The sequence below is a fragment of the Lonchura striata genome, chromosome Z (genome assembly GCF_046129695.1).
Source record: "Lonchura striata isolate bLonStr1 chromosome Z, bLonStr1.mat, whole genome shotgun sequence".
Classification (NCBI taxonomy): Eukaryota; Metazoa; Chordata; class Aves; order Passeriformes; family Estrildidae; genus Lonchura; species Lonchura striata.
Window position 1 is genome coordinate 82,945,425 of NC_134642.1, and position 72,089 is coordinate 83,017,513.

Sequence of the window (72,089 nt, forward strand, 5' to 3'; positions counted from 1 at the left end):
ATTCCTGGTGGCCTGTTCCTGCTCTCCTTGTTTCTTGAGGTGTTTTTACAGGGGAGCATGGTGACCCAGAGGGAGGATTGAAAGAAGCTGTCTGTACCCCTTGTAAATCTGTTCTCTCCCTTTCCTCACAGTCAATGACTCTTGACTGACAGAGATAAGCCGTAGTCTCTGACTGCTTTCTTCTGTTTAACTTGAGGTGAAAGTGTTGACATCTCACCGGGCAGCCTACAAAGACTTGCAGCAAATGGGTGGCAATGAAGAGCCCCAGGCTTGGTATGAGGTACAGGAACTGTCCCCACCAAAGCTGCTACAGGTTGAGCATGACCTGAAGATGGTGCAGGAAAAGAGGACACAGTGGGAGGAGGCAGAACAATTTGAACAAGGAGCTGCAAGTGTGTCTGAAGCCTTTGGAGGGGAAAAGGAATCCTTGAGAGGAAGTAGAATGGTCATTGTGGCAGTGATCCTTCAGAAAATCCATGAAAATGGAACATGAATCTGGCCATGAACTTGAGTAGAGCTAGCCTTTGGTTTTGACCCATCCAGTTTGAGAAGTGGACATCAGAAAAAACCCATTTAAGAGCCCTGCATGTGGCTGAGAGCACCTTCCTAAGGGCTTGCATTTGAAGTGGGATCTCAGGCTTATCTCTGCCAGGGACCTTTCTTACATGAACTCATTTCTTGTCCCAGATCTACAAGGGCTTTGTCAAACCTGCTGCAGGAGCAGCATTGTCTAAAGGAGCCTTTGCTCCCCAACCTGAGAAGTGGAACCGGGGCCATTTGCTCATCTCCAGCGCTGCTCAGCCACAGGAGAACAAGGATGACTCCCTGGAGCAACTGAGTACGTCGGCTGTATTTCTTCTCTGAGGGACAGTGTATTGTGTGCATGTTTCAGCATAGCTGTACCAAATGGTTTTCCTGAGTTTGGTGTCCCAGGGACATTTAGAGACATTTCCCCATGGGAACTGCTGTAGAAAATCAGTCTCTGTGCTGGCCACTTGTGCTGCAGAGCTGTCTGCCTGGTTGATGTTGTTACCCAGGAAACCACAAGAAGTTCAAAGCTCCAAGCTCTGGGGCTGCCTTTTGCATTTCCTGGAAGCTGGGGTCCTTGCTTTAAAGTGAGCATCTTGCATTTTTTTTTCCCTCAGGGAAAATAGTGAACATGGAAAATCCTGTGGGGAAATATTCTGAACTGGAATATATTGGCAGCGGGTGAGTCCAACCACAGTTACTTCTCCATAACCATGGGCCAGGTGTTTTTCTGGTGGAATATCTATGCAGTGTGAAGTCAGGCCAGCTGCAAACAGACATCTATGGCCATGTTCACACACTGGGGATACATTGTCCCATCTCTCAGTGCTGCTCAGAATTTGTGAGTGTGCCCTGAAGGTGTTGTCAGAGACACATCCGTGCTGCCAAGATCTCTTGCCTTCAGCAAGGAACAGGACCTGGAAGATCTCCTTGTCTCTCAAGTGTGGGACAGTTCTCTGTTAATTTCCTTAGCATTTCTGTATCTCTCCAAATCATACAGCCACACTAATAAAAGGGCAAGAAACTTGCTTGCCTGAAAGAGCAACCTACTGCCCGATAGCTGTCAGATAACAGTTCTCAGGAACATTTCTTTCCAAGAGTTTGCTGAAGGAAATTCTCCATGATCAGGATGAAAACTATGAAAACTGCACAGTTTAGAACCTGAAACCTGAGATGAAAGAAGGAGCTCTCTTTAGGAGCTGAGGCAGTAAACCCCAACACTTCAGGGACAGGCCCAGTGCCCATGCACTTGAGAGGAAAATGCATCATCTGCCTTCTGGCAGAGCCCTCCTGCATCCTGCAGGTCTTGGGCATTTACAGCAGAGATCTCCTGTGTGGACTGGCTTTCACTGCACGATCTAAATGGCTTCTCCTTTCTTTGCTGCTTTTTTGTTTCTAGGACTTTTGGATTTGTGGTTAGAGCACTCAACAAAGCCACAGGAGTAGAGGTAAATGTCAACATCCCCCACAGACTCTGCTGCACTCAAGGGCTTTCCCCTCTGGTGTGGGCAGCTGTGGCCAGAGCTTTGGGTAGAGCTGTGCTGAGGAGGCACAAGAAACACAGACTGGTACCAGGCTGCAAAATACATTGGGGACAGTCTTTGTCCTTCTCAGCTGCCAGAAGGAAGTCATGCAGGGCAGCAGTTCATTTCAGAGAAGGATGTGCTCACTCGCTCTCAATTGCTAAAACAAAGGTGGTGCCTTAGAGCATCTCACTGCTCTTTGGGGCTACAGCTTCAGAGTCCTGAATTCTCACTTCTGGTTGCCAGCAAATACATCTGAAAGTTACTGGTAGCTCTTTAGCCACCTGCAGTGCTGCACTTGGGAACTGCACAAAGGGAGAGATCTGCAAGGCATCCCTAGAAGCCGAAAGCCCTGCCCATAGCCCAGGATGTAGCCACAGAGTATTCAGGCATGGATTACTTCTTCTGAATCCCATACAAAGCAGCAGGGAGTGGGCTCAGAGGTTTGTGGGTGATAGTTGAGACACCACTGTCACCAAGTGTTCACGGCAAAACCTCAGCGGCCACGTGTCCTGTTACTGGCCCCCAAGGGAGCGGAGCAATGGGCTATTGCAATGTCAGTTCCTAATTACTGCAATGCCTGATCACAAGGCAGTTTGGCACAGATCACTGTGTCATTGCAAAATTACTCGCTCCAGGTGGTCTTGTGCCACCAACTTCTCAAGTTACTGGTTTTCAATGTCATTTTAGGTGGTCATAAAGAAAATAAATCTCCAAGGACCGAGGAAGAAGGAACTAAAAGTCAATGAACTCATGGTCATGAAGATAAATAAGAATCCCAACATCGTCAACTATTTAGACAGGTGAGTTGTTGTAAATGTTTGTTTACATACTGCAAACATGCAAGGATATTCAGTGGCAGAAAATAGAGCTGTAATTATTGGTGAATTATTACTGCTCTGCTCATGTCCAATGGCTGGGAAGAGAGTGCATCTTGTCTGCAGGAGTATTCCCTGGCACACATAGTTTGAAAATTATTCAAAAACTTGCATCAGTCATATCTAACTAAATCAATAGGCTGTAAGTTCACAGCCACCACATTATTTTGGGGCTTGATTTTTTTCAACAGTCCTCTTACATCTGGGTAAACTAACATGGATTTTCCTTGGATTGTGTCCCCTCTTTTCCATTGCTTTGCATGCCAGGAAGACTAGGTGGTTATTTCCAGAAACATGCAGTGGGACAGGCTTTTTTATCTGTTCCTAAACTGCAGTTTTTACTTGCTGGCTATTTAAGGCCTCTCCTTTTTCAAAGCTGTGCCTTTCTTCTTGAGACAGGTTGCAAAAAATGCAATTCCCTAGAGGGAAAAAAAAATGCATTCCCTAGAGGGAATGTCTATTCCCTTTATTCTGTCCTTGTCACAAAGGGACTTGGAAATAAGAATCAAGAAAACAAACTAACCATGCATGTTTACCTCCATGCTCTTGTTTCCTTCTTTCAGCTACCTTGTGGATAATCAATTCTGGCTGGTTATGGAGTTCATGGATGGAGGCACTCTGAGCGATGTCATCAGCAAGACCTACCTGTCTGAAGAGGAGATAGCAGCCATCAGTCGGGAGGTCAGGGATCCCACCTGTGCTTCAGAGGGCTTGGGCAGGATTGTCTGGGAAACAGGGGCTCAGAACAGAGAGGTTTCATGTATAAAGCTTTGTTTCCCTAGTGCCAGTATGCTATGGGCAAGTAAAAGCATCTCAAGGGAACTGCCTGCCAGTGCCCCTGCACTCACTGTACTCAGTTCTTGTACTCTTATCTCCTGCTGTTGTATTCTCACTCTGCCTCCTGTATTTGTATTTGCTCTTCCCCACCTTGCCTCCTTCTTCAACCTGTCTGCACTGCATTCCTTGCCTGTAAAAGCAAAGGTGCTGGTGGCAGGATTTGAAATGATCAGCTGAGAAAAAATAGAGACTCATTTCTCACAGTCCTCAACTGAAAAGGACAGTAGTGCAGCCAAAATGCTCTTTGCTTCAGGAAGGTGACTGATGTTATACTCTAAGTCTGTGCTGAGGCCAGCAACAAAACCTTCGTCATGCAGCCTCCCACCCAAAAGTGATCCACTTCACACCAAAGAGAGGGACTTTTGCTTTCTTGGCCAAACCCCTCCTTTGCCCTCTGCATGGAGAAAGCACATCCACTGCAGCAGCAGTCATCCTGGCAGGTTTGCAGGGACAGTCTACAACAGCAGGTGCTGTTGCTCTTTCAAAAGCTGACATGCCTTTCCCTAGAAAGGTCCTCCTCTGCAAGTGTTGCAACACAACTCTTCCTCTCAATGGCATTGTGTTCTGCCATTACTCGCCATTCCTATGCAGAGGGAATCTTTTAGAGCTGTTTCCTTTCTGGTGTGATGAAATCACATCACTAATTTTTGTCCTCCTGTTTCTGTTTTCCCTCTCAGTGCCTGCTAGGATTGGATTTTCTTCACTGGAACCACGTGATCTACCGAGATGTGAAGAGTGACAACATTCTTCTCAGAACCAATGGCTCTGTCAAGCTGGGTCAGTATATTCCTGGTCAGGTGCAGCGTTCAGGGATGTGGGGTGAGGGGCTGCTTTGAGTGGCTGCCAGCTCCCCAGAAATGGTGCTGGTGGCAGTGCAGGGCCCCACCGCTGTGAGCTGAGGGCACAGTTGTAATGTGCACAGAGGTATAAGGAACCACGAGAAGTCAAGAGTGGTGTTGGTTGGTGTGTGTCCCTTCCAGAGGGAGGGAGCCACAAACTAAAGCTTCAGGGGAATAAAGGCCACTGCTGTGAGCAGCGTTAAAAAAACTGGGATTTTTTGGAAGTGGCCAATTTCATACTTACTTGGCTAAAACCCCAAGGAAACTGAGCATGGACAGTTCTCCAGGAGATTCAACAACACATAGACTGAGAGTGGGGAATTCTTTTGCTTGGTTTCCTAACTTGAGCTGGCTTTCATGGTATGTTTGTTACTCCACAGCTGACTTTGGCCTCTTTGCTCAGCTCACCCCTGAGCAGCGTAGACGGAGCTCAGTGGCCGGCACTTCTGGCTGGATGGCGCCTGAAGTGATGACAGGTCAACCGTATGGCCCCAAAGTGGACATATGGTCTTTTGGAATCGTGGGCATCGAAATGGTGGAACGAGAAGTTCCTCAGAGGAATGAAACTCCTGTTTCGGTAAGGTGCAAATACTCCCTGATCCCACCTGTCTTTCTCACCTGTCCCATGTCCTGTGTGCCATTGGACAAATCCCATTGCCATCTGCTGGCACCACTTCCACCAAGGTCCCCTTCTAAACATGTCCCTGCAGCACATCAGCATCTGCTGTACATTTGGTTGCATCAGAAGTGAAGTGGCAGTTCAGAGACCTGCCATTTTGGCCTCCAGCCTGCCTGACATTTCTCATTTGCTTTTTGAACTCCGTTGGTGCTCTGTCTCTGAAGGGCAAGAATTTTTCAGTGGAGAGGTTAGACATGTGATAAATATCCTGAGAAACTGAGGTCAGACCTTCCCAGATTCAATTTTATCGGAGAAGAAAAAAAAATGAAAAAGAAAAAAGAAACAAAAGCAATGCCCAAGTAGTTTTGTGTAGGAGTTACAGTGGGTAGGATGGTCGGGATGGAGGGAGACGAGACATCTTTGAAGCCAGGTCTTGGAACTTTCAGTTTATTGCAAAGGGTGTGGGTGCAGGGCCCTGCTTGGAGCTGCCAGCCACAGCTCAGAGCAAGCCCGAAAGAGGAGCCCAAAAGACAGACCTGAAAGAGTGAGGAAGTTCCTGTTACAGTACAATAAATCTTCTTCTGGGCTGAATATTCAAATTTTCACTAACCAATCTAGTACAAGATATAAACACTAGAGCATTTAGCTACAGCCTATAAGAATCATTACATTACCATATTCTGTTACATTTTAAACCCTAAAAACTAGTCTTTGGACCCCTTCTGCCAAGTTAGTAGGGTCTGCTCTGACCCTTGGACCTGTCTGCCAGCAGAGGGTATAGTTTAATCAAAAGGGGATTACCTTCAGCTGGCCATACCATTGTTTTCCAGTTGTTCATTAACTAAGGCTAGTAACTATCTCAAAGCTTACTTTCATTTCAATCTCGCTTACAGTTTCCATATTCTCAAAATCTTTTGCCAGGCACACATATTTGTAAGGTTTTCCCATTTCATCTTCACCAATAGTTTTGCTTTCTTTTTCTTTTTTTCAACCACAGCACATCAAGTTTCCTCCATACTGTAGCATCTTTTCCAAGACCTGTGGGTCTTCAAAACTTCCAGGCTTTCAAATCATCTGTACATTGTTCAGTCATGTGTGTGGGTGGATAAGTTGAGGATGTGTTTTTCTCTGACTGCAGTAACACTAAACCCTTGGCTGTTTCTGGGTACTTTAACAAGTTGATGAGCTTGCAGCCCAGTGCCTGGGGCTGGGACCCAAGGTGGGCGGTTGATGCCGGTGCTGTGTTCCTTTACCACAGGAGCAGGGCCATCCCTGGCTTGCACAGTTCTGAGGACAGTGAGGACTCCAGCACCCCACCATGTCCAGTGGCTGAGCTCAGTTGCAGATTAAAGGGATAAAACCCCCTTTGTGACCTCTGGGTGTGCAGGAAAAAGAAAGATAGCTGCCATAATTATTTATACTCCAGGGGAGTGTGCTTACTGTTTTAGGCTTGGAAATTTTCCTCTGAGTTGAAGAGGATAATAACAAAGTCTTTTTGGTCACCGTGTATTTCAGTGCCACCAGCACAGAGTTGTTACTATTGTGATGGGGGCATTTTTATGGAGACCAGGCTGCAGTCTGGTGTCATGGAGAGCCTGTCAAAACCTCCCACTTCTTACCTACACTATTTGCGATGGGGACGCCATTAATGCATTGACTTCTTCAGATTTGACCTTGAAAAGGTTTCCTTTTGCCACATAAAGAGGCTGAAACTTGCAGCTGAGAGACAGAGCTGCAGGTGGCTCCTGTGTGCTCAAGCAAGCATTTTCAACCCAACACATTTGTGCAGGCATCTTAAAGGGTCTGTGTTGAATATGAGATTCCAAATGTTTGTTTCCTTACTTTGAGGAATACCTGGTGGATTTCCTCTCTTGCCTCCCATGTACCACTGTTTTCTAGAAGAGGACAAGAAGTTCAATGAGTTTTAGTTTATGACCACTGTGCTTAAGGGACCAACAAGCACTGCAGAGATGCCTTTCCTGTACTAATCCTTGGAAATAGTAGAGTTAGTTAGCGTAGCAGAGTCCATCTTCCAAAAAGCCTGTCAGGGTGGTGTGAATCCTGCAAGAAGGAAACATGCTATGCTGATGTAGCTCCCACTAACTAGGTCAGTCAATGAAATTGACTGCCAAGGCACAATCAGCGGGATGTTGGAAAAGCCGTGGCTTTTTGTTGGTAAAGGAGAGTCATCTTTCCTTTACCATCTGCATCTTACCAGAACCTGCTCTGCAGAGTGGAGCTTAAACACTGGGCTCAGGGAGAGCAGTTACAGATGGGAAAGAAGCAGGTGGAGCCTCGTGTTTCCTTTTCCTGCAGGCTGAACTCCTGATAGCCAGAGGAGAGAGACCACAGCTGCAGCAGCCCAACCGATCCTCACCTCACCTGTGTGACTTCCTGAGCTGCTGCCTGCAGACAGACCAAGAGCAGCGCTGGTCTGCCAAGAGGCTCCTGCAGGTAAAATGCCAAGGGGCTGAGGTGAAACAGTGTCCGAGAAATGGGCTCCTCCTCCACTCCTCCTCACCTCCAATCTTGGTGATGTTCAAATGAAAACAGTGAGGAGTGCTAGACTGGGCTGGGCTGGCAGGGCTCTGCAAAGTCCTTTGGTCCAACTATCCTGAAATGAGCAGGGACATCTCTAAAGAGATCAGGTTGCTCAGAGCACTCTACCACCTGACCTGGAATGATTCCAGGGATGGAGGCACCTACAAGCTCTTGGGACAACCTGTGCCAGGGAGACACCATGCTCCGAGGAAACAAGTTCTTCCTTAGACCTACTCTGATTAGATCCCCATGTGTTTAAAACTATTCGCCCATACTCTCTTGTAACTGTCCCTGTTAAAAAAGGTGTTCCCCACTTTCTTCAAAGCTACTCTGAAATCTTGGAATGCAGCAATAAAGTCTCCCTGGGGCCTGTTCTTCACAAAACTGAATAACTCCACCTCTCTGAGCATTTCCTGAGAGGACAAGTGCTCTGTTTTCTGGCTGTTTCTCTTGCCCTGATTTGGTGGGGTGTTCAGTTTTATCTAATGGCAAAAGAACTGAAGTACAGTAATGCAGGCTAGAGAGACGTGAAATGGTGTTGGAGGAAGCCAAGGCTGCCAGTCCTGGCAGAGCACTCTGGAGAGATTTGGCTGTGGGCAGGAGGGGCTGTGAGGGACTCACTGTGAGCCTCTGAGGGGCCCCCACCCCACCCTTAGAGGTTTCTGGCACACAAACAGGGACAGCTGAGAGGGACTTGTCCCAGCCCCATCTGCTGCCTGGCACGCTCAGGCAGAGGGGAACTGGCCCAGGCTGACTGCCAGGTTGTGTGGCAGAGAGGGAACTGCAGGACCCAGCGCCGCTCGGCTGGCCCTGCTGGGAAGGAAGGTGCCATGCAGCACAGGAGGGGCAGGGCATGGAAAGGCAGACACTGCTCTGTGTGCCTGTGGAAATTAGCACCTATGGGAGTCATTGGAGCTTCTTGAAAGGAAGAAACCCCAGGGACAGAAAGCACCATTTCTAGGGCACTGGCAGGGCAAAAATCCCGTCAAGATGGAGAAACCAGAGTAAATGGATGAGTGGGATTCTGGGCCAGGTTTGCCTGTGATGGCAAGGTCGTGCACATGACGACTAGGGAGCACATGGTCCCATTGTTTTACTTTCTGGGTCTTTCTAGGAGTTAGAGGAATCCTGATTGAGTCTGTGACGCACTGAGCTTGGAAACTCATGGTTCACTGTTCTTTGTTGTTTTTTTTCCTGTGGATTAGCATCCATTTGTAACAGCAGCCAAGCCAGCATCCACCCTGGCACCACTCATCAGCTCAGTGAAGAAGAAGAAGACAAAGAAGACAAGAATCTAACAATCAAGATATTACCACCAAGTTAGAGTAGGATTGTAGAGTAGGACTCTGGAGTAGGATTGTTAAGTAGTTTTGTAGTATAGGTTTATAGATAGGATTATAATTAAATAAAGTTTCCAAAACATCAAGTCATTTGGAAGATTCCCCTCCTTCTGGCCTCTTCACAAAACATTTCCTTCTGAATTGCCAGTTGTCTTTTATTGGTGCTAAGACATCCTTATGGCTCCTTTGGTATGGTTTGTAAGTGGAGAAGGCTCTTCTTCATTCATCCTCTCCAGACCACACTGCCTTTGGCATACGGCCCACGGGCCCTGTTTGGCACATCTATGGCACCTCCAGTTGAGGCAGAAAGGGCAATGGCATTTGCAGGAAATAGCAAAGGGCAAGTGGGGCAGCCAAAACATCCTGTGCAGATGCAGGCCTTCAGCTGTGACTCGAGAGCATTTGGGTGCCTGCCACTTGGATTTGTATCACGAAGGGCAAAGTCTTTGGCTGGAGGAGTGAAGAGAGCCTGACAGAGGAATGGTTGAACAACAAGGGACATGATACTGTAAAATTAATCCAAATAGGGAGGGCTACGTGACTGCTGCAAAGTTCGCATGGCCCTGAAGAGTAGATGATGTGCCGAAAGCAGGATATTGAAACTGCTTGGTATGTAGAAGTAGATAGAGAAGAACAAAGGGGTACTAAGCTGTTTTAACTGCAAGGCCAGCTGGACAGGCATGTATCGATCATAAAGATACTTTTAAGATAATAGTACAAGTCACATAGCAACCAATCATGAGCTTGGCTTTTGCAATATGTATGAGCTAATTAACGAACATATATAAACTGTGTAATCTGTTACAATAAACTGAGACTTGATGATCATGATATCATGAGTCTTGTCTCCCGCGGCATTCCCTCTAACAACTGGCGCCCGAAAGCAGGGACCTGATCCGAGCCTAAGGCGAGAGAGGTGCTGCGTTGGGGTTCGGGTCCTGCAGCTGGAAGGACGGCGAAAATAAAGAGAAGAGGCGAAACGCTCTGCTCCGCGCCCTGAGTGACCGTAGAAGCGGGCTCAGCCGATACGTGCTGCCGAAGCCTGAAGGAGCCAGCAACGGTACCGACGTAATCATGGAAAGGCAAGCAGCATATGATTTATTTAGTGCTTCTCTTAGAAAAAGGCAGATTAGGGGGATTGACTTAGATAAGGATCTCCCTTCGCTATTGCATCATGCTGAGTCTTACGGCTTTTTCGTTAACCCCCATAGTGTTCATAAATTTTCAGAATGGAGAAGATATAGGGATAAGTTCTGGGAATTAGTGTTAGATGAGGATAAACCGGGCAAGAAAATGAGTAAACTTTGGAGAGTGGTTGATAACGAATTGTTAATGTGTCAGGCAGAAAAGAGGGCGGTGGAAGTGATACGGACAGCTCTGGAGAAAAATAAGGAATGTAAACCCTCGCTTCTCTCCAGTGAGCCAAACCCTCCGGTTCTCACAAATTTTCCCATTCCCATCTCTGCTTCTGAAATGCCTGTACCTCCCATAGACACTAGTAGCATTGAGGTGCTGGAAATTGAGATCCAAATTGCTTTATGGCAACGGGACTGGGATCCCAAATTCACTTTTTGTGAACGGGGATCAGGTAGAACGGAGCAGGCGCGGGGCCAGACAGAGCGGGGCCGGCCAGCACCGAGCCGGAGGCGAGCCCGGGGCGGAGCGGACATCAGCCGAGAGACGGAAGGCTCCTTGCTGCCGAGCAGCAGCGCAAGGGGGGAGAGGGGCGTTCCTGGGGCTCAGCCGCGCTGGAGCCGGAGCAGGCGGGGCGCGGCCATGGCGGGGGTGTCTCTTCTCCCATCCACAAGGTGACACAACAAGGACGGGAGCGAGGCGGCGCCGCCCCTCATCTCCCCGCAGCGCCCAGCAATGGCGGCGGAGATGGCGGCACAGTCCTGGTTGCCATGGCAGCGACAACGCCGAGAGCAGCAGCGCCACCGGTGGCGGGATCGCAACACTACAGCAAAAATTTCAACAGCATCTTTCCAATTTCTTACAAGAGTCAGAAGACGTAATGAAAAAGTACAGCAGGACCGAGTGTTTTCCAAGATACCAAGAAGGATGAACATTATGTGAATCAATGTTATTTCAAATATGATATGGATAAAAATCACTGTATAAAGATAGAAATGTTAGTAATGATTTAATTACCAAAAATGTCTCTGCAAACAGAGTTGAGAAAATGTCATCTGATGGAATTTTAGTATTGAGTTTGTAATCTCTGTCTTTGGGTTTTTATAGATAATAATATAAGTAATAGTGATTTTTAAGTTTTATAGATAATACGATAAATAGTGATTGTTAAGTTTTTGTAAGTAATGATAAGTAGTGATTGTTACTAATGTTATATGAGTGCTTTAAAAGGATTGTCTTAAACTATTTTAAACATTTCTTGTTAATAGGTTGATCATAAAATGTGAGTTGTCTGATTTTTGTGATAAGAATTATTATTAAGGTAGTAAGGTATTAAGGTGTTGTTATAGTATTTACAGTCAGTTTTCATATGTTTTATTGTCTCTTTAGGTGATTGATTACAAGATATTTTTTTCAGGATCCTGTGTTTTTGATTTTTTAACTACTCATGTGTTTTCTTTATCCAATCTTTTATGCAGCTGCAATTCATCTTCCTTTAAAAATTCATTGTCCAAATTTTAGTTCAAGATTTCAGACTTCAAATTTTCAGATTTCTGAAGAAAGGGTTTGTTGTATTTAGAGAATTTTTGTCTTGAAAGAGATTTTAGACAGGTTCAATTATTTGATAGTTTGATAAAGTTTTAATAATAAGGTTTTTTACTTATAACTGTTATTTCTAGGACTTTTGTTTTATAATGTGTTAAAACATATCCTCCAATTAGAGTTTGAGCTCTGGCCAAGCTCTGGCTCTACGTGGATGGTGTGATTGACCCAGGTGTTTTCTGCATCAAAAAGTATTCAAGTCCTTTTGGCTTGACAATTTGACCATGTAGGGCAGCTGAGCCTCAAAGGGAGTTTTGGAGAGACATGATCCGGACATGTTTTATCCAAATCTCTGTTGTTTTAAGGTTTATCAGCTGCTGCAGACTCTGGGATGACAATTTGATAGTGTAGCACTTGGTAACTGTGATTTTATATGTAATATTAATTGTGTATTATCTGATTGATTTTTATTTGTTGTTAGTTTCTTTACTATATGCATTGTTTTGTTCTTGATGTTTTTTCATGTTTATTATAAAGATGTTGATATTTCCATTTCTTCGTGCAAATTTTAAGAAACAGAATTGAGAGAGGACCCTCCAGTCCCTGTGGGGAGTGTTGAGTTTGTTTGTGTTTTAGCAGGTGCAGAATCTGGATAGATTTCAGTGAAGAATGTTAAACTTATCAATTTCAAGAGAACACTAATCTCTCCACAAGTAAATCAGAGGATGCACAGCAAAAGTGGATTGTGCAAAGATTTGTGTTTCACCCACAGAAGATTGTAGACTTTGGGTTTTTTCATAAGTGTGTTTTGAATTATGTTATAGACTTTTTTTACTAATTTTTAATGAGTTTTAGGAATGCCTGTGATTTTTCTGTTCATTTTACCATTGCTTTTCAATGGCAAAAGAAAAAGAGGGACAATCAATTAGATAATCAAAAGCATAACATTAAGTTTATCATAAATATAGTTTGTATTTAGAATTAAGTTTGTTCCTTTCATGTTAAACAGAACAATCAAAACCATGAGAAATATGAAGTGGGGTGCACTTCTGTAATACTAACCTCATTTTTCACCCCACGAGTTGCTTCAGTGCAAGCTCTCACACAATTAAAAATCCTAGCCTACTGGACAGAAAAATAAATTAATATTTCATCTAAAATGTTAAGTGAGCTTGCCACAAATATAGGTAGTATCTGTCATGCAGTTCTGCAAAACAGAGCAACTGCCACTAATTTACTTCTTCTAGCCCAAGGTCATAGTTGTGAAGAATTTGAAGAATGTGCTGTATGAACTTATCTGATCACTCTACATCTATCCACAAACAAATATGAAAATTGACCGAGCTAACTCAATAGTTAAAGGTAGAGGATAGATTAGGTTTAGAAAGATAGCTAAAAGGATTAGAGATCAGACCATAGTTAAGAGACATTATCAAATATGGCATAATAGTTCTAAGCATAATTGTGATACTTTTGCTTGTTTTGCCCTGTGTGTTTACTTGCTTGCAAGGCTTGATGCAGCAGCTTTTGCAGAAAATGCTGAATGCACACCTTCTTGTACAAAAGGAAAACGGGGGAGATGAAGAGAGCTTGACAGAGGAATGGTTGAACAACAAGGGACATGATACTGTAAAATTAATCCAAATAGGGAGGGCTACGTGACTGCTGCAAAGTTCGCATGGCCCTGAAGAGTAGATGGTGTGCAGAAAGCAGGATATTGAAACTGCTTGGTATGTAGAAGTAGATAGAGAAGAACAAAGGGGTACTAAGCTGTTCTAACTGCAAGGCCAGCTGGACAGGCATGTATCGATCATAAAGATACTTTTAAGATAATAGTACAAGTCACATAGCAACCAATCATGAGCTTGGCTTTTGCAATATGTATGAGCTAATTAACGAACATATATAAACTGTGTAATCTGGTACAATAAACTGAGACTTGATGATCATGATATCATGAGTCTTGTCTCCCGCGGCATTCCCTCTAACAGAGGAGAGCCTCGCTCAGCGGAGAAAGCAGAAAGATCAGAGAGGTGCTCTGAAAGGTCTCCTGCGGTGCAGAGCTGTCAGCGAGTGTGAGCTGAGAGCGGGCCCGGCCCTGCCCGGCGTGGAGCCGCAGCAGAGCCCGGAGCAGCCTGAGCCTCGGCAGGGCCAGGCTGCAAGGAGGCCCTGGTAGCTGCAGGAGGCACAGCCCGGCCCTGCGTGCCTCTTGCTGGCAGCGGGCGCATCCTCCGCTCTCAGAGCCCAAGCGCAGCCGGCTGCTCCCGAGGGCAAGCGGAGCCCTGCTGGGCACAGCCCAGCCCGGAGGCATTGGCCCTCTGGAGTCTGCCCCAGGAGAGAAAGGCCAAGGGCAGCCGAGGCCCGCTGGCCTGGCTCAGCATTCCCACTCTTGTGCCGCTGCCCTGCGACTCCTGGCAAAGGTCAGCAGTGTGTGCAGCACCCTGGGCACCGGGGCAGGGAGCCGGGCTGCTCGGCAGGCTGGAGCACAGGGCAGCGTCCTTCGGGCACGGCACTTGTGCCAGGGGAGCCGAGGCCAGCGGGAGGCAGGGACAGCTTGTCAGCTCACGGCTGCAGGAGCCAGTGCCTCACACAGCTCTGGGAGGCAGCGCCCGCAATCCCGCAGCTCTGCACTGAGCCACAGCAAAGCTGGGAGCTGCAGAGTGCTCTGCAGAAATATTCAGGGCCGGCAGGCCAGCCTGCTTTGTGCTCCCTGGCACACAGCAAGCGCTGTGCCACGCCGCAGCTCGGAGCTGCTGGGGGAGAGGTGCTAGAGATAAACTCTTATGTGCAATTAAAAGGAGACAAAGTCATTAAAGCAAAAGAGAACCTTCTTTTTTAGCAGAAGGCTCCTCTTGAAGCCAATAGCAGGTTTCTGAATATAGCAGGAATTGGATTAAACCTAAAAGTCTGCCACTGCTATGACTGAAATACTAATTTGCACGTTTTCTTATTTCGGAATCAAAATATGACCATGGCTTTTAATGTTGGGTTTTTTGCAGCTAAAAGTGCAGATGCAATAATCACAGAACTGAGGTCATTTGAGATTACAGAAAGTTTAAAAACTATGCATGGGAAGGTAATAACAGGAATTTCTAACTAATAACAAATGGTTTGTCCTGCAGCCTTAAGGTCATGTCCTTCTACCCTTCCAAATGAAAACCTATTCACTGAAGACCCATCATCATCCCAAAACCATGTTTAAATTAATTGGACCTGTTGATTAGCCCATGTAAATTAGATCTTTTACTTTTATTTTCACTGACAAACTCTGATTCAATGTTAAATCATCAATCTTTCAAGGAAAAAATATACCATGCAGAGTAAAACCCAGGGCAGAGGCTTCTATACATAGTGTTGCCAATCCCTGTGTGACAGCTCCTGCTAGCTTCCTACATCAGCCACAAGGCAACTTCACTGCAACACAGACTTTCTTAATATTGGTGACATTTTCAAATCTAAAGACACTGCTTGTTTTCAAAGTCCTGAAAAGTGCATTCTAAGTTCATGAAAGCAAACACAGAAGCACTGATTTGGTTTAGGAGAGAAGGTGTTTGTGCAGTTGGATAACAGCTTGCATTTTGAGGTGTCGGGGGGGATTTCTATGTTTGCGCTCACCTTGTTTGAGACAATGAGCACAGTGTCACCTGTGCATCCCTGGATATGCCTTGAAGGTGCAATGATTAATTTGTAATCAAAGGGGAAATGTATCTAAATTTATTAGGATAACCAGTTACTTTGCAAATAGACTGATAGAGAAACTTAGCAATTTTTGTTGGAGAATGGTTGCAGGAGAGGGGTCATGGATCAATGGAACAGTTATTCATTGATACCACTGTTTAAGACCCCAGAATCAGAATCAGCCTGTGTCTGGCCTGGGAACAAAGCTTGGGAAACAGGCTCTGTATCTAGGCCCGGGAAACTGTACAAGGTCTGTCTAGGCCTGGGAAATAGAACAAGGTCGGAATGAGATAATAAGGACAGGCATAGCCTTGAAGATATGCTCTGTCCTTGGAAGGCATGACTTAGCAATGAGAACTTGGCTTGGAGAACTCAGCTACAGCTGTAACCACCCGTAGGAGAAGTAAAACAAAGACTGTTGCAGATGATAGATAGATATGATTGTTCTCTCAGCTAGCCGGATGTCACGCCTGCCCTTGGATGAGTCCTGGAGTGAAATGGACTATTCCATTCCACCCCCCAGAAGATGTATGGCTCATCCCACACCTCTGTACCTGCCCCTAAAACATTAGTGTCTGTAACCCCATTGGCCCATGCCTTATCCCAGCCCACCTAGGAGCCCCGATAAGGGGGTCCGAGAAGCCATGCGGTCTCTTGGACCTTTCCCTCTCTCTTGGAACTCCTTCCCCCTCTTGGAACCTCTCCCCCCTCTTGGACCTCTCCCCCTCCCTTAGAACCTCCTCTCCTCCTGGGGCTTCCCCTCTCCTAAACCCTCCGTTTGTCTCTCCCCTCCCCCGTCCTCTTAAGCCCGGCCACGTGCTACGCCTGAGAGCACGAGGCTCGGGCCTTCCTACACCCCCAATAAACCCCTTTCCCCAAGAGCAAGCTTCAGAGATCCCTGCCTCCTTCCACCCACACCATGCTGGAGCGTGTTCGTCCCGCAAAAGACCTTTGTAAACTTGACCAATGAGAGCTGTTGCTGACTTTGCTTGTAGCAAACCCTATATAAACTGACAGGATTTTGGAATAAAAGAAGCTTGCTTATCAATCATACTGACTGTGCTTGTCTTCCCTCTGCCCGTGTAATCACCACTTGTCCATTCTTTGTACAGAACAAGCTTTTAAACCTTTTTAACTTAATGTGAACATGATACATTCCTTACCTTCATATTGCAACATATTTTCTAATTACATGATTTCGTAAGCCCTTGTAGACCATGTGCAATTTCTACAGGAGGTCATCGTCAGCCTCTGTTGGTCATTTTGGATGAAGGCTCAGAAGACTTCCTCAGGCTTCAGCTGTTTTACCTCTGTTTCTGCACATGCTCTACAAGACTGTCTGCTCAAATAGCCACTGGTTAGCCTTTTGCAGTTAGCTTTTTCTCCTAAATTTGCTGATTTCTAGAAAGTGCTTCACTCCCATCCCCTGGTACAAAGTAACTACTTCTTTCTGCACAGCTTTTAGCGTAGCTCAAGCATTATCTCATTGTCTCAGCACCTAAAAGAAGGTAGGGAGGAGGGGGCAAACCAGTGAGGGTGATGGGTCATTATCTTGTTATCCAGGTATCAATTCTTAGATTAACTAAGGTGTATTCTTGTCCATAAAGTATGTGTGGGGATACCACAGGGACAGATGCAATGTGTGGATTTGGAGCGCTGGGCTTGGCACCAAAATCCTGCTCTTGAGAGGGGTGCAGGGACACAGGGAATGTCAGAGGACAATGAGAGACGGGGACATGAGGCCATAATGGGCCAGGCATGATCCTGCACAGGATGGCAGCAAAGACACTTCCTCACCATGGCCCTGGCACTCCAGGACATCTCAGAAAGGGCCGAGGAGTCCTATGTGTAACCAGGAGGGAAGACTGACATCACTGTGGGTCCCAGCATTCGCCAGTCCCTTGCTAGCCATTCAGTGCACACTGGGGACGCTGGGCATGTGTGGGACATGGGGATGGGGTGCACAAAGTTAAAGGGGGACCCCAAAGTGGAAGGAGTGGAAGCCAAAATCGCTGGGTAGAGATACCCAAAAAGGAGGTGTGCTATCCCAAAATGGACGGAGGACACCAGAAAATTGGGGCGACCCCCCAAAAGGACACAGAAAGCTGTTCCCTCCCTCCATTACTTACCAACAAGAACTATCTACCAACTGTGATAATGACATCAGGACCATTTACTCCATAACCAGCTAAGAAAAGGACTGAAGAGTAGTTTTGTAGAGTAGGATTGTAGAGTTAGATTATAGTTTAGGATTGAAAATAAAGCTTCTGAAACTTTAACTTGCCTGGAAGATTCCCTTTTTTTTCACCCTGTGAATACACTCAGCATTTCCTTCTGAGTTGTCAGCTGTCTCTTAAAGCTACAAAGTGACATTTCTTGGTGTCTTTGGTATGGTTTAAAAGTGGGGATGGCTCTTCTTTATTCATGCCCTCCAGACTACACGGCCCTTGGCATATGGGCCACTGGCCCCACTTGGCACATCTGTGGCACTTCTAAATGCAGGCAGGAACCAAAGCAGAAGTGGTGCAGCCATGGACATCTCTGTGATGTCACTTTGATCCTATGAGCTCACACAGCTTTTTGTGATGTCACAATGACATCACTGTGATGTCACAGAGCTGCCTGCAATGTCGCATGGACATCCCTATGATGTCATACTGACTTCTCTGTGATTTCACACAGTTGTCTGTGATGTCACACTGACCTCTTGGTGACGTCACACAGCTCTCTGTGATGTGACATGGACATCACTGGGATGTTACACAACCTCCTGTTCTGTCACACAGACATCTCTGTGATGTCACACAGCTCTCAGTGATGTCACATACACATTTCTGTGATGTCAGGATGAGATATCTGTGATGTCACACAGCTCTCTGTGAGGTCACACTGACATTTCTGGGATGTCACACTGACATAACTGTGATGTCACACAGACATATCTGTGATGTCACAATGACATCATGTTGATGTCACACAACTCTCTGTGATGTCACAATGACATCAATATAATGTCACACAGACGTATCTGTGATGACACAATGACATCACTGTGATATCACACAGCTCTCTGTGATGTCACACAGACATTTCTGGGATGTCACACTGACATAACTGTGAAGTCACACAGCCATATCTGTGATGTCACAATTACATCATGTTGATGTCACACAACTCTCTGTGATGTCACACTGACATATATGTGACTTCACACAGCTCTCTGTGATGTCACAATGACATCTCTGGAATGTCACAGGGACATATCTGTGATGTCACACAGCTGTCTGTGATGTCACATAGACAACTCTGTGATGTCACACAACCTCCTATGGTGTCACACTGACATCTCTGTGATGTCACACAGCTCTCTGTGATGTCACAAAGACATCTCTGTGATATCACATGGACATTTCTGTGACATCACACAACCTCCTGTGATGACAGAGGGAGACCTCTGTGATAGCCTACATCTCTCTGTGATGTCACACAGATATATCTCTGATTTCACACAGCTCTCTGTGATGTCACATGAACATTTCTGAAATGTTACACAGGTGTCTGTGACGTCACACTGACATCTCTGTCATGTCACAAAGATCTCTGTGATGTCACGCTGACCTCTCTGCAATGACACACAGCTCTCTGTGATGTCAGAGCGACATCTCTGTGATTTCATACTGGCCCTATGTAGTCACACAGCATTTTTTTAGTCACACAGACATCTCTGTGACATCACACAGCTCTCTCTGATGTCACAATGACATCTCTGGGATGTCACACAGCTCGCTGTGATGTCACAATGACATTACTTTGATGTCACACAGCTCTCTGTGATGCCACCCAGACATCACTGTGATGTCACACAGCTGTCTTTGATTTCACAGGGACACGTCTGTGATGTCGCACAGCTCTCTTTGGTGTTACGCAGACATCTCTGGGATTTTACAATGACATCACTTTGATGTCACACAGCTGTCTGTGATGTCAGAGCAACATCTCTTTGATGTTACACTGACATCTCTGTGATGTCACACAGCTCTTTGTGATGTCACACTGACATCTCTGCAATGACACACAGCGCTCTGAGATGTCACAATGACATCACTGTGATGTCACATAGCTCTCTGTGATGTCACACTGACATCACTGTGATGTCACACAGCTCTCTGTGATGTCACACTGATATCTCTCCCTGATGTCACACAGACATCTCTGCGATGTCACGTTTACATCTCTGTTATGTAACTTTGACCCTATGAGGTCACACAGCTTTTTGTGGTGTCAGACGGACATTTCTGTGATGTCACACAGACATCACTGTGATGTCACACAGCTCTCTGTGATGTCACACAGACATCACTGTGATGTCACACAGCTTTTTGTGATGTCACACTGACATTTCTGGGATGTCACACAGCTCTCTGTGATGTCACATGGATATCCCTGTGACATCACACAGACATCTCTGTGATGTCACTTCGACCCTATGAGGTCACACAGCTTTTTGTGATGTCACACAGACATCGCTGTGATGTTACACAGCTCTCTGTGATGTCACAAGGACATCTCTGGGCTGTCACAATGGCATCACTGTGATGTCACATTGCTGTCTGTGATGTCACACAGACAGCTCTCTGATGTCATGCTGACATCTCTGTGATTGCACACAGCTGTCTGTGATTTCACACTGACATCTCTGCAATTGCACAGAACTGTCCATTATGTCACATGGATATCTATGTGACATCACACAACCTCCTGTGATGTTGCACAGATGTGTGTGGGATGTCACAGAGCTCTCTCTGATGTCACACTGATATCTCTGTGATGTCACAGACATCTCTGTGATCTCTCAGAGACATCTCTTTGATGTCACTTTGTCCCCATGAGGTCACACTGCTTTTTGTGGTGTCACACAGACATCTCTGTGATATCACACAGACATCTCTGTGATGTCACACAGACATTTCTTTGATGTCACAATGACATCACTGTGATGTCACACAGCTCTCTGGGATGTCACAGACATCTCTGAGATGTCTCAATGATATCACTGAGATGTTACACAGACATCTCTTTGAGGTCACACTGATATCTCTGTGATGTCACACAGACATCTCTGTGATGTCACTTCGACCCTATGAGGTCACACAGCTTTTGTTGTGGGAACTCCAAATGTCTCTCGGACATTTTTAGAGGTTCCAGGCCTTGGTCAGAAGCATTCTAGACCCGGGCAGACAGCTGGAAACAGTGTGGTTTTGAGTTTGAGCCATGGAATGAATTACCAACTTTTGAGGTGGAACAAGCAGTCACAAAGGGTTAGATAGTATAGTAAAAGTAGTTACAAAGTAGAGGGGAAACTTTTTTAGTATTGTACAGGGGGGTTTTAGCACCTGTACAGGGGGGTTTTTACTTTGTACATGGTGGTCAGAAGTTCTAAGATGGAGGAAAGTGGGCTGATCCTGTTCTTCCTCCTTCTTCTTCCTTACCTCCATGTTCTTGGTGATGTTGGCACTCACAGATTGGTTTAGAGTAGAAAAGCACTTGGTAATATAGGTAGTAGGTATTGGGGGAAAACTGTAAACATGTTACATGTAATATATCTTATAAAAGATAGCAGCAGCCCTGGGCGGGGAGAGAGAAGAAGACACTGGACAGTCAGGGTGTCAGGAGTGTGTGTGTCTCTGCTGGGCCGCTGATCAAACAGCCGCAGCCCGTGAACACAATCTGTTAGATAACTCGCAATAAACTGCCTTGAGACCGAACAACAAGAGGCTGAGGAGATTTTCTTTGGAAGCACGGGTTGGAGGAGAGACTTTACCACGACATGAGACCCCAAACCAAACCCGGGGTTCTCACAGCTTACATGACTTTTAAAATCCAGGCCAGACAGAATTTGTTTTCTGACTTCATCCCACCACTCAGTTAATATGAATTTAACACTACTTTAGGCACACTGTAGCATCTGTTCATACTTCAAAACAAGTACAGACAAAAAAAAAATTAAACAATTCATTAATTCTGCTAATTCTAATCACTTTTCCAATATAAAATCATTGTGTTATCATTTTTTCTCTTCTGTAATAAGATGACAGTTACCACTGACATTTTCAGTTAAATCGAGATGGAACACCTGAGCAAAGGCATCAATATCTTTATGCAATCAGATGTCAGAGAGACAATAATCCATTTCTTTTATTAACTATAGTTCAAGGCAACTCACATTCTTTTCAGTCTGAAGAGAAAGAACAGTATTGAAAAATAGATGTCTTCCAAGATTTACCTTTATTCTCATATATTACACACAAAAAACTGGAACAGTTGCTTTTCCAAGTAACAATCAGAAATCCAGCATTCAGGTACTAGTTAAAGCATTTATTGCATCAGGCAAGTACTTTAAGCAATGGCATTTCAGCCATTTAAGCTGAAGAAAGGTTGTGTGCAAACCATTGTAAAGGAAAAGCACATTTTGGCTAGAGTAGTTTTTGATAATTAAAAAAAATAATCTATAAAATATGTTAATATACTAGGAGTAGCATCTTCAGAAAGCACTTTTTAAAGCAGATTTAAATCCATCTCCCAACAAAAGGAAAAACTTACTAGTTGATTAAATACTCTGTCACCATCATCACCCAACAGACTACACTCTTCAGTTGTCCTTGGATCAAATCTTGGTCTCTCAGGTTCCAGCTTACTATAATTTCCTCGAGCAGAACACCACTCAGTAAGATAAAGGGTATCCATTTTACAGTCATTCTAATTAGCCATTAATTTCAGTTTAAAAAAAATAGTTATATCTAATCACAAAGTTAAAACTATTTGGTCTCTTATTTAACCTAGAACATTATTACCAGTCCAATATAAATTCCATGATTAAGGGCACCTAAAGTGCACCACTGCAAAAATCTGCTATAAGAACAAGGTAAGGAGGTTGCTTAACCCCACTAAGCCTGCAACTTGCTGCATTCAAACGAGATTAATAAATAACTTCTACACAATTCTCAATCCAGATCTTTCTCCAGAAGCGAAATGCCAAAGAGCAGTGATATAACTCTTGCATGTAACAACTAATTTTTGTGTACCAGTGAAAGAAACAGTAGAAGCCATCAGTGTCCCAAATGAGCTTTTCTACCACAGGGATCAGAGCTGAGCACCATGATAAATGTGTAGTTAGGACTGCAAGCTACAGCTTTGGGGTTGGCCTTTTAAAAATAATTTTTAATATTCACGAGAATAATTACTTTCTGCTGTCAGGAAAACTACTCAAATATTGAGATCAATATACTCAAATATTTAATCAATTGAAAAGAACCTCCTATTTTTGGTTCAAGTTGTTAGTACTCCTTGACCTAAATATGTTAAATGCATCCATGTCTGAAGAATGCACTTAAAAATGTTAATAGCATATTGTATGCATATTGTATCTTATGTTTCTGTAGTGTTCATGTAGGCAAAGCCCATGCATGTATGTAATTCTACTTCATAACAATTAGGAAAAATAAAACATTTATCAACAGAAAGAACCAAGAATATAATTACTGAAAGTAGAAACACTTTTTTCAATCACAATTTACATCAATAATGTAAATGCAGAGTTTTAAAGATACATGCAGTCATCTAATTTAACAATTTAACTTTAGAATTTTAACAGAGAATCATTTTACTTGTTGTCCAATCAAAGAGACTCGTTGTCAAGCCATAACAATTAACAAGTCCACCAACCTTGCTGCTTCTTTTTTGTATTTTACCATCTCTTTGTTTGTATACCCAGTACTTCATAAAGTGTCCTCCAAAAACATCTCTTTAACTTCAAAAGGTCTTCCTTGGACTAGAAGTAGAAATAATTAAGGAAAAAGTAGATATTCCCAAACTTTGCTTTAAGAACATCAGTTCTTAAAAATAGTTTTTGTAGATATGGAAGTGAATTAAACATGATTAGGGCCTGATTTAATGAATGACTATATTCCTTGGAAAGTCTTGTAAGAGTATCTTCACTTGAGTTTATCTTCTTTAAGCAAATGGGCCACAAAAAAAATCAAAATGAAATGCCAGGTGCATACCTTCTTTTTCATTAACCTCTTCAATTCTATTGAGTGTTAATAGCAAGAGCTATAAGATTGACATTCATTTGCTGCAATTTTATCAAATGAGCAGAAGAAAATAGTCACTTTTGTTTAGGTGCACAAAAAAGAATTTACTGTGTGAGCCACCTGAATTACTCAATACAAGAGCAATTAACAGAGTTTTAGCACAAGATCCCATGAACAGACTGCCATGTCTCTATTCAACTACCTCCTTTCATGAGAAATGTATGAGGAGATGGACTTCTCTCAATGTCCTCAATTAGTGCAGCCAATTTTGGCTTTCTTTACTGACTACTTCCCATGCTCTTTGTCTCCTAAGCACTTACGCTCTTTTAACGTTTCTCTTTTAACATCACTATTTTCTAGACCTTATTTATGGATATTAAATTATGTTTCTACACAGGAAGAATTCGTATCTATTTTTGGTTCCTTAGCACAACTTAGCACTTACCACAACTAAGTTCAGGTCACCTAGGACTTACCTTTCCTTCAGAAAGAGCAAGCTACAGTTCACATATTTTTAGAAGCTTCTAACACAAATCACAAACTCTGTGCTCAACAGAAACCCACAACTAAAAAATGTTGGTTTCTGTGGTCAGGATTGTGTTGTCTATACTGCTGGAGAATCAAACCTTTTTCATGATATTAATAGACAAAGTATGTAAACCCTCTATTTTTAGTTCTTAAATTAGCAAAACTGAAAAAAGCATCTTTTCACTTGTGAAGTCCAGTATGCGGTAACAGCATAAGCCCTGTGGTAAACTGAAGAAAGAGACAATAGCCAGAACTTCTAAAATAAATCTATTGATCTAAAAGGATGAAAAGCTGCAAAAAAAAAAACAAAACTGGAAAGCCACACAAAAATTACAATGAGGCTTTTTCTCCTCCAAATAAGCATTGCCAAATATTAAACAAGCCACAAGCCTTATTTTCCTAGGCAACAATTTAAAACTGAAAACCAGAAATGAACACTTTTATGTGTAAATAAGAAAAAATAACTCTTTCTCATTAACATCCACTAAAATCAACCAATGACTTGTGTAGAAAATTCTAAAAGAAGTGAAGAATCATATGATTGAAACATAAACCCCAATTTGCCTAGGACTGCATTTCTGAAATGAACAGAGTTATCTGAGTTTTATCCTCTAACTATTAGCAATCTCTGAAGCCAGAACTAGAATATACTGGAATATACTAATAGGTATCCACTCCTGTAAATCCTAGGGTCTGTATCGCTATGCAGACCAGCATTTCAAGGACCTTTTCCTCCTTGAATTGAACATGGAGGGGGCCTGGGCATCCCTGCATTTACAGAATATCCACTGATAAAAACAATTCCCTCTGAGGTAGATGCAAATAGTTAAGAAATAAAAAACATAACTGAACAAGGAACAACTACTGCTGGTAAGTGTAAGTGTATTTATCACGTGCCTTTACTCAGAATGGTTTGGTACAGTTCACTTAAGATCTATGAGTCTCTGGACAGCTATACTGAGATTAAAGAGTTTACTTAACTATTTACTGTGTATTACTGGGCAACATCTAAAATACCTAATAGAGAGAGCCGCATCTAGAGCAGCACTACAAATAATTTGTTTTCAATTAGCTTGGCTTTGCAACACATCTCTCACTTTTATTAGCTAAAAGTCACTGAACCTATCCCTCTCATGTGCTTCATCCTGCATGAATGGAAAGAAAAACAGCAACAAAAAAGAACATGTAAACATCAGAGATCCAAGATCATAACTTCTCACAAATACGATTTTTTTAAAGCTAAAACAAATAATTTGGTAGTGCATTGCAGAGGTATTAAAATGTTTAAGCCTATGTTAAGAACAATTATTTAAAAAACTATCAAAAAGTAAAAAAAAAAAATACTTCAAAAAGTCTTTTAATGGTATCTGAGTAGACTGCACTGTAATGCACAACCCACCACAGACCTTAATTTCAGAGATCAAAATGTGCATCTAAAACTTCACTAATTCTTGACCTTGAACCTCATATTCAAGATAAAGCCACAAACTGCAAATCCAACAAATTTTGTTTCACTAAAATTACCTTTTACAACTGGTAAGAATTAAAAAAACTCTTACGATACCACATAATGAGAAAAAAAAGAGATATATTTATTAGATCCATTAAATCATGAACAAAGCTTAACATTAAGGCACATTTCTGATTAATCATCTTTGCCTATCTTCTGTTTAGTTTTATATTCTGAATGTATGAATCAAGAACAGGATTTCCAGGCTGAAGTCAAGAATGCACAAACCATTCTTCTGCTTTTTTCCTCCTTGGTAAACAGACAGGCAGCTAAAATGACCTTGATTTTTCTTTTCCAGCAGTGGAGAACTTGCAGTAAACATTCTGGTTCCGCTGACTTATCAAATTCCACAATATGAAGTTCACATGATCATACATGAACACAAATAATTTGCTAGAAATTAGACTACATTTTATGTTGAAAACATTGGGCAAACAAAGGGACTGCAAACTTGGTACTGCAAAATCAAGTACATGGTAACAGAAATTCTGACAAACTTGCATTGAACCATATGTACATAAGCCTTCCTAAGGCTTTTCTGCTGACAGAGGAAATTCAGAAAAATTTTGACTCCTGCCCTCCACAAGCACATCACAGTTCCAAAATTAACTGTTGACAAAAACCTAATATAAGATGCTTTTACAAGAAAAAAAATAAAACAACGAACTCCAGAAAAATATGCATATTACAATAAAGAAATCAGCAACTGTTTAAAGTTAATTCAGATTCTAACTCAACAAAAATACCTTAAATGTCCGCCAAATTAATACAGAAAACCAGGGTCTCAACTTCCACTTAAGGAGCAATACATATGCTGCATCTCACACAAGATACAAGATCCTTACCACAATAACATGTGTCACGGTTGATAGGATGCTGTCTCCTGCCATCAGTGTGCAAAGCAGTATGCCATTAGTGCAAAAGGTTACCGGTGTCTTTGGAGAAACCCTAGTCAATAGTGAACAAAGATGCTTCAGCTTTTTTCACCATTTAAATGCTGCTCTTCCCACTATTTACTGAAAATTAAAGACTGAATGGCTCCTCACCAGAAGTGGAATCACAGTTCTGTCACCAAAGAACTCACACATACTACTTGTTATAAGCGATGCCTGTTCCCTAAGAGTTCCTAAGGATTCTTAGTGCTAATGCTCAAAAACTTCAGACAAGTAAATCCGATAAATTTTATTTCAATAAATTTTATTTCAGATTAATTAACAAGGAGAGATTCATTTCTTTCTAAATTAACAAGCAAGATCTTAAGAACCTTGCCATGCTATGTTAATTTACCAGAAAATTCAGTGTGGACTGCCTTGAAAAAACAGGTTACAATTCTCCCAGATATAGTCCTTGTCTACATGTGGTAGGTTGACTTTGGCTGAATGCCAGGCACCCACCCAGGCTGCTCTATCCCTCTCCCCCTCAGCTGGACAGGGGAGAAGGAATTCAACAAAAGGCCCAAGGGTCAAGGCAAGAACAGGGTGAGATCTCTCACCAGTTACCATCACGGGTGACTTGCACAACCTGGTGGAATGTATTACCAATTAAATCCAAGTAGGATAATGAGAAATAGAATCAAATGTTAAAACACCTCCCCCCACCCTGCCCTTCTTCCCAGGTTTAACTTCCATTTTTCTCTAACTCTACCCCTCAGTGCACAGGGGACATGGAATGGAGGCTGTGGTCAAGTCACCACATCTTGTCTCTGCTGCTCCTTCCTCCTCACAGGGGATTTCTCACACTCTTCACAAATTGCTCCACTGTAGGTCCCTCCCATGTGGTGCAGTCCTTCAGGAACAGACTGCTCCAGCGTGGGACCCTCATGGGTTCACAAGTCCCACCAGCAAAACTGCCCCAGCAAAAACTGCACTCCCTTTGGGGCCACATGTCCTGTCAGGAGCCTTCTCCAGCACAGGCTTCCCACAGGGTCCCAACCTCCTTTGGGCAAGGACCTGCTCTGGTATTGGGGTCCTCCACAGGCTGCAGGTGGACTGCTCCACTGTGGACTTGCATGAGCTGCAGGGGAACATCCTCCCTCACCACAGTCTTCACCACGGGCTGCAGGGGGATCTCTGCTCTGGCACCTGGAGCACTTCCTGACACTCCTTTGGCACTGACCTCGCTGTCTGCACAACTATTCCTCTCAAATACTCGCAACCCTCTCTTTGTACTGCCGCACAGATTTTCTTCTCAAAAATGCTGCTCCAGAGTCACACTCACTGCTGCTGATGGGCTCGGCTAGAGGCCGGCCTCTCTTACAGCCAGCTGCCAGAGGCTTTATCAGGCATGTGGGAAGCTTCCTTCTCACAAAAACATCCCACTCACTACCAAAACTTTGCCATACAAACCCAATACACTATACTTGACTGAACTGCAAAGAAATAAGCTGAACTTTTTCAAATGCTTTGATTTTACAAGAATCTAAAATTCTATAAAAGTACCTACTACCTGTGGCAGTGCTAGTTGTGCAAGTAAAAACAGCAATTACTTCCTCCAACATTGACACTTTAAGTAAAACTTACACAAAAAACTGTAGAGTACTAAATGAAGGAACGCACATGCATATGTCTCTTTCAAGTTTGGAATTCTTTTTTCACTTCAAAAATACTCTTACATGTTGAATTCACGGAACACATACCAGACAGAAGTACTTTACTTTTTAAATCTCTTCTCTCTTTGTCATCAGCCTTCTAGAAATCACCTCCACTGTCTAATAGACACTAAAACTTTAAAAACCAGATTTCTGCATTACTGTGAACATTCCATCCAACATTTTTTGCCAAGACAGAAACAGTGCCATCTCTCCCTTTTGCTCTTTTTCAGGCGAACTCTTTGGCTCTTCTGCACTGCGTCCATTAATTCTCCCATCTGACCTATACATTGTTTTTCTTCATTCAACATAATTCTTCCACACAATAATCATCCACTTTACTTGCAATTCATCTTTACTTGTTCTTCTAATCTTCTGAGGCTCATCTTCTAGCCTTATGACAGAATTCTTTAACTTGGCTTTGCTGTTCAAGTGCATTCATTTTCATTAGAAATGTATTATCTTCATTCATTACCCCTTGCTCTGGGCCAAAGTCTGTGATGAGGACTGTCAGGTTGTTTGTTGTAAAAGTTGAGAGCTTGTTAGCCAACACTTCTGCAATTACATAGAAGAGCTGGAAGGGCTGGTTGCTGGATTTTAGGTGACTGTATCGTTAAAGGATAAAAGTTCCTGACATATGGACTGGTGTCTTTGTTCAAGGGAATAAAGAATTTAGAGCGAATATCACATCCCCAATCAAACGAGCTATGATATGGTCAGATAGGGAAGTTTTCTTAACAGTTTGGCAATCCAAATGGGACCCCAGGCCACCACCTTTACAGACTCCCTTCTTCAAACATCCAACTGCAGTGGAGGTCATGGGGAACTGTGTGAGTTCACCTGAGATCCTTGAAGCAGGGAGGATACAAAGGATGAATGCTAAAATTCCCCAAGTATATTCAACGTAAACTACAAGGGTCTCAAACGATTTTTAATAAATTTCTGTAATTATTGCAGACTTTTCCTTCCTGCAGCATTATACACATAGTTGATGAAATTAGGTTAGTGCGTTATGTGTGCACAGCCTGATCAGCAAAAGGCACACTTCAAGGGGTTTTTAGGGTCTCTCCCAAGTTGCACAGGGGACTGAGGTCACTTGTTAGGTGTGCAGGGGAGATTGAGGTCTCTCCTAAGGCATGTGGGGTCTGTGGGTTGTTGGAGGGTGCCGCGGGAGACAAGACTCATGCTATCATGATCATCAAGTCTCAGTTTATTGTGACAGATTACACAGTTTATATATGTTCCTTAATTAGCTCATACATATTGCAAAAGCCGAGCTCATGATTGGTTGCTATGTGACTTGTACTATTATCTTAAAACTATTTTTGTGAATGATACTTGCCTGTCCAGCTGGCCTTGCAGTTAGAACAGCTTAGTACCCCCTTTGTTCTTCTCTATCTACTTCTACATACCAAGCAGTTTCAATATCCTGCTTTCTGCACACTATCTGCTCTTCAGGGTCATGCGAACTTTGCAGCAGTCACGTAGCCGTCCCTACTTGGATTAATTTTACAGTATCATGTCCCCTGTTGTACAACCATTCTTCTGCCAAACTCTCTTCAGAACTTCTTCCCTGCCTGTTTCTAGAAAAACAAGTTAGTTCCAATTGAACTCCTGAAATATTATGCAGAGATCAGGAGTGGCCACCCAAATTGGTATTCAATTCTGGGAAACACAGTTTTTGTTAGAAATCATTTTTGCTTCAATAATGCCGGCCTGTTACATCCCCAAACTGGCAAGATATGTCCTTGACCATCTGCTTTTGTGTTAGATTAATCATGAGGTTTTGTGTTAGCCATGGGCTTGAGTTTCCTGTCTTTTTATCGCTTCTTCAAATACCGGGTTTATGCACCTGCTGGCTTGTTCTTTATAGTTAAAGATAGTGTATCTTAGGCACGTACCTTGATGTTATTGTGAACTGTGAAAACAACATTTCTGGTCTGTCTTCGTTTGCTGAAATGGTTCCTGTGAAAGGACTGGGGGATTTTGTGGTTGAAGATGTGAAAGAAGAAGTTCAGCAGCCTTGGCAAGTGAGTGTGCCAGTGCACAGGATGAACACTCAGAATCACCCATGCTTCAGCTGGAACGTGCACTACTGGAGCTGGCTGCTGCTGCTGCTGCTGCTGCTGCTGCTGCTGCTGCTGCTGCTGCTGGGCTGTTTGGTTTTGTTGGTCTGTGGATCCATGTTCTGCACAGTGTCATTTGTCAGAGCTCCACTGCACTTCTACAGTCCCTCTGTTTCCCACTTGTGAATTATGGTGTTCTCCGTGCCGTTTCTGTGGGGAATTCTTGGGGGTAAAAAATAATATGTGGTCATAATATACAATATTTTATGTTTCTGATTGGATTTTTTCCTCGTCTCTAAATAATTACCATTTGTTCCTATCCTGGGGCAAAGTGCATTTACAGTTTCAGTGGGTTTTTCCAATTGCTAATCCCACTCAGGCACTAAATATGAAAAAAAAAAAATCCCCTGGTTTCATGGAAAACATTCTGTGTTCTTATGTATTTTTAAATTAATGAAAATATGGTTATATTGCTGTTTAATTTCTTAACTTAATTTGGTAGGGTTTAGAAATCTCTAGACATGAAATAAGTGGGGAAGAGTGCCTGCCTTCCTGTGTTTAACTCCTGGGTGAGCATCCCAGGCTTAGTTCAGAGATTTGCTTTTAAACATCCCATGTTCCTTCTATAATCTCTCATTTTGCTTGTTTGTAGTTGTGTTAGAATATAAAAAGGAGGGAGATCATCCTGAAAAATTTTTCACCAGAACTGAATTTCACCCCACCAGTGACTGCTCGTTCATTTTCTCAAGGCATGAAGGGCACTGGGAATTTCTCACAGACTCATTTTTTGGGACAGCAGTCATTTCTGTTTGGCTCCATGAGAGGCTGTGCACAGTGGTGCTGGAGCTCTGAAGGGCAGGGTAGCAGGATAGCAATTACCTTCTAAATTCCTTTATATGAGCTACAGGAGGTACTTTTGCTCAGGACTGGAATCCTGGATAATCTGTATCATCAACACAGTTCTGGATTTAGCAGCTGGACCGGTCTTCCCGAACTCGTCCTTCTTCAAGACTACCTCTGGGGGTGTGGTTATCTCGGACGAGCCTCCCCCCAGTTTGTTACAAACAGGCAAAATTGGAGTCGGAGCAGTTGGAAAGTTGCACGCCTGTTTATTAAAATACAGAGAAGCGAAGACGAGGCCCCAGGATAAGCCCAGGACCTCAACAGCGAGCCAGAGTAACTGTGCAACAACACAGCGTGTTTTTCCCAGGGATAGAGAATCCACAGGAAAAAGACCTGGGTGTTCGACACCCACGGATCTTTATAGTCTCTTGAAGGGGACAGGACTGGTGTGTCCTTGATCCGGCCGAGGAGCGGTCCTTCTTCTGGTCACTGATTGTTCATAGGGTGGTGCATTCCTGGCCAATCATTCCAGAGGCTTGAGGCACCCTTGGCTGGTCGGCTCTCCTTGAGCTGGTGCCTTCACTCTTGGACACAGCCCCTCCCCTTTCTCCGGATTGACAGCTACACACACGTAACTAACAATTCATATAACTTTGTAATTTATTTTGTTAATTATAACAATTCAATACAATACAACAATTATGTACAATAGCAATTGATTTAAAACAATTAACCATCCTTAATGCTGCCTACTAAAACAAATTTATTTTTAACAACAGGGGTGAAATAAGTAGAAGATAATTTGTTCACTGTAATATGCTTGCTTGTCTTAGTTTGCATAAGAATGTACTGTGGTATGTTAACCTAATTTGTTTTGCATAAGATAGTGGCTAAGAATGTACTGGTGTGTCTTTGAAATGCTTATTTGCTTACAAAGTGATAAGGAGGTTGAGATTAAAGTCCTGGGCGTGTGTGTATCTAGTCTGCTTGCTGTATCTCAAAAGAAGAGACTTAGAAGCTATCACAACGACCAGACTCAGACTACATTTGGAGAGTCACGTCTGCAAGGAGAAAAGGGGGGATAAAAGGAAGGTTGGGACAGAACATTTTTGCGCGCCATTGGTAGAGCAGGAGACTCCCCGGCTGCCCAGCGCTGAATTTTTGCCTGCCTTACTTACTTGCTAATTTTAAATAAAATTGCTTTATTGAATTAAGACACTTCAAATTGCTGTGTCACAATTTATAACAGGGGGACTAGAAGACTATGCGGAAAAAACTTTATGCCTAAACTACTTGAACAACATGTGTACTAGAAAACTACGGGGGAAGAACCTTAACCTAAACTACATGAACAACAGGGGGACGAGAAAACTATGGGGTAAGAACCTTAACCTAAACTACTTAAACAACAGGGGGATGAGAAAACTATGGGGGAAGAACCTTAACCTAAACTACTTAAACAACAGGGGGACTAGAAAACTACGGGGGAAGAACCTTAACCTAAACTACTTGAACTTCTAGAAATGGAACAGTAGGGAAAGTCCAACTCCTTATGGGCGAGGCTTTGGGGCACGCCGGGCTGAGGCCGGGGCGCCTCCAGCTCCACGGATGGGGATGGCGCCGGTCACACGTGCCCCGGGGCTCGGCGCTGAGCGAGGCCGGAGCCTCCTCCTCCTCTCTCCGATGGCCCCGGCGCTGCTCCCTCGGGCCGGGGCCCTGCGGGGAGGGAGCCGCAGGCACAGCTCCAGCAGGGCGCGGTTCTGCCTCAGCAGCTGCATCAGCGTCCTGGGGCAGCCGCGGTCCCGGCAGCAGCGGCAGCGGGGCCCGGCCCGGCCCGAGCGGCCCTGGCACTGATCCTGCAAGGCAAAGCACAAGGAGGGATGCTGCGGGAGCGGCGCGGCGGGGCCGAGGCCGCGGCGAGGGAGGCTCGGCCCGCCGGGGCTGCCCGGCCGAGGCCGCAGCGAGCGGAGCTCCGGCCCCGCTGCGGCTGCCGGCCCGGCCCGGCTCGGCCCCGATGCCTGCCCGGGGGCTCCGCTCCCCTCTGCCCCGGGGCTCGGCCGAGGGCTGCCCCGGACCCCCGCAGCCTCGGCTCTGCCCGGCCTGCCTGCCCGAGCCCTCCCTCACCTCTCCGCGGCGTCTCCGCAGCCTTGTGCCGAGGCGGCAGCCCAGGACGAGGCCCGTGAGCAGCAGCTGCCCCAGGACGCACGTCCAGGAGAGCAGCGCCCGGTCCCCCCACGGGCCGGCCTCGTAGGCCGTGTCCGGCAGCTCCAGCCCCGAGGTGCCCCGCTCCGCACGGCTGGAGGGGTCGAGGGGATGGAGCAGGAGCGCGAGCAGGTACGCCTGCAGCACCCAGGAGCAGCCCTGGCCGGCCATGGTGCTCCGCACGAGCAGCTGCCACCGCCACGCCGGCTCTGGAGGTGGCTGCGCACCGAGCTCTGCCGGGCTCTGGGCACAGAACGTTGGGGGCACTTGCCAGCCACCCTGCTGTCCCCAGAGGCTGCGATGTCACAAACCACAGGATGCTCGGAAGGGCCCTGCGAGGTCCAGCCCGAGCTGCGCCCCGTGGCCACCACGGCGAGCAGGCCGGAGCCCGGAGTGCCATGGCCGGCTTTCCCCTGGACACCTCCCGCGGTGGTGACTCCACCGGCTCGCCCAGGGCAGAGCGTTCCCGTGTCCAATGCCCCTTGCTGGGCCAAAGTTCTTCCTAATGTCCCATGTAAACCTCCCTCGGCACAGCTCCAGACCCTTGCTGGCATCTGCTCTCTCGTGTCAGGCCCGTCTCTGAGGAGGCTGCGCTGCCCGCTGGGCACTCGCTGGGCGTGGGAGAAGAGGCTGTGCCAGCGAATGCTGCTCAGCTTTTAGCCACTCCCAGGAGCGCTGGGCTGTGCCTGCTGTGAAAGGAACGCTTGTGCACGTTGCCATTGCTTAGAGGTTTTGCCCCAGATTTTTTCATGGATGCCTGTCCTAGTGAATGCAAGTCTGATTTCATGAGTATTTGAGGGGTATCATGGGGAGGCATTCCAGCTGCAATGTCGCTGGAAAGCAAGGCCAGAAGTGATTGATAAGTCGTGTGCAGCAGCATGCCAGCCTTATTTCTATGTATGGTTTTCTTTTTTTCCTCCCACTGCATGTCAAAGTGTCCATTAGAAAAGGTTGCCTTTTAAAAACAAACATTCCTCCCTCAAAAGAGCCATGCAAATAAAGAAACAAAGCCCAAAACCCAATGCAAGATATTCTGAGAATGTGTCGTAATTGTTTCTTTGTTGTAATGTTGCCTTTTCACTTCAAATGTAATGAAATTATATGAACCCTGCTCAAAACCAGGGAGCCTACAAACTTCACTGTATCTCCAACTGGAAATCAATAGAGAGGCTAAGTGGATGAAGAAAGGATGTTCAGAAAGGTTAAATGAAGTACAAAGGAAACAGTCAAAAAATCTGGATTATTGTAGTGATGTAATTAAAGTGTTTACTGTGTCATTAACAGTAATTAATCTCTCTAAGACTTTATTCTTCATATAAAACTGAATATTTAACTGCTTTTTCATCATAGCTCATTGCTAAAGGATAGCATAAAGGATGGGAAACTGGATGTATGAAGAGACAGCTTCTGTAAGGCTTTAATACATTTAAAGGGTCTTTTTCCCTCTTTGCTCATAACACCAGGCTCACAATACGGGGCCATTGCACGTGCCTTAAGTTACGACTTCAGCAGAGAAGCAAGCAAGAAAAGCTACTGGAGATGACATGTTGCAGTATTTCAGGCTGAGTTAACTGCAGCAAACCTGGCTCTTCTCTTCCCAGACTTGCCTCTGAGCAGTGGAGTTTTGAAGTCTCCCATCAAGCACTTGCAGTGTATGTGTTCACTTCCCTGTTTTCCAAGGGCATCCGTTCACCTGAGTGTTCCTCAGCCCTTTCTCTCCTCACCAGTCACTGCTGAAACCTTCTGGGTGTTTCAAACAGTTTGAAGGTGGTTTTTGCCACTGATAGTGGTTTTCTTTCTCTTTGGTTGAAATAATTTTAAGCAGCCTATGGTGGTTTTTTTCACAGAAGAGAAATTACACTGATGGAGAAGTACATTATTTGGTAGTGTTTGCAGTGTGTGGCTATAGCAGTGTGCAATGTTTGGGTCAGATGTTTTTTAGCAGTTCATTGTCTGCCCAACTGAATGTTCAAGCATAATCAGGCTGATTATGTTCAAGCAGTTGAAAGTTCAATGTACAATGAGAAGCAGGATAGCAATTATCTTCTAAATTCCTTTATATGAGCTACAGGAGGTACTTTTGCTCAGGACTGGAATCCTGGATAATCTGTATCATCAACACAGTTCTGGATTTAGCAGCTGGACCGGTCTTCCCGAACCCGTCCTTCTTCAGGACCCCCTCTGGGGGGTGTGTGGTTATCCTGGACGATCCCCCTGCCCCCCAAAAATTGTTACAAACAGGCAAAATGGGAGTCGGAGCAGTTGGAAAGTTCCGGGCCTGTTTATTAAAATACAGAGAACCGAAGACGAGGCCCCAGGATAAGCCCAGGACCTCAACAGCGAGCCAGAGTAACTGTGCAACTACACAGCGTGTTTTTCCCAGGGATAGAGAGTCCACAGGAAAAAGACCTGGGTGTTGGACACCCCGGGATCTTTAAAGTCTCTTGAAGGGGACAGGACTGGTGTGTCCTCGATCCGGCCGAGGATCGGTCCTTCTTCTGGTCACTGATTGTTCATATGGTGGTGCATTCCTGGGCAATCATTCCAGAGGCTTGAGGCACCCTTGGCTGGTCGGCTCTCCTTGAGCTGGTGCTTTCACTCTTGGACACAGCCCCTCCCCTTTCTCCGGATTGACAGCTACACACACGTAACTAACAATTCATATAGCTTTGTAATTTATTTTGTTAATTATAACAATTCAATACAATACAACAATTATGTACAATAACAATTCATTTAAAACAATTAACCATCCTTAATGCTGCCTACTAAAACAAATTTATTTTTAACAACAGGGGTGAAATAAGTAGAAGATAATTTGTTCACTGTAATATGCTTGCTTGTCTTAGTTTGCATAAGAATGTACTGTGGTATGTTAACCTAATTTGTTTTGCATAAGATAGTGGCTAAGAATGTACTGGTGTGTCTTTGAAATGCTTATTTGCTTACAAAGTGATAAGGAGGTTGAGATTAAAGTCCTGGGCGTGTGTGTATCTAGTCTGCTTGCTGTATCTCAAAAGAAGAGACTTAGAAGCTATCACAACGACCAGACTCAGACTACATTTGGAGAGTCACGTCTGCAAGGAGAAAAGGGGGGATAAAAGGAAGGTTGGGACAGAACATTTTTGCGCGCCATTGGTAGAGCAGGAGACTCCCCGGCCGCCCAGCGCTGAATTTTTGCCTGCCTTACTTACTTGCTAATTTTAAATAAAATTGCTTTATTGAATTAAGACACTTCAAATTGCTGTGTCACAATTTATAACAGGGGGACTAGAAGACTATGCGGAAAAAACTTTATGCCTAAACTACTTGAACAACATGTGTACTAGAAAACTACGGGGGAAGAACCTTAACCTAAACTACATGAACAACAGGGGGACGAGAAAACTATGGGGTAAGAACCTTAACCTAAACTACTTAAACAACAGGGGGATGAGAAAACTATGGGGGAAGAACCTTAACCTAAACTACTTAAACAACAGGGGGACTAGAAAACTACGGGGGAAGAACCTTAACCTAAACTACTTGAACTTCTAGAAAGGGAACAGTAGGGAAAGTCCAACTCCTTATGGGCGAGGCTTTGGGGCACGCCGGGCTGAGGCCGGGGCGCCTCCAGCTCCGCGGATGGGGATGGCGCCGGTCACACGTGCCCCGGGGCTCGGCGCTGAGCGAGGCCGGAGCCTCCTCCTCCTCTCTCCGATGGCCCCGGCGCTGCTCCCTCGGGCCGGGGCCCTGCGGGGAGGGAGCCGCAGGCACAGCTCCAGCAGGGCGCGGTTCTGCCTCAGCAGCTGCATCAGCGTCCTGGGGCAGCCGCGGTCCCGGCAGCAGCGGCAGCGGGGCCCGGCCCGGCCCGAGCGGCCCTGGCACTGATCCTGCAAGGCAAAGCGCAGGGAGGGATGCTGCGGGAGCAGCGCGGCGGGGCCGAGGCCGCGGCGAGGGAGGCTCGGCCCGCCGGGGCTGCCCGGCCGAGGCCGCAGCGAGCGGAGCTCCGGCCCCGCTGCGGCTGCCGGCCCGGCCCGGCTCGGGCCCGATGCCTGCCCGGGGGCTCCGCTCCCCTCTGCCCCGGGGCTCGGCCGAGGGCTGCCCCGGACCCCCGCAGCCTCGGCTCTGCCCGGCCTGCCTGCCCGAGCCCTCCCTCACCTCTCCGCGGCGTCTCCGCAGCCTTGTGCCGAGGCGGCAGCCCAGGACGAGGCCCGTGAGCAGCAGCTGCCCCAGGACGCACGTCCAGGAGAGCAGCGCCCGGTCCCCCCACGGGCCGGCCTCGTAGGCCGTGTCCGGCAGCTCCAGCCCCGAGGTGCCCCGCTCCGCACGGCTGGAGGGGTCGAGGGGATGGAGCAGGAGCGCGAGCAGGTACGCCTGCAGCACCCAGGAGCAGCCCTGGCCGGCCATGGTGCTCCGCACGAGCAGCTGCCACCGCCACGCCGGCTCTGGAGGTGGCTGCGCACCGAGCTCTGCCGGGCTCTGGGCACGGAACGTTGGGGGCACTTGCCAGCCACCCTGCTGTCCCCAGAGGCTGCGATGTCACAAACCACAGGATGATCGGAAGGGCCCTGCGAGGTCCAGCCCGAGCTGCGCCCCGTGGCCACCACGGCGAGCAGGCCGGAGCCCGGAGTGCCATGGCCGGCTTTCCCCTGGACACCTCCCGCGGTGGTGACTCCACCGGCTCGCCCAGGGCAGAGCGTTCCCGTGTCCAATGCCCCTTGCTGGGCCAAAGTTCTTCCTAATGTCCCATGTAAACCTTCCTCGGCACAGCTCCAGACCCTTGCTGGCATCTGCTCTCTCGTGTCAGGCCCGTCTCTGAGGAGGCTGCGCTGCCCGCTGGGCACTCGCTGGGCGTGGGAGAAGAGGCTGTGCCAGCGAATGCTGCTCAGCTTTTAGCCACTCCCAGGAGCGCTGGGCTGTGCCTGCTGTGAAAGGAACGCTTGTGCACGTTGCCATTGCTTAGAGGTTTTGCCCCAGATTTTTTCATGGATGCCTGTCCTAGTGAATGCAAGTCTGATTTCATGAGTATTTGAGGGGTATCATGGGGAGGCATTCCAGCTGCAATGTCGCTGGAAAGCAAGGCCAGAAGTGATTGATAAGTCGTGTGCAGCAGCATGCCAGCCTTATTTCTATGTATGGTTTTCTTTTTTTCCTCCCACTGCATGTCAAAGTGTCCATTAGAAAAGGTTGCCTTTTAAAAACAAACATTCCTCCCTCAAAAGAGCCATGCAAATAAAGAAACAAAGCCCAAAACCCAATGCAAGATATTCTGAGAATGTGTCGTAATTGTTTCTTTGTTGTAATGTTGCCTTTTCACTTCAAATGTAATGAAATTATATGAACCCTGCTCAAAACCAGGGAGCCTACAAACTTCACTGTATCTCCAACTGGAAATCAATAGAGAGGCTAAGTGGATGAAGAAAGGATGTTCAGAAAGGTTAAATGAAGTACAAAGGAAACAGTCAAAAAATCTGGATTATTGTAGTGATGTAATTAAAGTGTTTACTGTGTCATTAACAGTAATTAATCTCTCTAAGACTTTATTCTTCATATAAAACTGAATATTTAACTGCTTTTTCATCATAGCTCATTGCTAAAGGATAGCATAAAGGATGGGAAACTGGATGTATGAAGAGACAGCTTCTGTAAGGCTTTAATACATTTAAAGGGTCTTTTTCCCTCTTTGCTCATAACACCAGGCTCACAATACGGGGCCATTGCACGTGCCTTAAGTTACGACTTCAGCAGAGAAGCAAGCAAGAAAAGCTACTGGAGATGACATGTTGCAGTATTTCAGGCTGAGTTAACTGCAGCAAACCTGGCTCTTCTCTTCCCAGACTTGCCTCTGAGCAGTGGAGTTTTGAAGTCTCCCATCAAGCACTTGCAGTGTATGTGTTCACTTCCCTGTTTTCCAAGGGCATCCGTTCACCTGAGTGTTCCTCAGCCCTTTCTCTCCTCACCAGTCACTGCTGAAACCTTCTGGGTGTTTCAAACAGTTTGAAGGTGGTTTTTGCCACTGATAGTGGTTTTCTTTCTCTTTGGTTGAAATAATTTTAAGCAGCCTATGGTGGTTTTTTTCACAGAAGAGAAATTACACTGATGGAGAAGTACATTATTTGGTAGTGTTTGCAGTGTGTGGCTATAGCAGTGTGCAATGTTTGGGTCAGATGTTTTTTAGCAGTTCATTGTCTGCCCAACTGAATGTTCAAGCATAATCAGGCTGATTATGTTCAAGCAGTTGAAAGTTCAATGTACAATGAGAAGCAGGATAGCAATTATCTTCTAAATTCCTTTATATGAGCTACAGGAGGTACTTTTGCTCAGGACTGGAATCCTGGATAATCTGTATCATCAACACAGTTCTGGATTTAGCAGCTGGACCGGTCTTCCCGAACCCGTCCTTCTTCAGGACCCCCTCTGGGGGGTGTGTGGTTATCCTGGACGATCCCCCTGCCCCCCAAAAATTGTTACAAACAGGCAAAATGGGAGTCGGAGCAGTTGGAAAGTTCCGGGCCTGTTTATTAAAATACAGAGAACCGAAGACGAGGCCCCAGGATAAGCCCAGGACCTCAACAGCGAGCCAGAGTAACTGTGCAACTACACAGCGTGTTTTTCCCAGGGATAGAGAGTCCACAGGAAAAAGACCTGGGTGTTGGACACCCCGGGATCTTTAAAGTCTCTTGAAGGGGACAGGACTGGTGTGTCCTCGATCCGGCCGAGGATCGGTCCTTCTTCTGGTCACTGATTGTTCATATGGTGGTGCATTCCTGGGCAATCATTCCAGAGGCTTGAGGCACCCTTGGCTGGTCGGCTCTCCTTGAGCTGGTGCTTTCACTCTTGGACACAGCCCCTCCCCTTTCTCCGGATTGACAGCTACACACACGTAACTAACAATTCATATAGCTTTGTAATTTATTTTGTTAATTATAACAATTCAATACAATACAACAATTATGTACAATAACAATTCATTTAAAACAATTAACCATCCTTAATGCTGCCTACTAAAACAAATTTATTTTTAACAACAGGGGTGAAATAAGTAGAAGATAATTTGTTCACTGTAATATGCTTGCTTGTCTTAGTTTGCATAAGAATGTACTGTGGTATGTTAACCTAATTTGTTTTGCATAAGATAGTGGCTAAGAATGTACTGGTGTGTCTTTGAAATGCTTATTTGCTTACAAAGTGATAAGGAGGTTGAGATTAAAGTCCTGGGCGTGTGTGTATCTAGTCTGCTTGCTGTATCTCAAAAGAAGAGACTTAGAAGCTATCACAACGACCAGACTCAGACTACATTTGGAGAGTCACGTCTGCAAGGAGAAAAGGGGGGATAAAAGGAAGGTTGGGACAGAACATTTTTGCGCGCCATTGGTAGAGCAGGAGACTCCCCGGCCGCCCAGCGCTGAATTTTTGCCTGCCTTACTTACTTGCTAATTTTAAATAAAATTGCTTTATTGAATTAAGACACTTCAAATTGCTGTGTCACAATTTATAACAGGGGGACTAGAAGACTATGCGGAAAAAACTTTATGCCTAAACTACTTGAACAACATGTGTACTAGAAAACTACGGGGGAAGAACCTTAACCTAAACTACATGAACAACAGGGGGACGAGAAAACTATGGGGTAAGAACCTTAACCTAAACTACTTAAACAACAGGGGGATGAGAAAACTATGGGGGAAGAACCTTAACCTAAACTACTTAAACAACAGGGGGACTAGAAAACTACGGGGGAAGAACCTTAACCTAAACTACTTGAACTTCTAGAAAGGGAACAGTAGGGAAAGTCCAACTCCTTATGGGCGAGGCTTTGGGGCACGCCGGGCTGAGGCCGGGGCGCCTCCAGCTCCGCGGATGGGGATGGCGCCGGTCACACGTGCCCCGGGGCTCGGCGCTGAGCGAGGCCGGAGCCTCCTCCTCCTCTCTCCGATGGCCCCGGCGCTGCTCCCTCGGGCCGGGGCCCTGCGGGGAGGGAGCCGCAGGCACAGCTCCAGCAGGGCGCGGTTCTGCCTCAGCAGCTGCATCAGCGTCCTGGGGCAGCCGCGGTCCCGGCAGCAGCGGCAGCGGGGCCCGGCCCGGCCCGAGCGGCCCTGGCACTGATCCTGCAAGGCAAAGCGCAGGGAGGGATGCTGCGGGAGCGGCGCGGCGGGGCCGAGGCCGCGGCGAGGGAGGCTCGGCCCGCCGGGGCTGCCCGGCCGAGGCCGCAGCGAGCGGAGCTCCGGCCCCGCTGCGGCTGCCGGCCCGGCCCGGCTCGGGCCCGATGCCTGCCCGGGGGCTCCGCTCCCCTCTGCCCCGGGGCTCGGCCGAGGGCTGCCCCGGACCCCCGCAGCCTCGGCTCTGCCCGGCCTGCCTGCCCGAGCCCTCCCTCACCTCTCCGCGGCGTCTCCGCAGCCTTGTGCCGAGGCGGCAGCCCAGGACGAGGCCCGTGAGCAGCAGCTGCCCCAGGACGCACGTCCAGGAGAGCAGCGCCCGGTCCCCCCACGGGCCGGCCTCGTAGGCCGTGTCCGGCAGCTCCAGCCCCGAGGTGCCCCGCTCCGCACGGCTGGAGGGGTCGAGGGGATGGAGCAGGAGCGCGAGCAGGTACGCCTGCAGCACCCAGGAGCAGCCCTGGCCGGCCATGGTGCTCCGCACGAGCAGCTGCCACCGCCACGCCGGCTCTGGAGGTGGCTGCGCACCGAGCTCTGCCGGGCTCTGGGCACAGAACGTTGGGGGCACTTGCCAGCTACCCTGCTGTCCCCAGAGGCTGCGATGTCACAAACCACAGGATGCTCGGAAGGGCCCTGCGAGGTCCAGCCCGAGCTGCGCCCCGTGGCCACCACGGCGAGCAGGCCGGAGCCCGGAGTGCCATGGCCGGCTTTCCCCTGGACACCTCCCGCGGTGGTGACTCCACCGGCTCGCCCAGGGCAGAGCGTTCCCGTGTCCAATGCCCCTTGCTGGGCCAAAGTTCTTCCTAATGTCCCATGTAAACCTCCCTCGGCACAGCTCCAGACCCTTGCTGGCATCTGCTCTCTCGTGTCAGGCCCGTCTCTGAGGAGGCTGCGCTGCCCGCTGGGCACTCGCTGGGCGTGGGAGAAGAGGCTGTGCCAGCGAATGCTGCTCAGCTTTTAGCCACTCCCAGGAGCGCTGGGCTGTGCCTGCTGTGAAAGGAACGCTTGTGCACGTTGCCATTGCTTAGAGGTTTTGCCCCAGATTTTTTCATGGACCCCTGTCCTAGTGAATGCAAGTCTGATTTCATGAGTATTTGAGGGGTATCATGGGGAGGCATTCCAGCTGCAATGTCGCTGGAAAGCAAGGCCAGAAGTGATTGATAAGTCGTGTGCAGCAGCATGCCAGCCTTATTTCTATGTATGGTTTTCTTTTTTTCCTCCCACTGCATGTCAAAGTGTCCATTAGAAAAGGTTGCCTTTTAAAAACAAACATTCCTCCCTCAAAAGAGCCATGCAAATAAAGAAACAAAGCCCAAAACCCAATGCAAGATATTCTGAGAATGTGTCGTAATTGTTTCTTTGTTGTAATGTTGCCTTTTCACTTCAAATGTAATGAAATTATATGAACCCTGCTCAAAACCAGGGAGCCTACAAACTTCACTGTATCTCCAACTGGAAATCAATAGAGAGGCTAAGTGGATGAAGAAAGGATGTTCAGAAAGGTTAAATGAAGTACAAAGGAAACAGTCAAAAAATCTGGATTATTGTAGTGATGTAATTAAAGTGTTTACTGTGTCATTAACAGTAATTAATCTCTCTAAGACTTTATTCTTCATATAAAACTGAATATTTAACTGCTTTTTCATCATAGCTCATTGCTAAAGGATAGCATAAAGGATGGGAAACTGGATGTATGAAGAGACAGCTTCTGTAAGGCTTTAATACATTTAAAGGGTCTTTTTCCCTCTTTGCTCATAACACCAGGCTCACAATACGGGGCCATTGCACGTGCCTTAAGTTACGACTTCAGCAGAGAAGCAAGCAAGAAAAGCTACTGGAGATGACATGTTGCAGTATTTCAGGCTGAGTTAACTGCAGCAAACCTGGCTCTTCTCTTCCCAGACTTGCCTCTGAGCAGTGGAGTTTTGAAGTCTCCCATCAAGCACTTGCAGTGTATGTGTTCACTTCCCTGTTTTCCAAGGGCATCCGTTCACCTGAGTGTTCCTCAGCCCTTTCTCTCCTCACCAGTCACTGCTGAAACCTTCTGGGTGTTTCAAACAGTTTGAAGGTGGTTTTTGCCACTGATAGTGGTTTTCTTTCTCTTTGGTTGAAATAATTTTAAGCAGCCTATGGTGGTTTTTTTCACAGAAGAGAAATTACACTGATGGAGAAGTACATTATTTGGTAGTGTTTGCAGTGTGTGGCTATAGCAGTGTGCAATGTTTGGGTCAGATGTTTTTTAGCAGTTCATTGTCTGCCCAACTGAATGTTCAAGCATAATCAGGCTGATTATGTTCAAGCAGTTGAAAGTTCAATGTACAATGAGAAGCAGGATAGCAATTATCTTCTAAATTCCTTTATATGAGCTACAGGAGGTACTTTTGCTCAGGACTGGAATCCTGGATAATCTGTATCATCAACACAGTTCTGGATTTAGCAGCTGGACCGGTCTTCCCGAACCCGTCCTTCTTCAGGACCCCCTCTGGGGGGTGTGTGGTTATCCTGGACGATCCCCCTGCCCCCCAAAAATTGTTACAAACAGGCAAAATGGGAGTCGGAGCAGTTGGAAAGTTCCGGGCCTGTTTATTAAAATACAGAGAACCGAAGACGAGGCCCCAGGATAAGCCCAGGACCTCAACAGCGAGCCAGAGTAACTGTGCAACTACACAGCGTGTTTTTCCCAGGGATAGAGAGTCCACAGGAAAAAGACCTGGGTGTTGGACACCCCGGGATCTTTAAAGTCTCTTGAAGGGGACAGGACTGGTGTGTCCTCGATCCGGCCGAGGATCGGTCCTTCTTCTGGTCACTGATTGTTCATATGGTGGTGCATTCCTGGGCAATCATTCCAGAGGCTTGAGGCACCCTTGGCTGGTCGGCTCTCCTTGAGCTGGTGCTTTCACTCTTGGACACAGCCCCTCCCCTTTCTCCGGATTGACAGCTACACACACGTAACTAACAATTCATATAGCTTTGTAATTTATTTTGTTAATTATAACAATTCAATACAATACAACAATTATGTACAATAACAATTCATTTAAAACAATTAACCATCCTTAATGCTGCCTACTAAAACAAATTTATTTTTAACAACAGGGGTGAAATAAGTAGAAGATAATTTGTTCACTGTAATATGCTTGCTTGTCTTAGTTTGCATAAGAATGTACTGTGGTATGTTAACCTAATTTGTTTTGCATAAGATAGTGGCTAAGAATGTACTGGTGTGTCTTTGAAATGCTTATTTGCTTACAAAGTGATAAGGAGGTTGAGATTAAAGTCCTGGGCGTGTGTGTATCTAGTCTGCTTGCTGTATCTCAAAAGAAGAGACTTAGAAGCTATCACAACGACCAGACTCAGACTACATTTGGAGAGTCACGTCTGCAAGGAGAAAAGGGGGGATAAAAGGAAGGTTGGGACAGAACATTTTTGCGCGCCATTGGTAGAGCAGGAGACTCCCCGGCCGCCCAGCGCTGAATTTTTGCCTGCCTTACTTACTTGCTAATTTTAAATAAAATTGCTTTATTGAATTAAGACACTTCAAATTGCTGTGTCACAATTTATAACAGGGGGACTAGAAGACTATGCGGAAAAAACTTTATGCCTAAACTACTTGAACAACATGTGTACTAGAAAACTACGGGGGAAGAACCTTAACCTAAACTACATGAACAACAGGGGGACGAGAAAACTATGGGGTAAGAACCTTAACCTAAACTACTTAAACAACAGGGGGATGAGAAAACTATGGGGGAAGAACCTTAACCTAAACTACTTAAACAACAGGGGGACTAGAAAACTACGGGGGAAGAACCTTAACCTAAACTACTTGAACTTCTAGAAAGGGAACAGTAGGGAAAGTCCAACTCCTTATGGGCGAGGCTTTGGGGCACGCCGGGCTGAGGCCGGGGCGCCTCCAGCTCCGCGGATGGGGATGGCGCCGGTCACACGTGCCCCGGGGCTCGGCGCTGAGCGAGGCCGGAGCCTCCTCCTCCTCTCTCCGATGGCCCCGGCGCTGCTCCCTCGGGCCGGGGCCCTGCGGGGAGGGAGCCGCAGGCACAGCTCCAGCAGGGCGCGGTTCTGCCTCAGCAGCTGCATCAGCGTCCTGGGGCAGCCGCGGTCCCGGCAGCAGCGGCAGCGGGGCCCGGCCCGGCCCGAGCGGCCCTGGCACTGATCCTGCAAGGCAAAGCGCAGGGAGGGATGCTGCGGGAGCGGCGCGGCGGGGCCGAGGCCGCGGCGAGGGAGGCTCGGCCCGCCGGGGCTGCCCGGCCGAGGCCGCAGCGAGCGGAGCTCCGGCCCCGCTGCGGCTGCCGGCCCGGCCCGGCTCGGGCCCGATGCCTGCCCGGGGGCTCCGCTCCCCTCTGCCCCGGGGCTCGGCCGAGGGCTGCCCCGGAGCCCCGCAGCCTCGGCTCTGCCCGGCCTGCCTGCCCGAGCCCTCCCTCACCTCTCCGCGGCGTCTCCGCAGCCTTGTGCCGAGGCGGCAGCCCAGGACGAGGCCCGTGAGCAGCAGCTGCCCCAGGACGCACGTCCAGGAGAGCAGCGCCCGGTCCCCCCACGGGCCGGCCTCGTAGGCCGTGTCCGGCAGCTCCAGCCCCGAGGTGCCCCGCTCCGCACGGCTGGAGGGGTCGAGGGGATGGAGCAGGAGCGCGAGCAGGTACGCCTGCAGCACCCAGGAGCAGCCCTGGCCGGCCATGGTGCTCCGCACGAGCAGCTGCCACCGCCACGCCGGCTCTGGAGGTGGCTGCGCACCGAGCTCTGCCGGGCTCTGGGCACAGAACGTTGGGGGCACTTGCCAGCTACCCTGCTGTCCCCAGAGGCTGCGATGTCACAAACCACAGGATGCTCGGAAGGGCCCTGCGAGGTCCAGCCCGAGCTGCGCCCCGTGGCCACCACGGCGAGCAGGCCGGAGCCCGGAGTGCCATGGCCGGCTTTCCCCTGGACACCTCCCGCGGTGGTGACTCCACCGGCTCGCCCAGGGCAGAGCGTTCCCGTGTCCAATGCCCCTTGCTGGGCCAAAGTTCTTCCTAATGTCCCATGTAAACCTCCCTCGGCACAGCTCCAGACCCTTGCTGGCATCTGCTCTCTCGTGTCAGGCCCGTCTCTGAGGAGGCTGCGCTGCCCGCTGGGCACTCGCTGGGCGTGGGAGAAGAGGCTGTGCCAGCGAATGCTGCTCAGCTTTTAGCCACTCCCAGGAGCGCTGGGCTGTGCCTGCTGTGAAAGGAACGCTTGTGCACGTTGCCATTGCTTAGAGGTTTTGCCCCAGATTTTTTCATGGATGCCTGTCCTAGTGAATGCAAGTCTGATTTCATGAGTATTTGAGGGGTATCATGGGGAGGCATTCCAGCTGCAATGTCGCTGGAAAGCAAGGCCAGAAGTGATTGATAAGTCGTGTGCAGCAGCATGCCAGCCTTATTTCTATGTATGGTTTTCTTTTTTTCCTCCCACTGCATGTCAAAGTGTCCATTAGAAAAGGTTGCCTTTTAAAAACAAACATTCCTCCCTCAAAAGAGCCATGCAAATAAAGAAACAAAGCCCAAAACCCAATGCAAGATATTCTGAGAATGTGTCGTAATTGTTTCTTTGTTGTAATGTTGCCTTTTCACTTCAAATGTAATGAAATTATATGAACCCTGCTCAAAACCAGGGAGCCTACAAACTTCACTGTATCTCCAACTGGAAATCAATAGAGAGGCTAAGTGGATGAAGAAAGGATGTTCAGAAAGGTTAAATGAAGTACAAAGGAAACAGTCAAAAAATCTGGATTATTGTAGTGATGTAATTAAAGTGTTTACTGTGTCATTAACAGTAATTAATCTCTCTAAGACTTTATTCTTCATATAAAACTGAATATTTAACTGCTTTTTCATCATAGCTCATTGCTAAAGGATAGCATAAAGGATGGGAAACTGGATGTATGAAGAGACAGCTTCTGTAAGGCTTTAATACATTTAAAGGGTCTTTTTCCCTCTTTGCTCATAACACCAGGCTCACAATACGGGGCCATTGCACGTGCCTTAAGTTACGACTTCAGCAGAGAAGCAAGCAAGAAAAGCTACTGGAGATGACATGTTGCAGTATTTCAGGCTGAGTTAACTGCAGCAAACCTGGCTCTTCTCTTCCCAGACTTGCCTCTGAGCAGTGGAGTTTTGAAGTCTCCCATCAAGCACTTGCAGTGTATGTGTTCACTTCCCTGTTTTCCAAGGGCATCCGTTCACCTGAGTGTTCCTCAGCCCTTTCTCTCCTCACCAGTCACTGCTGAAACCTTCTGGGTGTTTCAAACAGTTTGAAGGTGGTTTTTGCCACTGATAGTGGTTTTCTTTCTCTTTGGTTGAAATAATTTTAAGCAGCCTATGGTGGTTTTTTTCACAGAAGAGAAATTACACTGATGGAGAAGTACATTATTTGGTAGTGTTTGCAGTGTGTGGCTATAGCAGTGTGCAATGTTTGGGTCAGATGTTTTTTAGCAGTTCATTGTCTGCCCAACTGAATGTTCAAGCATAATCAGGCTGATTATGTTCAAGCAGTTGAAAGTTCAATGTACAATGAGAAGCAGGATAGCAATTATCTTCTAAATTCCTTTATATGAGCTACAGGAGGTACTTTTGCTCAGGACTGGAATCCTGGATAATCTGTATCATCAACACAGTTCTGGATTTAGCAGCTGGACCGGTCTTCCCGAACCCGTCCTTCTTCAGGACCCCCTCTGGGGGGTGTGTGGTTATCCTGGACGATCCCCCTGCCCCCCAAAAATTGTTACAAACAGGCAAAATGGGAGTCGGAGCAGTTGGAAAGTTCCGGGCCTGTTTATTAAAATACAGAGAACCGAAGACGAGGCCCCAGGATAAGCCCAGGACCTCAACAGCGAGCCAGAGTAACTGTGCAACTACACAGCGTGTTTTTCCCAGGGATAGAGAGTCCACAGGAAAAAGACCTGGGTGTTGGACACCCCGGGATCTTTAAAGTCTCTTGAAGGGGACAGGACTGGTGTGTCCTCGATCCGGCCGAGGATCGGTCCTTCTTCTGGTCACTGATTGTTCATATGGTGGTGCATTCCTGGGCAATCATTCCAGAGGCTTGAGGCACCCTTGGCTGGTCGGCTCTCCTTGAGCTGGTGCTTTCACTCTTGGACACAGCCCCTCCCCTTTCTCCGGATTGACAGCTACACACACGTAACTAACAATTCATATAGCTTTGTAATTTATTTTGTTAATTATAACAATTCAATACAATACAACAATTATGTACAATAACAATTCATTTAAAACAATTAACCATCCTTAATGCTGCCTACTAAAACAAATTTATTTTTAACAACAGGGGTGAAATAAGTAGAAGATAATTTGTTCACTGTAATATGCTTGCTTGTCTTAGTTTGCATAAGAATGTACTGTGGTATGTTAACCTAATTTGTTTTGCATAAGATAGTGGCTAAGAATGTACTGGTGTGTCTTTGAAATGCTTATTTGCTTACAAAGTGATAAGGAGGTTGAGATTAAAGTCCTGGGCGTGTGTGTATCTAGTCTGCTTGCTGTATCTCAAAAGAAGAGACTTAGAAGCTATCACAACGACCAGACTCAGACTACATTTGGAGAGTCACGTCTGCAAGGAGAAAAGGGGGGATAAAAGGAAGGTTGGGACAGAACATTTTTGCGCGCCATTGGTAGAGCAGGAGACTCCCCGGCCGCCCAGCGCTGAATTTTTGCCTGCCTTACTTACTTGCTAATTTTAAATAAAATTGCTTTATTGAATTAAGACACTTCAAATTGCTGTGTCACAATTTATAACAGGGGGACTAGAAGACTATGCGGAAAAAACTTTATGCCTAAACTACTTGAACAACATGTGTACTAGAAAACTACGGGGGAAGAACCTTAACCTAAACTACATGAACAACAGGGGGACGAGAAAACTATGGGGTAAGAACCTTAACCTAAACTACTTAAACAACAGGGGGATGAGAAAACTATGGGGGAAGAACCTTAACCTAAACTACTTAAACAACAGGGGGACTAGAAAACTACGGGGGAAGAACCTTAACCTAAACTACTTGAACTTCTAGAAAGGGAACAGTAGGGAAAGTCCAACTCCTTATGGGCGAGGCTTTGGGGCACGCCGGGCTGAGGCCGGGGCGCCTCCAGCTCCGCGGATGGGGATGGCGCCGGTCACACGTGCCCCGGGGCTCGGCGCTGAGCGAGGCCGGAGCCTCCTCCTCCTCTCTCCGATGGCCCCGGCGCTGCTCCCTCGGGCCGGGGCCCTGCGGGGAGGGAGCCGCAGGCACAGCTCCAGCAGGGCGCGGTTCTGCCTCAGCAGCTGCATCAGCGTCCTGGGGCAGCCGCGGTCCCGGCAGCAGCGGCAGCGGGGCCCGGCCCGGCCCGAGCGGCCCTGGCACTGATCCTGCAAGGCAAAGCGCAGGGAGGGATGCTGCGGGAGCAGCGCGGCGGGGCCGAGGCCGCGGCGAGGGAGGCTCGGCCCGCCGGGGCTGCCCGGCCGAGGCCGCAGCGAGCGGAGCTCCGGCCCCGCTGCGGCTGCCGGCCCGGCCCGGCTCGGGCCCGATGCCTGCCCGGGGGCTCCGCTCCCCTCTGCCCCGGGGCTCGGCCGAGGGCTGCCCCGGAGCCCCGCAGCCTCGGCTCTGCCCGGCCTGCCTGCCCGAGCCCTCCCTCACCTCTCCGCGGCGTCTCCGCAGCCTTGTGCCGAGGCGGCAGCCCAGGACGAGGCCCGTGAGCAGCAGCTGCCCCAGGACGCACGTCCAGGAGAGCAGCGCCCGGTCCCCCCATGGGCCGGCCTCGTAGGCCGTGTCCGGCAGCTCCAGCCCCGAGGTGCCCCGCTCCGCACAGCTGGAGGGGTCGAGGGGATGGAGCAGGAGCGCGAGCAGGTACGCCTGCAGCACCCAGGAGCAGCCCTGGCCGGCCATGGTGCTCCGCACGAGCAGCTGCCACCGCCACGCCGGCTCTGGAGGTGGCTGCGCACCGAGCTCTGCCGGGCTCTGGGCACGGAACGTTGGGGGCACTTGCCAGCCACCCTGCTGTGCCCAGAGGCTGTGATGTCACAAACCACAGGATGCTCGGAAGGGCCCTGCGAGGTCCAGCCCGAGCTGCGCCCCGTGGCCACCACGGCGAGCAGGCCGGAGCCCGGAGTGCCATGGCCGGCTTTCCCCTGGACACCTCCCACAGTGGTGACTCCACCGGCTCGCCCAGGGCAGAGCGTTCCCGTGTCCAATGCCCCTTGCTGGGCCAAAGTTCTTCCTAATGTCCCATGTAAACCTCCCTCGGCACAGCTCCAGACCCTTGCTGGCATCTGCTCTCTCATGTCAGGCCCGTCTCTGAGGAGGCTGCGCTGCCCGCTGGGCACTCGCTGGGCGTGGGAGAAGAGGCTGTGCCAGCGAGTGCTGCTCAGCTTTTAGCCACTCCCAGGAGCGCTGGGCTGTGCCTGCTGTGAAAGGAACGCTTGTGCATGTTGCCATTGCTTAGAGGTTTTACCCCAGATTTTTTTCATGGACCCCTGTCCTAGTGAAAGCAAGTCTGTTTTCATGAGTATTTGAAGGGTAGTAGTGAAATAAGAGATTTTCCAGAGATCACTTGAGCTAACAAAATGAATGTATCAGAAATGAATGTATCATGTTTCTAGAATCATGTGTTGAGTTTTAAGAAACCTCTGCCATGGCACAAAAGGCATGGGGAAAACGAAATCTTTAAAGCTTCTTGGAAAAAGACAAATACCAGAGAAGACCAGGAATGCAAAGAACTCAGATAAGGAGGCCCCTCTCTCTCCAAACATGTCAAGGATGTTGGACTTATCCAGATAAGATAGCAGAAGACTGAAAGCGCATGCGCAGAGGAGAAGACTTCAAAAGTTCAGTGCCGAGGAAGACTATGGTTTCAACCTCAGAAGACCACCAGAGATCCCCCCGCAAGACCACGACAGCAAACCACGCATGCCCAGAAGGGCGTGGACCTATTTAGCATGAGAGGCGAAGACAGGCGGGGCCAGGGGTTGAATAGGCATAGAAAAGTTGTGTAATATATTGCATATAGAACACCTTTGTGAATAAAATTGTGAGACAAACTTCAGCTACGGGTACAAGATTTTGGAGACCTATCTCACTTGTGCCGGGTGCTGACATACATACCCACTTCATAACTACATCGAGTTGTGGAATCTATTTATTTATTCCGCGTATCGCTTCAGTAGAACACAATGCCATCTCGAGGAAGTTCTGCTGGTGTCATTTTACTGAGGCTTTGAGATGAGTTGCAAATCCTAAAAATTTCCTCCTTGGGGAGGTAGTAATTTCAGAGTTTAAGTTTTGGGGCTATTGATTACTCAGTGTTGAGGACCTAATGCAGCTTTCAGCACCAGAGATTTTAAACATCCAGTGGTTGTCCTTGAAAGAAAAACTTTTTAAAAAATATTTAAAATCTTTTCTGTGGGCAGGAGTTTCTTCTGTGTTATTTCACAAAATCCATTAAAAATTTCACGCCATGGTTAAAATGTCTGTGGTGCTGTGTGATTTCCTTGGTACTGTTCTTTGGAATGGTTTTCCCCCCATGTTCTGAAGCTGCCCACAGAAAGGTAACAGATGTGTGAAGAGTACTGGAAGGCAATCTGATGTCGGCCTTTGCCTCCTGTTTAGAGGTCTGTGGTGAGCTGCGAGTCACAGAGATGATTTTACATGATGTTGAAAAGACAATTTAACATTTCTGCAGCAGGATCTACTGATAGAATCAGAGCAGAGCATAGCTGACACTAGTAAATGAATAAAAATGCATATCTAGAATGTATTTATTTGATTGTTATGCTAATATTGTGGTAATATGGTAATAATTATGGTGTCTGAGTACTAACCAGGCCAACACCTGATTTGTAGTTGTCTGTCTCTAGTGATCAGGTTTTTAAGAATCATGTTTTCTCTCATAGCTGAGGAATGTGTTGTTGCCAGGCTGAATCTTAGTATCACTTTGCTTTTGCAGGAGAGCAGTTTCACCTGGAGATGATTTTCTTTGCCCTCACTTTAATTTTGACTTTATGTATTATTGTCCGGCGGGCTGACCTTTTCAGATTGTGTGCTGCAAAATGTTGCTACTAAGGATAGTTGGTGTCAAAACAGGTGCTTTTCTGGCTTTTATCTAAAATTGTGAAAGATGAAAAGTTTCTAATGAAGTTACAGAATTGCACGTTATTAGGAACTGAACTTCTTTCCTGCCTGTGTCTAGAAAAACAAGTTAGTTCCAATTGAACTCCTGAAATATTATGTAGAGATCAGGAGTGGCCACCCCAAGTGGTATTCAATTCTGGGAAACACGGTTTTTGTTAGAAATCATTTTTGCTTCAATAATGCCAGCCTGTTAGATCCCCAAACTGGCAAGATATGTCCTTGACCATCCGCATTTGTGTTAAATTAATCATGAGGTTTTGTGTTAGCCATGGGCTTGAGTTCCCTGTCTTTTTATCACTTCTTCAAATACCGGGTTTATGCACTTGCTGGCTTGTTCTTTATAGTTAAAGATGGTGTATCTTAGGCACGTACCCTGATGTTATTGTGAACTGTGAAAAGAACATTTCTGGTCTGTCTTTGTTTGCTTAAATGGTTCCTGTGAAAGGACTGGGGGATTTTGTGGTTGAAGATGTGAAAGAAGAAGTTCAGCAGCCTTGGCAAGTGAGTGTGCCAGTGCACGGGATGAACACTCAGAATCACCCGTGCTTCAGCTGGAACGTGCACTACTGGAGCTGACTGCTGCTGCTGCTGCTGCTGGGCTGGTTGGTTTTGTTGGTCTGTGGATCCATGTTCTGCACAGTGTCATTTGTCAGAGCTCCACGGCACTTCTACAGTCCCTCTGTTTCCCACTTGTGAATTAAGGTGTTCTCCGTGCCTTTTCTGTGGGGAATTCTTGGGGGTAAAAAATAATACGTGGTCATAACACATAATCTTTTATCTTCCTAATAGGATTTTTTCCTAGTTTCTAAATAATTACCTTTTGTTTCTATCCTGGGGCAAAGTGCATTTACAGTTTCAGTGGGTTTTTCCAATTGCTAATCCCACTCAGGCACTAAATATGGAAAAAAAAAATCCCCTGGTTTCATGGAAAACATTCCGTGTACTTATGTATTTTTAAATTAATGAAAATATGGTTATATTGCTGTTTAATTTCTTAACTTAATTTGGTAGGGTTTAGAAATCTCTAAACATGAAATAAGTGGGGAAGAGTGCCTGCCTTCCTGTGGTTATCTGCTGGGTGAGCATCCCAGGCTTAGTTCAGAGATTTGCTTTTAAACATCCCTTGTTCCTTCTAAAATCTCTCATTCTGCTTGTTTGTCGTTGTGTTAGAATATAAAAAGGAGGAAGATCATCCTGAAAAATTTTTCACCAGAACTGAATTTCACCCCAACAGTGACTGCTCGTTCGTTTTCTCAAGGCATGAAGGGCACTGGGAATTTCTCACAGACTCATTTTTTGGGACAGCAGTCATTTCTGTTTGGCTCCATGAGAGGCTGTGCACAGTGGTGCTGGAGCTCTGAAGGGCAAGGTAGCAGGATAGCAACTATCTTCTAAATTCCTTTATATGAGCTACAGGAGGTACTTTTGCTCAGGACTGGAATCCTGGATAATCTGTATCATCAACACAGTTCTGGATTTAGCAGCTGGACCGGTCTTCCCGAACCCGTCCTTCTTCAGGACCCCCTCTGGGGGGTGTGTGGTTATCCTGGACGATCCCCCTGCCCCCCAAAAATTGTTACAAACAGGCAAAATGGGAGTCGGAGCAGTTGGAAAGTTCCGGGCCTGTTTATTAAAATACAGAGAACCGAAGACGAGGCCCCAGGATAAGCCCAGGACCTCAACAGCGAGCCAGAGTAACTGTGCAACTACACAGCGTGTTTTTCCCAGGGATAGAGAGTCCACAGGAAAAAGACCTGGGTGTTGGACACCCCGGGATCTTTAAAGTCTCTTGAAGGGGACAGGACTGGTGTGTCCTCGATCCGGCCGAGGATCGGTCCTTCTTCTGGTCACTGATTGTTCATATGGTGGTGCATTCCTGGGCAATCATTCCAGAGGCTTGAGGCACCCTTGGCTGGTCGGCTCTCCTTGAGCTGGTGCCTTCACTCTTGGACACAGCCCCTCCCCTTTCTCCGGATTGACAGCTACACACACGTAACTAACAATTCATATAACTTTGTAATTTATTTTGTTAATTATAACAATTCAATACAATACAACAATTATGTACAATAGCAATTGATTTAAAACAATTAACCATCCTTAATGCTGCCTACTAAAACAAATTTATTTTTAACAACAGGGGTGAAATAAGTAGAAGATAATTTGTTCACTGTAATATGCTTGCTTGTCTTAGTTTGCATAAGAATGTACTGTGGTATGTTAACCTAATTTGTTTTGCATAAGATAGTGGCTAAGAATGTACTGGTGTGTCTTTGAAATGCTTATTTGCTTACAAAGTGATAAGGAGGTTGAGATTAAAGTCCTGGGCGTGTGTGTATCTAGTCTGCTTGCTGTATCTCAAAAGAAGAGACTTAGAAGCTATCACAACGACCAGACTCAGACTACATTTGGAGAGTCACGTCTGCAAGGAGAAAAGGGGGGATAAAAGGAAGGTTGGGACAGAACATTTTTGCGCGCCATTGGTAGAGCAGGAGACTCCCCGGCCGCCCAGCGCTGAATTTTTGCCTGCCTTACTTACTTGCTAATTTTAAATAAAATTGCTTTATTGAATTAAGACACTTCAAATTGCTGTGTCACAATTTATAACAGGGGGACTAGAAGACTATGCGGAAAAAACTTTATGCCTAAACTACTTGAACAACATGTGTACTAGAAAACTACGGGGGAAGAACCTTAACCTAAACTACATGAACAACAGGGGGACGAGAAAACTATGGGGTAAGAACCTTAACCTAAACTACTTAAACAACAGTGGGACGAGAAAACTATGGGGTAAGAACCTTAACCTAAACTACTTAAACAACAGGGGGACGAGAAAACTATGGGGGAAGAACCTTAACCTAAACTACTTGAACTTCTAAAAAGGGAAGAGTGAGGGAAAGTCCAGCTCCTTATGGGCGAGGCTTTGGGGCACGCCGGGCTGAGGCCGGGGCGCCTCCAGCTCCGCGGATGGGGATGGCGCCGGTCACACGTGCCCCGGGGCTCGGCACTGAGCGAGGCCGGAGCCTCCTCCTCCTCTCTCCGACGGCCCCGGCGCTGCTCCCTCGGGCCGGGGCCCTGCGGGGAGGGAGCCGCAGGCACAGCTCCAGCAGGGCGCGGTTCTGCCTCAGCAGCTGCATCAGCGTCCTGGGGCAGCCGCGGTCCCGGCAGCAGCGGCAGCGGGGCCCGGCCCGGCCCGAGCGGCCCTGGCACTGATCCTGCAAGGCAAAGCGCAGGGAGGGATGCTGTGGGAGCGGCGCGGCGGGGCCGAGGCCGCGGTGAGGGAGGCTCGGCCCGCCGGGGCTGCCCGGCTGAGGCCGCGGCGAGCGGAGCTCCGGCCCCGCTGCGGCTGCCGGCCCAGCCCGGCTCGGGCCCGATGCCTGCCCGGGGGCTGCGCTCCCCTCTGCCCCGGGGCTCGGCCGAGGGCTGCCCCGGAGCCCCGCAGCCTCGGCTCTGCCCGGCCTGCCTGCCCGAGCCCTCCCTCACCTCTCCGCGGCATCTCCGCAGCCTTGTGCCGAGGCGGCAGCCCAGGACGAGGCCCGTGAGCAGCAGCTGCCCCAGGACGCACGTCCAGGAGAGCAGCGCCCGGTCCCCCCACGGGCCGGCCTCGTAGGCCGTGTCCGGCAGCTCCAGCCCCGAGGTGCCCCGCTCCGCACGGCTGGAGGGGTCGAGGGGATGGAGCAGGAGCGCGAGCAGGTACGCCTGCAGCACCCAGGAGCAGCCCTGGCCGGCCATGGTGCTCCGCACGAGCAGCTGCCACCGCCACGCCGGCTCTGGAGGTGGCTGCGCACCGAGCTCTGCCGGGCTCTGGGCACGGAACGTTGGGGGCACTTGCCAGCCACCCTGCTGTGCCCAGAGGCTGTGATGTCACAAACCACAGGATGATCGGAAGGGCCCTGCGAGGTCCAGCCCGAGCTGCGCCCCGTGGCCACCACGGCGAGCAGGCCGGAGCCCGGAGTGCCATGGCCGGCTTTCCCCTGGACACCTCCCACGGTGGTGACTCCACCGGCTCGCCCAGGGCAGAGCGTTCCCGTGTCCAATGCCCCTTGCTGGGCCAAAGTTCTTCCTAATGTCCCATGTAAACCTCCCTCGGCACAGCTCCAGACCCTTGCTGGCATCTGCTCTCTCGTGTCAGGCCCGTCTCTGAGGAGGCTGCGCTGCCCGCTGGGCACTCGCTGGGCGTGGGAGAAGAGGCTGTGCCAGCGAGTGCTGCTCAGCTTTTAGCCACTCCCAGGAGCGCTGGGCTGTGCCTGCTGTGAAAGGAACGCTTGTGCACGTTGCCATTGCTTAGAGGTTTTACCCCAGATTTTTTCATGGATGCCTGTCCTAGTGAATGCAAGTCTGATTTCATGAGTATTTGAGGGGTATCATGGGGAGGCATTCCAGCTGCAATGTCGCTGGAAAGCAAGGCCAGAAGTGATTGATAAGTCGTGTGCAGCAGCATGCCAGCCTTATTTCTATGTATGGTTTTCTTTTTTTCCTCCCACTGCATGTCAAAGTGTCCATTAGAAAAGGTTGCCTTTTAAAAACAAACATTCCTCCCTCAAAAGAGCCATGCAAATAAAGAAACAAAGCCCAAAACCCAATGCAAGATATTCTGAGAATGTGTCGTAATTGTTTCTTTGTTGTAATGTTGCCTTTTCACTTCAAATGTAATGAAATTATATGAACCCTGCTCAAAACCAGGGAGCCTACAAACTTCACTGTATCTCCAACTGGAAATCAATAGAGAGGCTAAGTGGATGAAGAAAGGATGTTCAGAAAGGTTAAATGAAGTACAAAGGAAACAGTCAAAAAATCTGGATTATTGTAGTGATGTAATTAAAGTGTTTACTGTGTCATTAACAGTAATTAATCTCTCTAAGACTTTATTCTTCATATAAAACTGAATATTTAACTGCTTTTTCATCATAGCTCATTGCTAAAGGATAGCATAAAGGATGGGAAACTGGATGTATGAAGAGACAGCTTCTGTAAGGCTTTAATACATTTAAAGGGTCTTTTTCCCTCTTTGCTCATAACACCAGGCTCACAATATGGGGCCATTGCACGTGCCTTAAGTTACGACTTCAGCAGAGAAGCAAGCAAGAAAAGCTACTGGAGATGACATGTTGCAGTATTTCAGGCTGAGTTAACTGCAGCAAACCTGGCTCTTCTCTTCCCAGACTTGCCTCTGAGCAGTGGAGTTTTGAAGTCTCCCATCAAGCACTTGCAGTGTATGTGTTCACTTCCCTGTTTTCCAAGGGCATCCGTTCACCTGAGTGTTCCTCAGCCCTTTCTCTCCTCACCAGTCACTGCTGAAACCTTCTGGGTGTTTCAAACAGTTTGAAGGTGGTTTTTGCCACTGATAGTGGTTTTCTTTCTCTTTGGTTGAAATAATTTTAAGCAGCCTATGGTGGTTTTTTTCACAGAAGAGAAATTACACTGATGGAGAAGTACATTATTTGGTAGTGTTTGCAGTGTGTGGCTATAGCAGTGTGCAATGTTTGGGTCAGATGTTTTTTAGCAGTTCATTGTCTGCCCAACTGAATGTTCAAGCATAATCAGGCTGATTATGTTCAAGCAGTTGAAAGTTCAATGTACAATGAGAAGCAGGATAGCAATTATCTTCTAAATTCCTTTATATGAGCTACAGGAGGTACTTTTGCTCAGGACTGGAATCCTGGATAATCTGTATCATCAACACAGTTCTGGATTTAGCAGCTGGACCGGTCTTCCCGAACCCGTCCTTCTTCAGGACCCCCTCTGGGGGGTGTGTGGTTATCCTGGACGATCCCCCTGCCCCCCAAAAATTGTTACAAACAGGCAAAATGGGAGTCGGAGCAGTTGGAAAGTTCCGGGCCTGTTTATTAAAATACAGAGAACCGAAGACAAGGCCCCAGGATAAGCCCAGGACCTCAACAGCGAGCCAGAGTAACTGTGCAACTACACAGCGTGTTTTTCCCAGGGATAGAGAGTCCACAGGAAAAAGACCTGGGTGTTGGACACCCCGGGATCTTTAAAGTCTCTTGAAGGGGACAGGACTGGTGTGTCCTCGATCCGGCCGAGGATCGGTCCTTCTTCTGGTCACTGATTGTTCATATGGTGGTGCATTCCTGGGCAATCATTCCAGAGGCTTGAGGCACCCTTGGCTGGTCGGCTCTCCTTGAGCTGGTGCTTTCACTCTTGGACACAGCCCCTCCCCTTTCTCCGGATTGACAGCTACACACACGTAACTAACAATTCATATAGCTTTGTAATTTATTTTGTTAATTATAACAATTCAATATAATACAACAATTATGTACAATAACAATTCATTTAAAACAATTAACCATCCTTAATGCTGCCTACTAAAACAAATTTATTTTTAACAACAGGGGTGAAATAAGTAGAAGATAATTTGTTCACTGTAATATGCTTGCTTGTCTTAGTTTGCATAAGAATGTACTGTGGTATGTTAACCTAATTTGTTTTGCATAAGATAGTGGCTAAGAATGTACTGGTGTGTCTTTGAAATGCTTATTTGCTTACAAAGTGATAAGGAGGTTGAGATTAAAGTCCTGGGCGTGTGTGTATCTAGTCTGCTTGCTGTATCTCAAAAGAAGAGACTTAGAAGCTATCACAACGACCAGACTCAGACTACATTTGGAGAGTCACGTCTGCAAGGAGAAAAGGGGGGATAAAAGGAAGGTTGGGACAGAACATTTTTGCGCGCCATTGGTAGAGCAGGAGACTCCCCGGCCGCCCAGCGCTGAATTTTTGCCTGCCTTACTTACTTGCTAATTTTAAATAAAATTGCTTTATTGAATTAAGACACTTCAAATTGCTGTGTCACAATTTATAACAGGGGGACTAGAAGACTATGCGGAAAAAACTTTATGCCTAAACTACTTGAACAACATGTGTACTAGAAAACTACGGGGGAAGAACCTTAACCTAAACTACATGAACAACAGGGGGACGAGAAAACTATGGGGTAAGAACCTTAACCTAAACTACTTAAACAACAGGGGGACGAGAAAACTATGGGGGAAGAACCTTAACCTAAACTACTTGAACTTCTAAAAAGGGAAGAGTGAGGGAAAGTCCAACTCCTTATGGGCGAGGCTTTGGGGACGCCGGGCTGAGGCCGGGGCGCCTCCAGCTCCGCGGATGGGGATGGCGCCGGTCACACGTGCCCCGGGGCTCGGCACTGAGCGAGGCCGGAGCCTCCTCCTCCTCTCTCCGACGGCCCCGGCGCTGCTCCCTCGGGCCGGGGCCCTGCGGGGAGGGAGCCGCAGGCACAGCTCCAGCAGGGCGCGGTTCTGCCTCAGCAGCTGCATCAGCGTCCTGGGGCAGCCGCGGTCCCGGCAGCAGCGGCAGCGGGGCCCGGCCCGGCCCGAGCGGCCCTGGCGCCGCTCCTGCAAGGCAAAGCGCAGGGAGGGATGCTGCGGGAGCGGCGCGGCGGGGCCGAGGCCGCGGTGAGGGAGGCTCGGCCCGCCGGGGCTGCCCGGCCGAGGCCGCGGCGAGCGGAGCTCCGGCCCCGCTGCGGCTGCCGGCCCAGCCCGGCTCGGGCCCGATGCCTGCCCGGAGGCTCCGCTCCCCTCTGCCCCGGGGCTCGGCCGAGGGCTGCCCCGGAGCCCCGCAGCCTCGGCTCTGCCCGGCCTGCCTGCCCGAGCCCTCCCTCACCTCTCCGCGGCATCTCCGCAGCCTTGTGCCGAGGCGGCAGCCCAGGACGAGGCCCGTGAGCAGCAGCTGCCCCAGGACGCACGTCCAGGAGAGCAGCGCCCGGTCCCCCCACGGGCCGGCCTCGTAGGCCGTGTCCGGCAGCTCCAGCCCCGAGGTGCCCCGCTCCGCACGGCTGGAGGGGTCGAGGGGATGGAGCAGGAGCGCGAGCAGGTACGCCTGCAGCACCCAGGAGCAGCCCTGGCCGGCCATGTTGCTCCGCACGAGCAGCTGCCACCGCCACGCCGGCTCTGGAGGTGGCTGCGCGCCGAGCTCTGCCGGGCTCTGGGCACGGAACGTTGGGGGCACTTGCCAGCCACCCTGCTGTGCCCAGAGGCTGTGATGTCACAAACCACAGGATGATCGGAAGGGCCCTGCGAGGTCCAGCCCGAGCTGCGCCCCGTGGCCACCACGGCGAGCAGGCCGGAGCCCGGAGTGCCATGGCCGGCTTTCCCCTGGACACCTCCCACGGTGGTGACTCCACCGGCTCGCCCAGGGCAGAGCGTTCCCGTGTCCAATGCCCCTTGCTGGGCCAAAGTTCTTCCTAATGTCCCATGTAAACCTCCCTCGGCACAGCTCCAGACCCTTGCTGGCATCTGCTCTCTCGTGTCAGGCCCGTCTCTGAGGAGGCTGCGCTGCCCGCTGGGCACTCGCTGGGCGTGGGAGAAGAGGCTGTGCCAGCGAGTGCTGCTCAGCTTTTAGCCACTCCCAGGAGCGCTGGGCTGTGCCTGCTGTGAAAGGAACGCTTGTGCACGTTGCCATTGCTTAGAGGTTTTACCCCAGATTTTTTCATGGATGCCTGTCCTAGTGAATGCAAGTCTGATTTCATGAGTATTTGAGGGGTATCATGGGGAGGCATTCCAGCTGCAATGTCGCTGGAAAGCAAGGCCAGAAGTGATTGATAAGTCGTGTGCAGCAGCATGCCAGCCTTATTTCTATGTATGGTTTTCTTTTTTTCCTCCCACTGCATGTCAAAGTGTCCATTAGAAAAGGTTGCCTTTTAAAAACAAACATTCCTCCCTCAAAAGAGCCATGCAAATAAAGAAACAAAGCCCAAAACCCAATGCAAGATATTCTGAGAATGTGTCGTAATTGTTTCTTTGTTGTAATGTTGCCTTTTCACTTCAAATGTAATGAAATTATATGAACCCTGCTCAAAACCAGGGAGCCTACAAACTTCACTGTATCTCCAACTGGAAATCAATAGAGAGGCTAAGTGGATGAAGAAAGGATGTTCAGAAAGGTTAAATGAAGTACAAAGGAAACAGTCAAAAAATCTGGATTATTGTAGTGATGTAATTAAAGTGTTTACTGTGTCATTAACAGTAATTAATCTCTCTAAGACTTTATTCTTCATATAAAACTGAATATTTAACTGCTTTTTCATCATAGCTCATTGCTAAAGGATAGCATAAAGGATGGGAAACTGGATGTATGAAGAGACAGCTTCTGTAAGGCTTTAATACATTTAAAGGGTCTTTTTCCCTCTTTGCTCATAACACCAGGCTCACAATACGGGGCCATTGCACGTGCCTTAAGTTACGACTTCAGCAGAGAAGCAAGCAAGAAAAGCTACTGGAGATGACATGTTGCAGTATTTCAGGCTGAGTTAACTGCAGCAAACCTGGCTCTTCTCTTCCCAGACTTGCCTCTGAGCAGTGGAGTTTTGAAGTCTCCCATCAAGCACTTGCAGTGTATGTGTTCACTTCCCTGTTTTCCAAGGGCATCCGTTCACCTGAGTGTTCCTCAGCCCTTTCTCTCCTCACCAGTCACTGCTGAAACCTTCTGGGTGTTTCAAACAGTTTGAAGGTGGTTTTTGCCACTGATAGTGGTTTTCTTTCTCTTTGGTTGAAATAATTTTAAGCAGCCTATGGTGGTTTTTTTCACAGAAGAGAAATTACACTGATGGAGAAGTACATTATTTGGTAGTGTTTGCAGTGTGTGGCTATAGCAGTGTGCAATGTTTGGGTCAGATGTTTTTTAGCAGTTCATTGTCTGCCCAACTGAATGTTCAAGCATAATCAGGCTGATTATGTTCAAGCAGTTGAAAGTTCAATGTACAATGAGAAGCAGGATAGCAATTATCTTCTAAATTCCTTTATATGAGCTACAGGAGGTACTTTTGCTCAGGACTGGAATCCTGGATAATCTGTATCATCAACACAGTTCTGGATTTAGCAGCTGGACCGGTCTTCCCGAACCCGTCCTTCTTCAGGACCCCCTCTGGGGGGTGTGTGGTTATCCTGGACGATCCCCCTGCCCCCCAAAAATTGTTACAAACAGGCAAAATGGGAGTCGGAGCAGTTGGAAAGTTCCGGGCCTGTTTATTAAAATACAGAGAACCGAAGACGAGGCCCCAGGATAAGCCCAGGACCTCAACATCGAGCCAGAGTAACTGTGCAACTACACAGCGTGTTTTTCCCAGGGATAGAGAGTCCACAGGAAAAAGACCTGGGTGTTGGACACCCCGGGATCTTTAAAGTCTCTTGAAGGGGACAGGACTGGTGTGTCCTCGATCCGGCCGAGGATCGGTCCTTCTTCTGGTCACTGATTGTTCATATGGTGGTGCATTCCTGGGCAATCATTCCAGAGGCTTGAGGCACCCTTGGCTGGTCGGCTCTCCTTGAGCTGGTGCTTTCACTCTTGGACACAGCCCCTCCCCTTTCTCCGGATTGACAGCTACACACACGTAACTAACAATTCATATAGCTTTGTAATTTATTTTGTTAATTATAACAATTCAATACAATACAACAATTATGTACAATAACAATTCATTTAAAACAATTAACCATCCTTAATGCTGCCTACTAAAACAAATTTATTTTTAACAACAGGGGTGAAATAAGTAGAAGATAATTTGTTCACTGTAATATGCTTGCTTGTCTTAGTTTGCATAAGAATGTACTGTGGTATGTTAACCTAATTTGTTTTGCATAAGATAGTGGCTAAGAATGTACTGGTGTGTCTTTGAAATGCTTATTTGCTTACAAAGTGATAAGGAGGTTGAGATTAAAGTCCTGGGCGTGTGTGTATCTAGTCTGCTTGCTGTATCTCAAAAGAAGAGACTTAGAAGCTATCACAACGACCAGACTCAGACTACATTTGGAGAGTCACGTCTGCAAGGAGAAAAGGGGGGATAAAAGGAAGGTTGGGACAGAACATTTTTGCGCGCCATTGGTAGAGCAGGAGACTCCCCGGCCGCCCAGCGCTGAATTTTTGCCTGCCTTACTTACTTGCTAATTTTAAATAAAATTGCTTTATTGAATTAAGACACTTCAAATTGCTGTGTCACAATTTATAACAGGGGGACTAGAAGACTATGCGGAAAAAACTTTATGCCTAAACTACTTGAACAACATGTGTACTAGAAAACTACGGGGGAAGAACCTTAACCTAAACTACATGAACAACAGGGGGACGAGAAAACTATGGGGTAAGAACCTTAACCTAAACTACTTAAACAACAGGGGGATGAGAAAACTATGGGGGAAGAACCTTAACCTAAACTACTTAAACAACAGGGGGACTAGAAAACTACGGGGGAAGAACCTTAACCTAAACTACTTGAACTTCTAGAAAGGGAACAGTAGGGAAAGTCCAACTCCTTATGGGCGAGGCTTTGGGGCACGCCGGGCTGAGGCCGGGGCGCCTCCAGCTCCGCGGATGGGGATGGCGCCGGTCACACGTGCCCCGGGGCTCGGCGCTGAGCGAGGCCGGAGCCTCCTCCTCCTCTCTCCGATGGCCCCGGCGCTGCTCCCTCGGGCCGGGGCCCTGCGGGGAGGGAGCCGCAGGCACAGCTCCAGCAGGGCGCGGTTCTGCCTCAGCAGCTGCATCAGCGTCCTGGGGCAGCCGCGGCCCCGGCAGCAGCGGCAGCGGGGCCCGGCCCGGCCCGAGCGGCCCTGGCGCCGCTCCTGCAAGGCAAAGCACAAGGAGGGATGCTGCGGGAGCGGCGCGGCGGGGCCGAGGCCGCGGCGAGGGAGGCTCGGCCCGCCGGGGCTGCCCGGCCGAGGCCGCAGCGAGCGGAGCTCCGGCCCCGCTGCGGCTGCCGGCCCGGCCCGGCTCGGGCCCGATGCCTGCCCGGGGGCTCCGCTCCCCTCTGCCCCGGGGCTCGGCCGAGGGCTGCCCCGGACCCCCGCAGCCTCGGCTCTGCCCGGCCTGCCTGCCCGAGCCCTCCTTCACCTCTCCGCGGCGTCTCCGCAGCCTTGTGCCGAGGCGGCAGCCCAGGACGAGGCCCGTGAGCAGCAGCTGCCCCAGGACGCACGTCCAGGAGAGCAGCGCCCGGTCCCCCCACGGGCCGGCCTCGTAGGCCGTGTCCGGCAGCTCCAGCCCCGAGGTGCCCCGCTCCGCACGGCTGGAGGGGTCGAGGGGATGGAGCAGGAGCGCGAGCAGGTACGCCTGCAGCACCCAGGAGCAGCCCTGGCCGGCCATGGTGCTCCGCACGAGCAGCTGCCACCGGCACGCCGGCTCTGGAGGTGGCTGCGCACCGAGCTCTGCCGGGCTCTGGGCACGGAACGTTGGGGGCACTTGCCAGCCACCCTGCTGTCCCCAGAGGCTGCGATGTCACAAACCACAGGATGCTCGGAAGGGCCCTGCGAGGTCCAGCCCGAGCTGCGCCCCGTGGCCACCACGGCGAGCAGGCCGGAGCCCGGAGTGCCATGGCCGGCTTTCCCCTGGACACCTCCCACAGTGGTGACTCCACCGGCTCGCCCAGGGCAGAGCGTTCCCGTGTCCAATGCCCCTTGCTGGGCCAAAGTTCTTCCTAATGTCCCATGTAAACCTCCCTCGGCACAGCTCCAGACCCTTGCTGGCATCTGCTCTCTCATGTCAGGCCCGTCTCTGAGGAGGCTGCGCTGCCCGCTGGGCACTCGCTGGGCGTGGGAGAAGAGGCTGTGCCAGCGAGTGCTGCTCAGCTTTTAGCCACTCCCAGGAGCGCTGGGCTGTGCCTGCTGTGAAAGGAACGCTTGTGCATGTTGCCATTGCTTAGAGGTTTTACCCCAGATTTTTTTCATGGACCCCTGTCCTAGTGAAAGCAAGTCTGTTTTCATGAGTATTTGAAGGGTAGTAGTGAAATAAGAGATTTTCCAGAGATCACTTGAGCTAACAAAATGAATGTATCAGAAATGAATGTATCATGTTTCTAGAATCATGTGTTGAGTTTTAAGAAACCTCTGCCATGGCACAAAAGGCATGGGGAAAACGAAATCTTTAAAGCTTCTTGGAAAAAGACAAATACCAGAGAAGACCAGGAATGCAAAGAACTCAGATAAGGAGGCCCCTCTCTCTCCAAACATGTCAAGGATGTTGGACTTATCCAGATAAGATAGCAGAAGACTGAAAGCGCATGCGCAGAGGAGAAGACTTCAAAAGTTCAGTGCCGAGGAAGACTATGGTTTCAACCTCAGAAGACCACCAGAGATCCCCCCGCAAGACCACGACAGCAAACCACGCATGCCCAGAAGGGCGTGGACCTATTTAGCATGAGAGGCGAAGACAGGCGGGGCCAGGGGTTGAATAGGCATAGAAAAGTTGTGTAATATATTGCATATAGAACACCTTTGTGAATAAAATTGTGAGACAAACTTCAGCTACGGGTACAAGATTTTGGAGACCTATCTCACTTGTGCCGGGTGCTGACATACATACCCACTTCATAACTACATCGAGTTGTGGAATCTATTTATTTATTCCGCGTATCGCTTCAGTAGAACACAATGCCATCTCGAGGAAGTTCTGCTGGTGTCATTTTACTGAGGCTTTGAGATGAGTTGCAAATCCTAAAAATTTCCTCCTTGGGGAGGTAGTAATTTCAGAGTTTAAGTTTTGGGGCTATTGATTACTCAGTGTTGAGGACCTAATGCAGCTTTCAGCACCAGAGATTTTAAACATCCAGTGGTTGTCCTTGAAAGAAAAACTTTTTAAAAAATATTTAAAATCTTTTCTGTGGGCAGGAGTTTCTTCTGTGTTATTTCACAAAATCCATTAAAAATTTCACGCCATGGTTAAAATGTCTGTGGTGCTGTGTGATTTCCTTGGTACTGTTCTTTGGAATGGTTTTCCCCCCATGTTCTGAAGCTGCCCACAGAAAGGTAACAGATGTGTGAAGAGTACTGGAAGGCAATCTGATGTCGGTCTTTGCCTCCTGTTTAGAGGTCTGTGGTGAGCTGCGAGTCACAGAGATGATTTTACATGATGTTGAAAAGACAATTTAACATTTCTGCAGCAGGATCTACTGATAGAATCAGAGCAGAGCATAGCTGACACTAGTAAATGAATAAAAATGCATATCTAGAATGTATTTATTTGATTGTTATGCTAATATTGTGGTAATATGGTAATAATTATGGTGTCTGAGTACTAACCAGGCCAACACCTGATTTGTAGTTGTCTGTCTCTAGTGATCAGGTTTTTAAGAATCATGTTTTCTCTCATAGCTGAGGAATGTGTTGTTGCCAGGCTGAATCTTAGTATCACTTTGCTTTTGCAGGAGAGCAGTTTCACCTGGAGATGATTTTCTTTGCCCTCACTTTAATTTTGACTTTATGTATTATTGTCCGGCGGGCTGACCTTTTCAGATTGTGTGCTGCAAAATGTTGCTACTAAGGATAGTTGGTGTCAAAACAGGTGCTTTTCTGGCTTTTATCTAAAATTGTGAAAGATGAAAAGTTTCTAATGAAGTTACAGAATTGCACGTTATTAGGAACTGAACTTCTTTCCTGCCTGTGTCTAGAAAAACAAGTTAGTTCCAATTGAACTCCTGAAATATTATGTAGAGATCAGGAGTGGCCACCCCAAGTGGTATTCAATTCTGGGAAACACGGTTTTTGTTAGAAATCATTTTTGCTTCAATAATGCCAGCCTGTTAGATCCCCAAACTGGCAAGATATGTCCTTGACCATCCGCATTTGTGTTAAATTAATCATGAGGTTTTGTGTTAGCCATGGGCTTGAGTTCCCTGTCTTTTTATCACTTCTTCAAATACCGGGTTTATGCACTTGCTGGCTTGTTCTTTATAGTTAAAGATGGTGTATCTTAGGCACGTACCCTGATGTTATTGTGAACTGTGAAAAGAACATTTCTGGTCTGTCTTTGTTTGCTTAAATGGTTCCTGTGAAAGGACTGGGGGATTTTGTGGTTGAAGATGTGAAAGAAGAAGTTCAGCAGCCTTGGCAAGTGAGTGTGCCAGTGCACAGGATGAACACTCAGAATCACCCCTGCTTCAGCTGGAACGTGCACTACTGGAGCTGACTGCTGCTGCTGCTGCTGCTGGGCTGGTTGGTTTTGTTGGTCTGTGGATCCATGTTCTGCACAGTGTCATTTGTCAGAGCTCCACGGCACTTCTACAGTCCCTCTGTTTCCCACTTGTGAATTAAGGTGTTCTCCGTGCCTTTTCTGTGGGGAATTCTTGGGGGTAAAAAATAATACGTGGTCATAACACATAATCTTTTATCTTCCTAATAGGATTTTTTCCTAGTTTCTAAATAATTACCTTTTGTTTCTATCCTGGGGCAAAGTGCATTTACAGTTTCAGTGGGTTTTTCCAATTGCTAATCCCACTCAGGCACTAAATATGGAAAAAAAAAATCCCCTGGTTTCATGGAAAACATTCCGTGTACTTATGTATTTTTAAATTAATGAAAATATGGTTATATTGCTTTTTAATTTCTTAACTTAATTTGGTAGGGTTTAGAAATCTCTAAACATGAAATAAGTGGGGAAGAGTGCCTGCCTTCCTGTGGTTATCTGCTGGGTGAGCATCCCAGGCTTAGTTCAGAGATTTGCTTTTAAACATCCCTTGTTCCTTCTAAAATCTCTCATTCTGCTTGTTTGTCGTTGTGTTAGAATATAAAAAGGAGGAAGATCATCCTGAAAAATTTTTCACCAGAACTGAATTTCACCCCAACAGTGACTGCTCGTTCGTTTTCTCAAGGCATGAAGGGCACTGGGAATTTCTCACAGACTCATTTTTTGGGACAGCAGTCATTTCTGTTTGGCTCCATGAGAGGCTGTGCACAGTGGTGCTGGAGCTCTGAAGGGCAAGGTAGCAGGATAGCAACTATCTTCTAAATTCCTTTATATGAGCTACAGGAGGTACTTTTGCTCAGGACTGGAATCCTGGATAATCTGTATCATCAACACAGTTCTGGATTTAGCAGCTGGACCGGTCTTCCCGAACCCGTCCTTCTTCAGGACCCCCTCTGGGGGGTGTGTGGTTATCCTGGACGATCCCCCTGCCCCCCAAAAATTGTTACAAACAGGCAAAATGGGAGTCGGAGCAGTTGGAAAGTTCCGGGCCTGTTTATTAAAATACAGAGAACCGAAGACAAGGCCCCAGGATAAGCCCAGGACCTCAACAGCGAGCCAGAGTAACTGTGCAACTACACAGCGTGTTTTTCCCAGGGATAGAGAGTCCACAGGAAAAAGACCTGGGTGTTGGACACCCCGGGATCTTTAAAGTCTCTTGAAGGGGACAGGACTGGTGTGTCCTCGATCCGGCCGAGGATCGGTCCTTCTTCTGGTCACTGATTGTTCATATGGTGGTGCATTCCTGGGCAATCATTCCAGAGGCTTGAGGCACCCTTGGCTGGTCGGCTCTCCTTGAGCTGGTGCTTTCACTCTTGGACACAGCCCCTCCCCTTTCTCCGGATTGACAGCTACACACACGTAACTAACAATTCATATAGCTTTGTAATTTATTTTGTTAATTATAACAATTCAATACAATACAACAATTATGTACAATAACAATTCATTTAAAACAATTAACCATCCTTAATGCTGCCTACTAAAACAAATTTATTTTTAACAACAGGGGTGAAATAAGTAGAAGATAATTTGTTCACTGTAATATGCTTGCTTGTCTTAGTTTGCATAAGAATGTACTGTGGTATGTTAACCTAATTTGTTTTGCATAAGATAGTGGCTAAGAATGTACTGGTGTGTCTTTGAAATGCTTATTTGCTTACAAAGTGATAAGGAGGTTGAGATTAAAGTCCTGGGCGTGTGTGTATCTAGTCTGCTTGCTGTATCTCAAAAGAAGAGACTTAGAAGCTATCACAACGACCAGACTCAGACTACATTTGGAGAGTCACGTCTGCAAGGAGAAAAGGGGGGATAAAAGGAAGGTTGGGACAGAACATTTTTGCGCGCCATTGGTAGAGCAGGAGACTCCCCGGCCGCCCAGCGCTGAATTTTTGCCTGCCTTACTTACTTGCTAATTTTAAATAAAATTGCTTTATTGAATTAAGACACTTCAAATTGCTGTGTCACAATTTATAACAGGGGGACTAGAAGACTATGCGGAAAAAACTTTATGCCTAAACTACTTGAACAACATGTGTACTAGAAAACTACGGGGGAAGAACCTTAACCTAAACTACATGAACAACAGGGGGACGAGAAAACTATGGGGTAAGAACCTTAACCTAAACTACTTAAACAACAGGGGGATGAGAAAACTATGGGGGAAGAACCTTAACCTAAACTACTTAAACAACAGGGGGACTAGAAAACTACGGGGGAAGAACCTTAACCTAAACTACTTGAACTTCTAGAAAGGGAACAGTAGGGAAAGTCCAACTCCTTATGGGCGAGGCTTTGGGGCACGCCGGGCTGAGGCCGGGGCGCCTCCAGCTCCGCGGATGGGGATGGCGCCGGTCACACGTGCCCCGGGGCTCGGCGCTGAGCGAGGCCGGAGCCTCCTCCTCCTCTCTCCGATGGCCCCAGCGCTGCTCCCTCGGGCCGGGGCCCTGCGGGGAGGGAGCCGCAGGCACAGCTCCAGCAGGGCGCGGTTCTGCCTCAGCAGCTGCATCAGCGTCCTGGGGCAGCCGCGGTCCCGGCAGCAGCGGCAGCGGGGCCCGGCCCGGCCCGAGCGGCCCTGGCGCCGCTCCTGCAAGGCAAAGCACAAGGAGGGATGCTGCGGGAGCGGCGCGGCGGGGCCGAGGCCGCGGCGAGGGAGGCTCGGCCCGCCGGGGCTGCCCGGCCGAGGCCGCAGCGAGCGGAGCTCCGGCCCCGCTGCGGCTGCCGGCCCGGCCCGGCTCGGGCCCGATGCCTGCCCGGAGGCTCCGCTCCCCTCTGCCCCGGGGCTCGGCCGAGGGCTGCCCCGGACCCCCGCAGCCTCGGCTCTGCCCGGCCTGCCTGCCCGAGCCCTCCTTCACCTCTCCGCGGCGTCTCCGCAGCCTTGTGCCGAGGCGGCAGCCCAGGACGAGGCCCGTGAGCAGCAGCTGCCCCAGGACGCACGTCCAGGAGAGCAGCGCCCGGTCCCCCCACGGGCCGGCCTCGTAGGCTGTGTCCGGCAGCTCCAGCCCCGAGGTGCCCCGCTCCGCACGGCTGGAGGGGTCGAGGGGATGGAGCAGGAGCGCGAGCAGGTACGCCTGCAGCACCCAGGAGCAGCCCTGGCCGGCCATGGTGCTCCGCACGAGCAGCTGCCACCGGCACGCCGGCTCTGGAGGTGGCTGCGCACCGAGCTCTGCCGGGCTCTGGGCACGGAACGTTGGGGGCACTTGCCAGCCACCCTGCTGTCCCCAGAGGCTGCGATGTCACAAACCACAGGATGCTCGGAAGGGCCCTGCGAGGTCCAGCCCGAGCTGCGCCCCGTGGCCACCACGGCGAGCAGGCCGGAGCCCGGAGTGCCATGGCCGGCTTTCCCCTGGACACCTCCCACAGTGGTGACTCCACCGGCTCGCCCAGGGCAGAGCGTTCCCGTGTCCAATGCCCCTTGCTGGGCCAAAGTTCTTCCTAATGTCCCATGTAAACCTCCCTCGGCACAGCTCCAGACCCTTGCTGGCATCTGCTCTCTCGTGTCAGGCCCGTCTCTGAGGAGGCTGCGCTGCCCGCTGGGCACTCGCTGGGCGTGGGAGAAGAGGCTGTGCCAGCGAGTGCTGCTCAGCTTTTAGCCACTCCCAGGAGCGCTGGGCTGTGCCTGCTGTGAAAGGAACGCTTGTGCATGTTGCCATTGCTTAGAGGTTTTACCCCAGATTTTTTTCATGGACCCCTGTCCTAGTGAAAGCAAGTCTGTTTTCATGAGTATTTGAAGGGTAGTAGTGAAATAAGAGATTTTCCAGAGATCACTTGAGCTAACAAAATGAATGTATCAGAAATGAATGTATCATGTTTCTAGAATCATGTGTTGAGTTTTAAGAAACCTCTGCCATGGCACAAAAGGCATGGGGAAAACGAAATCTTTAAAGCTTCTTGGAAAAAGACAAATACCAGAGAAGACCAGGAATGCAAAGAACTCAGATAAGGAGGCCCCTCTCTCTCCAAACATGTCAAGGATGTTGGACTTATCCAGATAAGATAGCAGAAGACTGAAAGCGCATGCGCAGAGGAGAAGACTTCAAAAGTTCAGTGCCGAGGAAGACTATGGTTTCAACCTCAGAAGACCACCAGAGATCCCCCCGCAAGACCACGACAGCAAACCACGCATGCCCAGAAGGGCGTGGACCTATTTAGCATGAGAGGCGAAGACAGGCGGGGCCAGGGGTTGAATAGGCATAGAAAAGTTGTGTAATATATTGCATATAGAACACCTTTGTGAATAAAATTGTGAGACAAACTTCAGCTACGGGTACAAGATTTTGGAGACCTATCTCACTTGTGCCGGGTGCTGACATACATACCCACTTCATAACTACATCGAGTTGTGGAATCTATTTATTTATTCCGCGTATCGCTTCAGTAGAACACAATGCCATCTCGAGGAAGTTCTGCTGGTGTCATTTTACTGAGGCTTTGAGATGAGTTGCAAATCCTAAAAATTTCCTCCTTGGGGAGGTAGTAATTTCACAGTTTAAGTTTTGGGGCTATTGATTACTCAGTGTTGAGGACCTAAT